The sequence below is a fragment of the Notamacropus eugenii genome, chromosome 5 (genome assembly GCF_028372415.1).
Source record: "Notamacropus eugenii isolate mMacEug1 chromosome 5, mMacEug1.pri_v2, whole genome shotgun sequence".
NCBI classification, from domain to species: domain Eukaryota; kingdom Metazoa; phylum Chordata; class Mammalia; order Diprotodontia; family Macropodidae; genus Notamacropus; species Notamacropus eugenii.
The window spans coordinates 273,489,612-273,550,559 of NC_092876.1; the positions used below are offsets into that span (position 1 = coordinate 273,489,612).

General features: G+C 37.5%; 2 protein-coding genes across 9 annotated transcripts; one reads left to right on the top strand and one right to left on the bottom strand.

Moving 5' to 3' along the window:
- Positions 1–7,921: 7,921 nt before the first annotated feature.
- OR8D4 (olfactory receptor family 8 subfamily D member 4) lies at positions 7,922–40,062 on the bottom strand. Of its 6 annotated transcripts, XM_072612873.1 has the most exons (4): positions 39,925–40,062; positions 21,666–21,777; positions 10,945–11,062; positions 7,922–8,929 (listed from the first exon to the last, which is right to left on the bottom strand). In XM_072612873.1, the coding sequence occupies exon 4, from the start codon at positions 8,912–8,914 to the stop codon at positions 7,979–7,981; it is 936 nt and encodes a 311-aa protein (XP_072468974.1). In that variant the 5' UTR covers positions 8,915–8,929; positions 10,945–11,062; positions 21,666–21,777; positions 39,925–40,062; the 3' UTR covers positions 7,922–7,978. The 6 variants fall into 6 exon arrangements, with proteins under 6 accessions (XP_072468974.1, XP_072468975.1, XP_072468972.1 ...); XM_072612874.1 differs by lacking the exon at positions 21,666–21,777; XM_072612871.1 differs by lacking the exon at positions 10,945–11,062.
- A 16-nt stretch (positions 40,063–40,078) lies between these two features.
- On the top strand, positions 40,079–43,289 carry TMEM225 (transmembrane protein 225). 3 transcript variants are annotated; one of them, XM_072612877.1, is made up of 4 exons: positions 40,079–40,613; positions 41,283–41,426; positions 41,678–41,815; positions 42,824–43,289. In XM_072612877.1, exons 1-4 carry the CDS (start codon positions 40,235–40,237, stop codon positions 43,060–43,062), a joined length of 900 nt encoding a protein of 299 aa, XP_072468978.1. In that variant the 5' UTR covers positions 40,079–40,234; the 3' UTR covers positions 43,063–43,289. The 3 variants fall into 3 exon arrangements, with proteins under 3 accessions (XP_072468978.1, XP_072468979.1, XP_072468980.1); XM_072612878.1 differs by having other exon boundaries at positions 40,080–40,640; XM_072612879.1 differs by having other exon boundaries at positions 40,080–40,640; positions 41,681–41,815.
- Positions 43,290–60,948: the final 17,659 nt, after the last annotated feature.

Sequence of the window (60,948 nt, forward strand, 5' to 3'; positions counted from 1 at the left end):
CAAAAGCTTTCCTGACTAGGAAAAAGGTTATTCTCTTGATTGCTTTTCTCCTGGAAGGAACTCGGAGTCCATAGCTCCAAAGAACTCTCTGATTCAGGGTTAGACAATTCCTTTCAATTATGATTAAATCTTTGGTTGTGAATATATATTTTCCCATACATTTGTGTGTGTGTGTGTGTGTCTGTGTGTGTGTGTGTGTGTGTGTGTGTGTGTGTGTGTGTATTTCAAGAATTGTACCAATAAAACTCAAGAGCTAAAAGAAGGGTCTGGCAATAAGGCTCCTCCAGCTTTCATAATGCTTCCTAGATTTTCATGCAAATGAATGTATAGTCAAGATCAAAAGACTAAGTGAAGCTGAAAGGGCCATCAGCCTCCATCTCCCTTCTATCTTATTTCCTTTATTGTGTATACTTGCCATTAACAAAATCATTGACTTTTCTCTTTAGTCTTCCCAAATTAATTATTATTATAGTAAGTCAAGAATTTATTAGTGTCTCTTCATTTTTAGAGATAATGCTCCAGCGGATTTCTATAGAACTGAAGTTTCCTTTTATAAATATCTAAGCCAGGTCTGTGTTTTTTCCCAAATTCTTTATCTGTTTCCTTCTTCTTCCTAGATAATCAGCAGAATACTCTCACAAAAGTGTTACTTCTGTTTCTTCCTCCATTTATCCTTATCAAACCAAAATGTTCTCCATCATGCTTCCCTTTCAATTCCTGAACTTATTTGCATAAATATATCTTCTTAATATACAGTCATATAAATTTTGTTCCTTTTAAACAAAGCACATCTTCCAGGACCATATTAAAATCATTTCATTAAATCTCAGCAATAATGACACCAAAATTTACCTTCTTGAAATAAGATATCTACATTTTTTTATTTATTAAACCCATGTCTTCCTAGCTCTGAGGCTAACTTTCTACTTCGTTTCAATGTTCTGTGGTTTTAACTGTGTAGTATTTCTAACTTCTTGTTGATTCACCTTCAATTACTTTATATACGATGCTTTTTCTTCTTTGAAGACTGTTAGGCTTAGAGGAGTTACGGTATAAAGAACTCCTCCACCATCTTGCCATTCACATGATCTTCATATTCTTGTCTTTTCCCATTCCCACTGTGACTCTACAAATATACATACAAGGAATAGTGGGCTGTGTATTCTCTACCAACGATCCCACAATGTAACACCCCATGTACTACGGATGGGGTCAAGTTACAAAAAATGGCATAAATACCCCCACGCACACTCTAGTTCTCTTGGTTTGACTTGCTCACTCCAACCTACTCTTACACTAATAGGTCTAAGTTTCAAGAGACAGACCACTACAACATTTTAAAACTCTCTCAGGGTCTTAATAGTTATATTTCATACTTGCTCAGAGTCCTGGGAGTAACTTCCCCTACTTACCAAAATAGCTTCTAAGCCCCAATCCAATGTGTTTTCTAACTATACAATCAATTCATAATAAATATATATGTAGAATTTGAACATATTTACTTAATAAAACAAATATTAGAAATATATTAAAGACAATAAATAATAAAATGCATCACAATACACATAAACCCAATTCATACCTCCCCATCGATGAACTAAGCAGGCATGGTAAAGAGTGAGGACACAAACTTAGCAAGGAAATACATGAGAGAGGAAAACTCACAACTCTAGATTGTGGGAATCAAAGCTATTCATTTATTCAGAAACATCTATATCACATTAAACTCCTTCTGGGTTTGTTGCTTGACTGTTGATCCTCATTAAGGAAGTTATTCTCTTCTCTATTCCAATATAGCTTTTTTAAGCTCCTTCAATTAACCACCCTTAAAGTGTTAGGTCTTAACATTAATAACAGTTTTCTTTAAATCAGATAACTAAAGGGCGAGCACATCAAACTAGCTATCTCTGAACTTGCATAGACCAGCCTAAATTCAAATGATACTTTATTGCTATAAAGCAAGCACCCTGACATACACAGAGGGCCTACTATCACAGGTTCTTTGATCTGCTTTTCTAAAAGGAAAGGCAAATTTTGAGGGTCAACAATCACTTTAATCAAACACATGTATCATTCACTTAGTTCAGTTGAACTTTAGAGAAAATACAGAGAAATAAAAATCAACAGGCATGACTTCCAACTGTCTGACATAAGCAATACATATATCATAGATCAACAGACAGATTCAACTGTCTCACCATTACCTACATACATAGTTACCAGAGAGAGAAGCATCAACCTCTGGGTTTTCAAAGCTGGTGGCTCCTTAGCAACTGTTCAGAGTCTCATCTGGACAAGTAAGCACTTCCAAAGAGTAAGCCCTAAAGTAAAACCTCACCTCACAGTATTTATGCATTTTTTAGAGCCAGAGGATATCACAACCCTTGAAAACCAGTGCCTCATTAACAAAAGGTATGGGCCTTCCTACAAATCTTCCCTAACCATTAATGGATGGGAAAGATCTTCCCATTAAAAAGCAAAATTATATTAACAATAAGCAAAAATGCATTATCAATACAATTGCCTAGTCAAAATAGAGTTTACAAAAATCAATTGAAGTGCTTTCTTGAAGCCATCTCCCCAAGATAAGGCAGCAGTTGTAATATCCCTTCAGCTTCTCCTTCTCAAGCTAAAGGTAACAACAGAAGCTCATATGAAAAAATGTCATCTTTCTCCTTCTCTAGGTGGAGGGGAAAAGCAGGCAGCCATCATTAGAACTCATAGCCAATGAAATCAGTTCTGTCTCCCACCAAGCTGGAATTTATTAGCTGAAGACTCTTAGTTGACTGTTTCTAAATCCCACAATGACACAAAAATCAACTTTGTAAGGACCCCCTGCTGCCTCTTCTACTCTTCTTTCAAGTCCTCTTTCTCTGCCACTGATGTTTTCCCCTGCCATTCTGTTGTTCCTGTCCTGAATGGCTTAAGCAAGAACCTCCTGATTCTCAGAGATTCATCTTTTACTTTAAAAAATCCCAACTCCCCAAATTTCTCCTATCAAATTGATAGTCATTTTTTAAGCATGCCTCAGTTGCCAAAGGTTTATAAGGTTTCTCACTCTTAGTTTTCCCTCTAGTCATTATACATACTTCTCTCTGTGTGTATATATACACATAAACATATATATGTGCATGTACGTACGTATATTAGCTGACATACCATCATGCTTTGTAGCCCCCTGATGTTCTCAACATGGCAATGTTATTTCTAGTGTCCTTGTACTTCATTTCTTCCCACTTGCACTTCTCTAGTTTTTAGCAAATATTAGATATCTCTGTGTCTCTTTTTTATATCAAACTCTTCCCATACAACTGAGGCATGACTTCACCTTGTTCACAAAGAAATCTAAGTCCTCATATTTATACCACAGATCATTTTCTCTCCAAAAGCATCCCATATGAAATCTGTATTTCCTCATACGTATTGGTTGGTTGGTTAGTTGGTTGTTGTCCTTTGAACTCAAAGAAGATCAAAAAATGACATCACTATGCTAGAGTCAAATTTCAACGTGGCCAACTGTGGCTGATAAATTAGCAGTGCATATTAAAGTTCTTTTTTACTCTTATTAACCATAAATTAACTATAATAGTGGCTATAACAGAACAAAAATCCAACAGAATTCCCCATGCTCCCCCCATCAAGGTTGTCCTTCTTGTTGTTTTGGGTTTTTTTTGTTTTGTTTTGTTTTAGTGGGAGAGGAAGGGAAGGCTCAGGTTGTGGCTTCCTTAATGCAGCTTCCTGTTAGCTTCTGACCATATTGCTACGGTTTCCTTGTCACATAAAGTCATAAAAAGGACAACACACAGATGTTTGAGAACCTTCAAATCTGATAGATGTTCTGAGACTGAGCTAGTCACCACACATTGCCCAGAATTGGAGGGAGGGGGACCAGTCTCCCAAGCAACACATTGGTGTATTTTTGTTTAATATCCTATATTATGACTAAATAAATCTCCTTTTGTTAACTTTTAAATGACCTACAAATGCACCATTTCATCTCAACATTGGGCCTGAATTAATAGGCTACCACACAATATCAGCCTAAATCAGGCCTACTCCAACAGTGCTAGTAACTCCACATTGTTCAACAATCAAAATTAATCTCTTTTTCCACAAAAACACTCTAGCCTTTTTCACCATTAAATATTCTTTATGAAAAGGGCCTTGAACAATTAGTATACCTTGCCTTGTCTGACTTCCAAAATGGCTATTGGCTGTTCCATAGATACCATGGCTCACCCTTCTGGTTTTTTTCTTCCAAATTTATTTGTTTTCAATTTTCAATCATTTCCAGAAGTTTTAAATTTTCTCCCCCTCCCTCTCCAAGATGACATGCAATCTTAACATGTACATTCTTATTATACACATTTTCACATTAGTCATGTTGCAGAGAAGAATTATAACGAATGGGAGAAACCAAACCAAACCAAACATAACAAAAGAGAAAATAGTCTGCTCTATTCTGCATTCTGACTCCATAGTTCTTTCTCTGGATGTGGAAGGCATTTTGCCTCAAGAGTCCTTTGGGGATGTTTTAGATCCTTGAATTGTTATGAAGGACTAAGTCTATCAGAAACAGTCCTCGCTGTTACTGTATATAATGTTTATAATGTTCTCCTGGTTCTGCTCACTTCACTCAGCATCAGTTCATATAAATCTAAAAGGTATTTCTGAAGTCCACCTGTTCATCCTTTCTTATAGCACAATAGTATTCCATTACATTCATATACCACAACTTGCTCAGCCATTCCTCAGTTGAGAGGAACCTTTCTTTCTTAATTCAGATCTGTTTCTTCCTCACACTCTATAGGTGTATGCTAAATCTTTAATCACAGGACATCTACTATGTTTAAACTGTTTTCTTCTAAGAGTGGAGAGAAACCTCACTTGATAACATCCTTGGAAATGGTCTGCCCCACACATTTCAGATCCCTGTCAAGAAAAGGAATGAAGAGTTAAAATGGTAGAGTCAACTCAGAAGAATATTGCAATGATCCAAGCATGAAGTTTTAAAGGCCCTGATTAAGAAAATAGTCTAGAACTGCACAGGGCAGCTAGGTGGTGCAGTGAATAGAGCACCAGTGCAAGAGTCAGGAGGACCTGAGTTCAAATCTCACCTCAGACTCTTGACACTCACTAGCTATGTGACCTTGGGCAAGTCACTTAACCCCAATTGCCTCATCCTGGGTCATCTCCAGTCATCCTGATGAATATCTGGTCACTGGATTCAGATGGCTCTGGAGGAGAAGTGAGGCTGGTGACCTGAACAGGTCACTCAAAACAAAGTGAAGTGCAAGTCACGTCATTATTTCTCTGATGGCATGGCTTTCTTCAGCAAAGAAGGATGAACGCACACACAATAATTTCTCGACCTGCACAAACACACACACACCACATACACACACACACACAATCACCTTGTGTTTATTTTGAATATGTGTTTGTGTTGTATCCCCTATAGAATGTAATCTCCTTTAGGGCAGGAGCTTTTGGATTTATATCTTTGCCAGTTTTCCCAGGATTTGGAACAGTGCTTGAGAAATAATTGTCTTATCATTATAAAAGTTGATTGGTTGATTGATTGATTGATTTGATTGATGAAAATGGGAATTAAAATGAAAGGACATGTGTGAAATACTTTATGAAGAAGTGTTAGTGGAAAATGACTAGGTGAGTAACTGGACAAAAGGCAAAAGAAAGAAGTCAGGAATGACTGCAAAGTTCTGAACTTCAGTGAACAGAAGCATAGAGGCAATTCAAAGGGGGGATGGTCTGAAGAAGGACAAATAGCTTAACTATTTTATATGCTTATATTTGTATTTATATATTTTATGTTTATATATTTAATATATTTATATTATGTTTTTATATTGCATATATTTATTTCTATATTTTATACATTTACATACTTTATATACCTTATGTATTTTATATTTATATATTTTAAAAATATTTTACATCTAATTTATGTCATGTTTTATATATAATTTATGTATAAATATAAATTTATACGTAATAATATTTATATATTACATATTTATATACTAAATATGCTAGATTTTTCTACCATGGAAATGGTTATTCAAATGGAAAGGGAAGAACAAACATAATTTTCTATTTATAATCTCTCCAGCACTGCATTACTTTACTACATAGCAATCTCACCTAGCTCCCTTACTCTCCCACCTAACAACACAATGTGCTCTGTCGGTCAGCTTAGAAACATCAGCCAGGAAGCCTAAACTAGTACTGCCTTTATAAATTTGTTACAAGTACGAGAGGAAGAATGACTTGTGCCCTTGTCAAGATTAGTGGAGATATTGGAGAGTACCAGATTCAGTCACAGAAACTAAGAATCCCAGTTCTGATACTATCTGTTTGAACTTGAGCAAGTCACGGCCTCTCTAGGTATCTCTTTACCATCTGTAAAATAAAGAGGTTAAACTAGATGGTATAGAAGATCCTTTTAATTTCTAAACCTATGATTTAATCATTCTTTGAACAATTGTGCCTTCTTGCTCAGATGATTAAATTCCCTTGTCTCAATAATTAAAAGGGATGGAAGACAAAGATAGGTGGCCCAGGATTAATATTAAATAAAAACTCACTGAGACAAACTTTAATCATTAAGGATTTCTCATTGATAAATAAATTCAAAGAAATGGTCACAGTTCCATGAGCATCTATTCAGCATCTGCAACTTGCCCATCATTGGGCAGAAAGAAAACAAAGTGCCAGAGGGGAGAGAAGTGACAACATGTGAACAGGTAAGTAATATAAAATACACACAGAACAAATTCAATGTAATTTTGGAAAGAGCTAGAGAAGAGAATAAACAACTAGACAGAAAGAAAAATGTAGAGGATGAGGTGCTTGTGATAAAGAGGTAGGCAGGGGAGGTAAGTAAGGGGTTTGAGGATAGTCTGTATGCAGGCATGGAAATGGAAGATGGAATGTTATGTATGGGGAACAGTATGAATGTCATTTTGTTTTGGTAGGAAATCTTGACCAGACCCTGCTAGACTCCTATAGCCATTTACTGTTATCTCAATGGTCCTTAACCTTAGTTACTTTCCCTCTGTTGGTTTCTAATTTATCACACACATACACACTCACACTCACACACACGTGTGTATATCTTCTTTGTACATAGTTCTTGTATGTTGTCTCTATCCCATAGACTCCTAGACCCATTTTGACAATTGCCAAAGCAATTACAAGCTAACGAAGCATCCAGTTTTGGGGGATAAAAGCAATCTCTAGAAGGGTCCTTGCACCTGTGACCTGGAGAGACCCACAACTCATTTAAGCTGCTGTTATCAGGACCTGAAATGAACTTCCTAGGAGATGGAGTAAGACAATGGGAATCTGCTGGTCACAACTCATTTTACAACAAAAAACCTTGATTTTGATATCTTTCAATAATTCTCAGTAAATGTAAAATCACTGCTATTATATCTGAGAGTGTTCATTCTAAGCTAAATCTGAAAAGATTCATTGGGGCCAGATTTTAAAGGGCTTTAAGTGACAAAGAAGTTTGTATCTTTCCCAAAAGGTAATCTGGCACCACTAAAGCTTCTTAAGTAATTAATCAATCAATAAGAGTTTATTAAGCATCATGTATATGCTTGACACCACCATATGCTGAGAATGCAAAGACAAAGATGACAGTCCTTGCTTTCTAGGAGTTTATATTTCAGTGGTATTGGGACAGACAGTAGTCATGCATAGTCAGACCTGCACTTTAGAAATATAAATTTGGCAGCTGTGTGGAAGAGGAATCAGGAAGGGGAGAGACAGAAAAATAATTAATCTTCTGTAATTGTAGGCACTCTTCCAGTGAGGTTGGATAAGTATCAGAGAGTAAAAAGTGGAAAATACATACTAGAGCTTCAAGTGGAAAAGAGAATGAAAAATAAAATCTGAGTTATCATGCTTACTTTATTAGCAAGAAATACAGATGTAAAATATGTGCCAACTATGAGAATATTTTCCTTTCTGTGAATTTCCTCAATGAAGTCTTCACATCCTTATTTCTCTGGCTGTAGATCAAGGGGTTCAGCATGGGAATCACTGTGGTATAAAACACGGAGGACACTTTTTCCTGGGCCAGGTTGTTACTGGAAGCAGGTTTGAGATACATGGACATGGATGACCCATAAAACACAGCAACAGCCATGAGATGGGAACTACAGGTACTAAAGGCTTTTGACCTGCCCTCTTTGGAGTTGATGCGGAGAATACTGGAGAGGATGAAAGCATAAGAAATTATGATTGTCAAGCTGGTCGCTACCATGTTGAATCCAGCAATAACAAAAATCAAGAGCTCATCTAGGTAAGTGCTAGAGCAAGAGAGTTTGATGATGGGGACAATGTCACAGAAGTAATGGTTGATTACATTTGACCCACAGAATGGCAACCTCAATATACAACCTGTGTGTATCACTGCATCAGTGAAACCCACAGAGAACACAGAGATTACCAGCAAGGAGCAGACCCGAGGGGACATGAGGATATTGTACAGTAGGGGGCTACAGATGGCAACGTAGCGATCATAAGCCATGACTGCCAGCATGTAGCACTCAGAAATAATAAAAATGCAGAAGAAAAAGAGTTGAGTCATGCACCTAGGATAGGAGATAGTTTTATCTTTGAATAAAAATCCCATTAGCATTTGGGGGGTTATGACAGAGGAATAACAGACATCTAAAACAGACAAACTGCTGAGCAAATAGTACATGGGGGTATGGAGATGAGAACTAAATCTAATCAGTATGATCATGCCCAGGTTCCCCATCACAGTGACTGTATAGATGCCCAAGAACACGAAGAACAAGGGCAGCTGAAGCTCTGGCTCATCTGTTAGTCCTTCAAGAGTAAACATAGTCACTTCAGACTGATTTCCTCTTCTCATTTTCTTTGAGGGAACCTGTGCGAAGGAGAAGAAAGAATCACTTTAGAAAGGTATACAACTCTTCCCCTTCTCCTTGGTTCCTTATCCCTCAAAGGATAATAAAAATAACTGGGAAACTCTGAACTCTGACCTCTCCTGATTCTGCCACTCCTCCACCCCACCCCTGCCCCATGTCTAAGGATTTTGTCTAGGCAGAATTGGCCTCAGAAACAAATAAGAGACAAAATTTACTGGAAAGATGAGAAAGTAGTTGACAGAAAGTAGGTACAGACCAACATCTCCCACAATTAGACGAAGATAAGTTCTAAATAGGCACATGACTTAGACAGAAATAGTGACATATAAACAAATTAGAAGAGCAATAAAGAAATTGCTTTTTCAGAACTATGGATAGGGGAAGATTTCATGACTGAACAAAAGGAACACAAAAGATAAAATGGACAGTTTGGTTAAACAAAATGTAAAAGGTTTTGTACAAATAAACCCAATGCAACTAATATTAGAAAGGACATAAGTAACTGGGGGGGGGAGGAAATCTTTGAAGTAAGTTTCTCTGATAAAGTTCTCATAGCCAAGGCACATAAGGAATCAATTCAAATATATAGGAATAAAACCTATCCTCAAATTAATAAATGATGAAGGGATAGTATAGGAAAAAAATTTAACAAGTCATATAAAAATTCCCCAAATCTTTATTATTAACTACAGAAATAAAAATTAAAGCAACTCTGAGGTTCTACTCCACACCCATCAGATTGGCAGTTAACAAAAAAGGAAAATGACAAATATTGTAGGCATTGTGGAAAATAGTGTACTATTTGGTGGAATTGTTAAGCAGTCTAACCATTATGGAAAGCAATTTGTTACTCTGCCCAAAAAGTTACTAAATTGTGCATTTCTATCCAGTAATAGTACTACTAGGTCTATACTCCCAAAGAAATCAAAGAATGAGGAAAGATCTTATATGTACAAAATTATTTATAGCAACTCTTTTGTGCTAGAAAAGAACTAGAAACTTATGAAGGTGCCTATCAACTGGGAAAGGGCTGAACAAATTATGGTATATGAGTATAATAGGATGCCATTACACTATAAGAAATGGTGAAGGGGACACTTTCAAAGAAACTTGGAACATCTGAAATACTGAGTGAAGTAAACAAAAACATCAATTTATACGATACAAGAATATTGTAATGACAAATAGATTTGAAAGACTTATGAACTCCGATCAACATAATGACCAACCATGATGTCAGATGATCAAAGATGAAGCATACCACCCACCTCCTGACAGAGAAGTGATAGACAAGGTACAGAATGATAATTTTGGGGGGAATTAGGGGTTGGGGAGAACATAGCTAATGCAAGAATTTGTTTTGCTTCACTTTACATTTTTTTATATGGGTTTTGTTAATTTTTTTTCAATGCAATAGAAGGGTGGCAGGAAACAGAGAAAACAGATTTTTGATCATTAAAAAAAAAATTTTAATTAAAATTTTAAAAAGAAATGGGGATACTTCCTGTGTGATATGATTTTAGAGGCTCAGAAAGACCTTCTTGTCTCCACTCCACTGTTTTACTAGACTAGAAATTCCTTTGCCAAAAGACAAATGAGAACATGTGAGCTTAAATATCAATAAAGTTTAGAGGTCAATGGTACCTCTCAAAGATCTCCCACACCTAGAACTTCCTTTCTGAATCCACCAGTCACTCTCAGCTCTAGGGCCTCAGCACCAAAGTAACCTTACAACTCCTTATAAATAAGAAGGAGCATGAGAATTGGGAGAAGGGTAGTGCCCATGGGATTGCTCTCTTCAAGAAAGAATTGCCAAGACCTCCAAGAGTTGTGAATAGACTAGAGAGGGCAAGTAAGGACCCTAGCCCATCATCATGGAGAGCATTGCAGTGATTCAGGTGAAAGATAACTTGGCATTGATAAAGGTTACTTTGATGGCAAGTAAATATTGACCAGAATACCAACTACCCCTGAACAGGCAATCTCATATAAATAGAGGAGAGATCGAAGCCACCTTTGCAGCTCAGAGTTCCGTCAGTCCTGGCTGTGTCTGCTCAGTCACCTTAGTCCTCCTCTACCTGGGAAGCCAAGAAATCCATATTTTCTTCTTACTTCCACTCTGCTTACATTTTCTAACAGGGGGAAGGATACAGTATAAATTAATTCAGGAAATAATAATAGTAATATAATAATGATGATTGATATTTGTGCTGTGCTTTGAAGTTTGCAGAGTGTTTTGCATGTATTATTTGAGTCTCACAGGATTCCAGTGATGTACAGGGGTTAATAGGCTCATTTTACAGATCAGAGAACTGAGACTTAGTGATGCTAAATGATTTGCCCATAGGTATATAACTATTAAGTGTCAGAGAGAAGACTTGAACTCAGGCCTTCCTGACTCCAGGTCTAGCCATCTTTCCAAGAGCACAATGTTGGAAATTCTCTCTTGCCCTTATTGCATCGTCTTATACATAATTGTGACTCTCCCCTTAGGAAATATGAGATCCCTGAGGGAAGGGACCAAATTATTTTTTTCAAGGGAGGAAGAGAAGGAGGGAAGAAGGAGATGATGGTTATATTCACAGCACCAAGCACATCACTTTGTTCATAGTACTCAAAATATGCCTGTTAATATAAATAGATAGAACAAAAACCCTTCAATTGAATGTTGTGTATTTATCATGCCCAAGCTCAGAACAAAAGAAGAAATGAGAAAATGCATCTCACCCCCTTTTTTGCAGGGTTGGGGGGTTATAAATGTGGAACATTGCATATGCTATTAGACCCAGTTGATGGACTGATTAGTTTTGCTGAACTGCCTCCCACCCCCTTTCTTGTCTATTCTATGGTGTAGGCAATTATCATAAGTGAGTTAGTAAAGGTACTGAGTACAGGCCCTGCCTTAGAGTCAGAAAGGACCTAGAATCAAGTCTGAGACACACTTTCTGTGCAGTCTGGAAAAAGTCATCAACCTCTTAGTGTCCCAGACATCTAAGAGTTTCCACACAAATAAAACCATTGATCCAGACCACCACCACCACCCCCCAAAAAACTAAACTGGATAACTGATAATCAAAATTCCATGGTAAGTCCAAGGCAGAAAATTGTCAGGAATAAACATGTTGTGAGAAACAGAGAAAATGTTGTTTGTAAAAAAATCATTTTGTAACTATAAAGCACCATGTGAACCTATTATTATTATGCATAAGAGGATAACGCAAAGTTGGTTATACTCACTGTAAAATCTGATCAATCTGAACATCATAACTAGAAAACTCACCTTCCTCTACCCTGATGTGGTAATAGAAATCTCTCTCCTTCTGTCTTTTATTCTAGTTACTCAGCAATCTCACATTGGTCTTTCAAGCAAAGCAAAAGGCAAACAAAAACCATATTTGTTTTTGGAATCTCATCTTCTCCAAAATGCCTAAACACCTCTTTATCCACAGCAGCATCTTCCTGAGACACAGTGAACTCATGAGTTTTGTTTTCTATTTGAGTATTTTAGGTCCATAAATACTGAATTAGTTGGTCCCTAAGGTGTTTCTCATCTCCTGAGAGCCAGATGTGTTTTTGTAAAACAATGATTTCCCAAGCATTTTTTTCAATGAGACAACTTCTGTTAAAAATGAGCAAGGCCAAAGATGTCACAGTGCCATCTAGCCCAGGATTAGAAACTATTTTTGTATTCAGCATCAATGATTCAGACTGGATGAGAAAAAGAAAGTACTATGGAAGGAAGTTTATAGAATCTTGACTTGGCAAATTTCTAGTTATTTTTAAAGGCAGGAGAAAGTCTTCACCATACAATCCCACTACCCCACTTTCCTTCTCCTCCCCATGATGATATAATATAAAAACACCAGACCTGAGTCAGAATATCTAGGTCAAATGATTGTGGATTTAGTTCCAGATGGCACCTTAGAAAATATAGAGACAGAGAAATTATGACTTGACTGAGGCTACTCAGAAAATAATTGGCAAACTGAGACTTGAACTTGCTATCATCTAACTCCAAATCCAGTAGTCTTTCTACTATTCCATGGTTTTTTAAAAGTAAATAAAGGGACTGTTGGTGATTATGTGTGAATGACTAGATGATTTCTCCAAGATAGCATGGTGCATCGAAAAAGGCATTGTCAGAGGACCTGGGTTCAAATTCTTCTTTGTTTGGTGAGCTGGGTCAAGGTTACCTTTCATGGACCATCTGCAAAATGGACTGGACAGCATCTGACAGTCCCTTTCAGCTCTTTTCTTGAGAACCAATGATCCTATGATTCACAAGATCCTATGTGTTGCCAGTTCTGGAGAACCGCTACTCTACAATCCATTAAAGACAATCCTACCTCCTGCTCCTATATTTCCTATTCCCTCTAACTCTACACTTCTACAGGAAGGTTATCAGATGGCACTAAATTCAAAGAGGCCCATCACCAAAATGCTGGCCACCAGATCAAACGTGTGGTCATGATCAACTGACAAAACCATCTAATAAGGTGCAGAAGTGCTGTGGTCAATGTCGATGCAGGAAGCACCTATGCACGTTGATGAAACCACAGGGCTTTTAAACTTTGAAGTAAGTTCTAGACTGTGTAGCTGTGAATGCAGCCCACTAACTTTCTTAGCTCTCGCTTATTATTCTCTAAAAATCATCAAAATTTCTTTCCATCCACTTTTCAGCTGAACTCTCCTATATGTGTTATCTCTCTCAACAGAAGGTGAACTCCTTGAAAGCACAGACTATTTCACATCTTTCTTTGTATCTTGACTGCTTAGCAAAGTGATTGACATTAATAAATGTTTACTGAATACTTTTTTGCATTCTTTTTTATTCTTACATTCATTGTGGGTTATATGTGTGAATTGCTTACCCCAGAACAATTTCTGCTATCCTATCCAGTCCCATGGGACATTCACTACCCAGCTGATAGAGATTAATTCTGGAAATATAAACTATGTATAATATTTTGAGTAAAACATAACTAAGAAGGCTAAAAGATTACTTTGGCATTCCCAAGCCTAATTCTCCATATTGTTATTCTTTACCATTAACATGAGCAATCGATTTGGCTGTAGTTAAAATAATTTATAGACATTTATAGCAGGAGGTTCTCCTACAGGATATATAAGAATGTGAATTGATTTGCCATTAGTCCCATGTGAACTAGTGCAGAACACGTGCAATGTATGCAAATTTAAAGTACCAGGAAGTTCCTGATGAACTACATTGCAAATGGTCAGAAGGATCATTCAGTTTCCACCAGTGACATGTTGTAAATACCTGCAAAAAAGAGGTGGAAAAATTAGGGCAAAGAGTAATCTGGAGAAACTCTGAGGAAGCATCCTTTAATATCTTCAGGAATCAGTTTTTCCGTGGAACCTGGGAATCGAAAAAGTCTGCCATTTTCTTGGAGATAGCACAAGAAAATGCTGTGTTTTGGTTGAGGCATTCCTTGAGGTACGGTAAACTGCTCTAGCTCAGTCCTTTGGGGAGGTTCAGTGCTGCTGATGCCAGGCAGTGATTGAGGAAGAAAAGAAAGAACTGGCCAGTTGACACTAAAAAAGATGATAAATGATGGATAGATAGAGAGAGAGACAGATATGGATATAGATAGATATAGATTTTCTTGTTGTTCAGTCATATTTCAGTTATGTCCAACTCTTCTGAGATCTCATTTGGGGTTTTCTTAGCAAGAGATACATATATACATACATACACATGAGTGAGATGAGGAGATTGTGAAGACTTTTCATAATAAAAATATGGGGAATATTGTATTTTCTAAATAAAATTTCTTTTCCATAAGGTCTCTCGCCCTGGATACCTGAGCTTATCCAGGGCCTGTGGACAATCAGTGGCCCCCTCTTTTCTACCCCTCCCGTCTGTCTCTGTGAAAGTGCTGTGGGCTGTAGTCGAAACTTGGAAGTTACTCAAATCTCCCCTTTGTTTGTTATACTGTTGCCACATCAACATTACCAGCTCCCCCTTCTCCCCTTCCCCTCCTTTCTACTTCAGTTGTAGAATAGCCACATCAGAAGTTAAGTTAGGTATTAAATTAGGTAATTGTGTTGGGATAGGTGAAAATTTCCTGGGGTTTGTCTAGTTTTTCTAGCCAATGGAGAGGCAGGATAGTGGGGAAGTGGGATTCTCGGTGTTAGGGTATAAGATTGTGCTCGGATTTCTGTAACTTGCCTCCTTCCATCAGATTAGCCCTGTCCTGGTGGAGGGATGCCCTTTTCTCCCGCGAATTGGAATAAATCATTTTCTGTTCTTATCAAGAACCCTCTTTGTTTATTTAAAATTTTGAGTAAGGGTCTTTTATCCCATACATACACACACATACATACATAAATATACACACGTGTGTATGTATTATATTTACAGATATACATAAACACACATGTGTATGTATATGTATTATATTCATATAAATATAGCTCTACAGTCTCCAATTTTCAAAATCTGACATTGGGCTCTTACATGTGAACAGATAATCATTCTAGAACAGCAGCTCCAAACCAATGCCATAAGCACTCCCTCTCCTGAAACCCCTTATTCCTCTTCCTGCTACCTAGGACTACTACCATGGCCCTTGCTTCTAGGATCCCACTCAAGTAACATGGAGAGGAGATTGGGAGGGGGGTAAGGAGAGCCTCAGATTTGCTCCTTTTTTCTTATAGTGCCAGGGTGACCTTCTCAATAGCCAAAGTGTTACTCTAACATACCACAATCCCTAGCCTCCTCACCTCTATTTAATCATTCCCTTCCCCTAACAAAGGCAGTGAGTCAACAAGCATTTATTAAGCACGTACTTTGTGCCAGGCGTACCCTGCTCTTTTTCCAGAACCCTGACTCTGTCCCTCTTCAGTTCCCTTGATAAAAAAAAAAAAAAAAGTCATCTCTTTTTTCCTCTTAGAAGCATAGGTATCTTATTTCAGTCCTTTAATCAATCAATAAGCATTTATTAAGCACCCACTATGTGCAAGACATTGAGGCTATATAGATAAAAGAGGAACAAACTCCCCCAAGGAGCTTACACTGAATCAAATTTTCTGAGTTGACAGAGTCTTTGGAAGTCATCTAGTCCTACCCATGCATAAGAATTCAAATATTTTAAAAGTATGCATTCTGCCTGTATTTGAAGATATCACTACCTCCCCTGTGCTGCCATATTCCACTTCAGGATGTCTAATTGTTGGCGGCAGGGTGTCTATCCTCATATCAAAGTAATATAAGCCTCCACAATTTTGCTTTTACTCTATTTCTGCCCTTTGGGGTCAAACAGAAGAAACTCAATATAACAAGAGCTTTTAAAATGCTTGAAGACAGCTTAATTATGCCTAAACCCACACCCACCAAGTCATCTCTTCTTTAAGATAAGTATCCTGAGTTCTTTCAACCAATCCTTATCTGCTATGATTTCAAGAGTCTCCATCATTCTGGTCATCCTCTGTGGGATGCCCTGCAGCTAACTAGTGTGTTTCCTAATATGTGCACCCATAACTGAACATTCCTAAGACTGAATGCCTAAAGAGCCATTAGCCTAGGGGCAAAGATTCAGTAGTCCCGAGTCAGGAAATCTGAGTTCAAGTCCTTATTCCACTACTTAGTTGGTATTTTAGTACTTAACTCCTCCTCTTTGAGCTTTGATTTCCTCATCCATAAAATGAAGGAGCCTGAAGATTCAATGATCCCTAAGATCCTTTCCTGTTCTAAATTCTGTCATCTCCCCCAATCCTATCTAAGTAATAAGAAGAAGATCACATTGAGACAGAGAAGGATACCTTTTAATGCCTGAGAATTAAGAGAAGCAGGAGGTCCAATTCTTAGAGCTCAAAGAAGAAAAGAAGGGAGAAGCTAGTCATATACCTTCAGATCCTACATCCTTGGATAGTCACTTAGTAGAAGACCCTGTTCTTGACAGTTCTTTACCCATCCTTCCTGGCCCCCCTCAGTATCACAAACCATCCTAGTCTAATGGGACTCTCCACCCTCTCTACAAAGCCATCAGCAATGGCTTGGAGCTGAGGGAGTCTTACCCATATTTCTCTTTACTGACTGATAGTCATGTCTGGGGCAAGGAAGAGAAGGGGAGAAAACTCTGGATTTCCAAATTTTCACTGAAGAGATGAATGCAGTTATTATACATGGAACTTAGGTTCTATAGCACTACTCATTTGTACTAAGCTTTGAATGTGAAATAAGTTCATTGGCTTTTATGTTACCTGGCCTAGCAGCCTAACTACCACATATAGAACATTAATTTTAGGGAATATACATCAAAACTGATTAACCTTTGAAGCATAAACCCCTCTTATAGTCCCCACGGTAACTGTGACTGGACTGCCCTATCCCCTTACACATATTTCCTCAGGATGCACTTTCAGAATGTCCATCTACTTTAAAGATTGGTCTTGCCATTCATTTTAACCTGATATCACCTAGATAAAAATTGGGATGGGGATACAATACTATACTCAAGATCCTGTCCACCTCTAGGGATTCTCCCTATTAAGTGGGACCCTAAGCTAGATAATAATGGTACGCTAAGAGCACATTCTCTGGACTCTAATTAAAAAAAGTTTTAATGGATATTAATGGGAGGGAGCAAGCCAACATACAGAGCAGGTTCAGCTTTGCCCCTCAAAGACTCAAGATTATCTGTATGGACTAGAAGAACTGAGTGTCCAAGAGTATGCAGAAATAGGCAAAAATGACTTGGAAATATTTTATGGAAACTCTAAGCCTGATTAAAGAGGCCCCAACTTTTATTTTAACATTAAGTGCTTCAGAATCATAGTTTAAGTCGCTAGAGGACCTGGTCAGACTCCTGGGGGAGAAAAATCCTGAATTAGAAAAATGATTGTCCCATGATCCTCTGCCTCGTGTTGAGGAGAAAAACTTTTAATTGTACCCACTGGGATGATTCAGTGATTTGCACAGGCATACTGTGAGCATTAATGTTTCAATATCAATGCTTCTACTTCCAAAGTTATCTCCAGCTTGGGGGAATTGTAATAGAATTGTAAAATAAATTTTCTCAAGTGGGTTCCAGATCTACACAAGTTAAATCATCTCTAATGATGTTTCTTCTACTTGGTTGCTGTGTTTCATTTTGTTTTGTTTTTAAGTTTGGAGTAAGAGTGGCCTCCAATGAACCTTAAGCCCAAAGGGCTATAAAAATGTGCATACCCTTTTACCCAGCAATACCACTACTAGAGCTGTATCCCAAAGAGATCATAAAAATGGGAAAAGGACCCACATGTACAAAAATATTTATTGCAACTCTTTTTGTGGTGGCCAAGAACCAGAAATTGAGGAGATGCCCATCAACTGGAGAATGTCTGAACAAGTTGTATTATATGAATGTAATGGAATACTACTGTGCTATAAGAAATGATGAGCAGATGGACTTCAGAAAAACCTGGAAGGACTTGTACTACCAAATGCTAAATGAAGTAAGCAGAACCAGGAACATATTGTACACAGTAATAGTAACATTTTGCAATGACTGACTTTGATAGACTTGGTTCTTCTCAGCTATGCAAGGTCCTAAAACAGTTTCAAAGGACTCATTTTGGAAAATGCCATCCATATCCAGAGAAAGAACTATGGAATCTGAATGCAGAGTGAAGCAGACATTTTCTTTTTGTTTTGTTTTGTTTCCTTTCTCATGGTTTCTCCCACTCATTCTAGCTCTTCTATACAACATGACTAAGATAAAAATATATTTAATAGGAATGTATATGTAGAGCCTATATCAGATTGCATGCCATTTTGAGGAGGGAGGAGGAGAGAGGAGAAGGAGGGGGAAAAAATTTAAAACTTATAGAAGTGATTGTTGAAAACTAAAAATAAATTAATTGAAAAAAAAAGAATAGCTTCCAATGACTTCTTCTACAGATGAGAAAAGCCAGAGCCCTAGCTGGAGTCTCAGATTCTGCCCATGTCAGATCAATCTATGTCTCTCAGCATAGGTAAATTCACTTTCTTTGGACGGAGGAAGAAGAACCAGTAATCAAGGCAGTTCTCCCAAAGTTGAACAACCTCTGAATCATAGAATGTCAGAATTAGAAGGGATCTCAGAGGCTATCTATTCCTATTCTTAATGACCAAGAATCTATCCCATAGCCACCCATAACAAGTGACAATCCAGCTTCTGCTAGAAGGCCTACAGTGAGGAGAAATCTTGTTGAGGGAATTCTCAGTCTAGGTTCCTAGAGAGTAGAAGAATTCCTTCTACCAGTGGTCCAAAGACTTGAAGTCAAATACAGTATATAGCCAAATTGAAAGGAAAAAAATTTACTAGTATACTAAGGAGGATTACCTAATGTGGTTTTAACCTTGATTTACATAGCTTTTCAAGTCCACTTGGTATAGCGAGCCAACACGAAACATTCTCTGTGGATTTAAGTGGACCTGTGGTGTATCATTTTGTTAAACAAGGACAGCTGATTACTAGTCTTCCTTGAAAAGGAAGCACCACTTTGCTGAGGTGTTAGCATTCTCATCCTAGCTTATGGTTTTTATACGTAGCTGGAAGCCCCCTCCCAGAGGCAAAAACAAAGTTGCCATTTTAGTCACACAAAATGTTTCCTAGAATGATGCATCTTTTCTCCCTTCACAGCCTACCATTTCCATTCTATTTTAGGACAGTGAAAAACTTAAAACTCTCTTATGAGTTTCCTTATACCAAATTTAGATCCATAATTCTGTGTTATCTATATATTGATTGTATATGTGTCCTCTGGGACCAAGCAAAACCACTCTAATCCTTCTTTCACATGATATTTCATCAAACACTTCAAATAGTCCCGTAAAGGACACTTAATCCTCTTAGTTCTAGCGCTTCCATCCTAGGACCTGAACTGTCTATCCTCTCTTGTGATGTATCAAAATGGCAGATTATATCTATTGGGCCTCAGTCATACTTCATCTTCCATCTTGGCCATCTTCTTGTCATAACCATTGCCAACACTATGTTTGACAACTAAGGTAAACTGAGAGACAATGATCTGAGAATGATTAATTTATTAGTTAGGCTAGCAGTAACCAATAAATTAGGTCAATGGTCTGTCTCAATGACCAAAGACCCCAAGTTAAGGCTCACTAGGCTTAATATAGTTTTGGGGAGTACAGAGTTGGATAGGTGAGGAAGACCATATAATTGGTCACAATGCAGACAACATCACAGGGAAAGAGAGAACATGATTGTTTAGGGGAGAGAGGAGATTTAAGTCACTGGATTAAGTCACTTGCCCAGGGTCACACAACAACTAAGTGTCTGAAGCCAGATTTGAACTCAGGTTCCCCTAACTCCAGAGCCAGTGCTCCATTCACTGTATCACCTAGCTGCCCCTCATTGATTATTTTATTGATTATTTTGAAGAAAGTGGACTAGCACCCACATAGGACTAGTAATCACCCCTCTCTGACAGTTAAGGAATATTCATTGTTTTATGGGACCCATCCACATCTTGCAGATCTTGTTAGTGAGCCTGAGTCTGCAGACTCCCCGAAGCCTAGAAAGTTTTGGATAGGGAGAGAATCCTCCTTAATTGTACAAGTACAGATAAGGACATCTTGTGAAAATATTCCAGATCACCTCACAGGTCTTTAAAGGCAAGGTATAGAAGCTAACAGTTGAGCCACTGGTGAACTACAACAACAAAGTTTTCTAAGGTGCAAATGATAAGCAATTCTCATTTTTTGAGAACATGGGTATACTAAATGAGGGAGAAATAGCAAAGCATGCATTTGGAATCAGAGAACTTAAGTTTAGACCCAAAATTAACTACTTACTATCTGTGTGACATTAGGCAAGTTTCTTGACCTTTCTAGGTCTGGTACTTGCAAAATGAATAGACTGGACTAGAAGATTTCTAAGATAACTTTCAATTCCAAGTCTATGATCTTATGGTAAAGGCTAACTGCATTTGGAAGGAGATACATGCATGCAACTTATATGGTAGTTGTTTTCATCTATTTGTTTTTATTCTATTAGTTTCTAAAGGTATGATTAAAGAAACTGCACTGAGTCAAAACATACTTTCTAGTTGATTCAGTTTATTCTGTGCTTCTGTTTTAGAGTCCTCTGAAACACAGCACAAACAACCGTGGGCTTCAGGATTCCCAAGGTGGTTGAACCAAATGACTCAGTGGATGACCACACAGACCACACCTCTAAACTAAGGAGATGAGCACTCATCTGTCTCATCCTGTCACCTCCTTGCTCAAGACTCTCTATTGCCTATAAATAAAATACAAACTATTTTCTTTGATATTCAAGGTCTTCTATAAAAGTTGTACCAAAATCAAATGGAAACAAGGGCCACTAAACAATACATAAGGATACCTATGGGTCATATATTGACTTAGAAAACTCCATATTAATGTTATCTATATTATATTGTATTTTTTTTATTTTGTTAAATATTTCCCAATTTACATTTTAATCTAGTTCTACCTGTCCTACAATATGGCTCTAACATACCACCATCCACAGACATTCACAAAGGGGCAAAGAAAGTTGAGAACACATGTCACTAGCTCTCTAAAAACCAAGTTTGAGCCTTCACCAGGTTACCCTCTCAAGTTAGGAGGAGTATTAGAGAGAGCATTGAATTATAGGCCCTCATCATTGTATAGCATCAGATCAATGGAAAGCAGTGCCCTCTGCTGGTTAAATTCATCCAGCACAATCATATGTTTAGTACTTTTATCATATTGGTCACCATTTTCTGTATGCTCTCTGCCTCATCAATATGGCGTCCAGAACTTAATACAATGGTTATTGTCCTTTGTTCTCGAAGAAGACCAAAATGTCCTTTGGCTGCTTGATTGAACCTGGCACAATGAACAAGGAAATTACTTAGGTCAGACCATCATTTCATGGAACCTTCTCTGCTCCTTAGTTAACTATAAAAAACTTTGATTTCTTGTGAAAACTGATGTTCATAATGTCAACCATTTATCAGTTGGAGAATGACTCATATTCTTATAAATTTGACTGCACTCTACATATATTTGAGAAATCAGGCCTTTATCAGAGAAATCTGCTGCAAAATTTGTTCTCCAAAATTGTTGAATCAGTTCACAACTTTAACAATGCATTAGTGTTCCAATTTTTCCACATCCTCTCCAACATTTGTCATTTTACTTTTCTGTCCTATTAGCCAGTCTGGAAGGTATAAGGTGATACTTCAGAATTGTTATTTGCATTTTTCTAATCAATAGTGATTTAAAGCATTTTTAAAATAGTGAAATTTTTTCCCAAAAGCACGGATCTTTGCATTTATCAAACACTAAATTACTATTGTCATTTACTACTGCATATTATGTACCTCTATGTACTCTACTAAAGTTGGAGCTGGATACACATTTTTCTGGAGTGGGTGCAGTGAAAGTGAGCGCTGTGAAGAAGGCATGGGTTTTACAAACAAAACTAATCTAGTCAGCAAGCTGGTATGCCTGCCAAAAAGAGTGAATGACAGGCTCATGACAATGGTATTGCCACTCACAGGAAAAGACCATGCCACCATCATCACTTCCTATGCTCCCACCACGACAAACCCTGATGAGGTTAAAGAAAAATTTCATGAAAACCTAAAGACACTTATCATGAATGTGCCAAAAGAGGACAAGCTTATAATTCTGGTTGACTTTAATGCTAGAGTAGGCTCAGACTACCAGACTTGGCAAGGAGTCCTAGGGAGGAATGGAGTTGGAAACAGCAACAGCAATGGTAATTTACTGCTGAAGACTTGTGTATTGCATGACCTTCTTATCACCGAAACTATTTTCCATTTACCTACATGCAATAAAACTTCATGGATGTACCCTCGCAGCAAACATTAGCATTGAATAGACTATGTGATTGTAAGGAGAAGAGACAGACGTGAGAGTGTGAGAAATATGAGAGTGACAAAGGCAATGTGTAGTGCAGAGCGCTGGACTGATCATAGACTTATCCTTTCCAAGCTAAGTATTCACATTCATCAAAAGTTCCCCTCCCCCAAGGCAAACTGACTACCAGAAGAATTAATGTCAACAAATTAGAGCTCTTCTCTGAGCATGAACAGTTTGTTGCTAACTTGGAGGGACAGTTGAGTCAAGACATAGTGGGCAACAGTGTAACAGAAAAGGAGTGGGCAGTTTTCAGAGATTTGATATACAGTACTGCATTTACTCATCTGGGTCAGAACACTCACAAACACCAAGACTGATTTGATGAAAATGATGGGGAAATTCAGAAACTGCTAAACAAAAAATGAGAACTCCACAGGATATACCAGCAGAATAGTTCATCCACCTCTAAGGCAGCATTTCATTCCATCAAAAGCAAAGGACAAACAAAGCTTAGAGAGATGCAGGATTGCTAGCTCAACAAGAAGGCAAATGAAATTCAGTATTATGCAGATAGTAACAATCCAAAATGCTTTTATGATTCCCTGAAAGCTATTTATGGACCAAAACCTGTGGTGCATCACAACTACTCAGTGCTGATGGAACCACATTAATTAGTGATAAGGACACAATCTTAGAGAGATGGGCTGAACACTTCCATAGTATTCTCCACAGACCATCATCAATCAGTGCTGAGACCATTGCTTGTTTACCTCAGGTTGAAGTCAATCCCTCCTTAGCTGAACTTCCAACTGAAGAAGAGGTTTTGAAGGCCATTAGGCTTCTTTCATATGACAAAGCACCTGGTACTGATTCTATTCCAGTTGAGATATATAAGGTAGAGGAACCATTGCTCATACAAAAGCTGACTGAAATTTTCCGGGTTATATGGCAAGAGGAGGTTATCCTCCAGGAGTTCAAGGATGCCTCCATTGTCCATCTCTATAAAGGTAAAGGGAATAGATTGCCCTGCAACAATCACAAGAAGATCCCTCTCTCTCTTAGTTATTGCTGGCAAAATCTTGCTAGAGTCCTCCTTAATAGACTTATCCTTCATCTGGAAGATGGTCACATACCTGAGAACCAGTGTGACTTCAGAAAGGGTCGAGGAAGAGTCGATATGGTGTTTGCTGCCCAACAACTCCAGGAGAAATGCCAGGAGCAGAGCAGAGGCGTGTACACAACATTTGTAAATCTGACCAGGGCCTTTGACGCTGTTAGTTGTGAGGGCTTATGGAAAATTATGTCAAAATTTGGTTGCCCAGAGAAATTCATCAGTTTCATGATGGCATGTTTGCCCATGTTCTGGATAGTGGACAATGCTCTCATGCCTTCCCAGTCACCAGTGAAGTAAAACAGGGCTGTTTGCTTGCTCCCATGCTTTTTGGCACGATGCTTTCAGCCATGTTGTCAAATGCTTTCAATGAAGATAAACATGGCATCAAGGTCAACCACCATACTGATGGTAAGTTCTTCAATTTAAAAAGGCTACAAGCCAAGACCAAAGTAGAAGGAGTGTTAGTGCATGATTTTCTGTTTGCAGATGACTGTGCACTCAATGCAGCCTCTGAAGCTGAGATATAACAAAGTATGGATCAATTCTCTGCTGCCTGTGCTAATTTTGGCCTACTAATTAACACCAAGAAAACACAGGTGCTCCATCAGCCACCACCACACCACACATACATGGAACCATCAATTACAACAAATGGAGAAGTTGTGAATCCTGTGGATAACTTCACTTACCTTGGTAGTGTACTTTTCAGGGATGTACACATTGACAATGAGGTTGATGCCTGCATTGCCAGAACTAGCTCAATGTTTGGAAGGCTCTGAAGAAAAGTTTGGGAGAGAAGAGGTATTAGACTACCAAACTGAAGGTCTGCAGAGCCATTGTGCTAACCTCATTGTTGCATGCCTGTGAAGCATGGACAGTCTACCAGCTCCATGCCAGGAAACTGAATCATTTCTATTGAAGTCTTAGGAAGATTCTGAGGATCACCTGGCTGGATAAAGTACCAGACACTGAAGTCCTTGCTCAAGCTGAACTGCCAAGCATTCAAACTATACTTCAGAGAGCACAACTCTGATGGGTTGGTCACGTTATTCAAGTGGAAAATGTACACTTGCCAAAAAGACTATTTTATGGAGAACTCATATGGGACAGGCGATCACATGGTGATCAGAAGAAGTGATACAAGCACACTCTCAAGGCCTCTCTCGGGAACATTGGATTTGACTGTGCAACATGGGAGACACTGGCACAGGACTGCTCAGCATGGAGTGCCCACATAAGAAAGGGTGCTGTACTCTATAAGCAAAGCAGAATTGAGACAGCACAAAGTAAACATATAAACACAGGATGTGCAAATTTGGAGTAGCCACCCCAAATATTCACATGCACTATCTGTGCCCAACCTGTGGGAGAGCATTCCAAGCTCATATTGGTCTGATCAGCCAAAGTCAGATACACTGAAACTTCACTTTATCATAGAATGTCATTTTGGTCCTTTTGGAAAAAAAAGGACAACAACCATTATGTACCTAATCTATTCCACCAAATCATCACTTCGTTTCTTAGCCAGTAGAGATTATTTTGATTATTACTACTTTATAATACAGTTTGAGATCTGATACTACTAGTCCAACTCCCTTCATGATTTTTTTTATTGATTCCTTTGCTATTCTTGATGAATTTTGCTATTATTTTTTCTAGTTCTATCAAGTAATTTTTGATAGTTTGATTGGTATGGCACTAAATAAGTAAATTAATTTAGGTAAAATTGTCATTTTTATCATATTGTCTCAGCCTACACATGAGCAACTAATATTTCTCCAATCACTTAGATTTATTTGTATGAAAAGTGTTTTATAATTGTGTTCATATAGTTCCTCAATTTGTCTTCACAGGTAAACTTCCAAGTATTTTATGTTGTCTGAACTTATTTTAAATGGAATTTCTGTCTCTTCCTGCTGGACTTTGTCAGATATAGAAATGCTGATGATTTATGAGGGTTTATTTTTACGTCCTGAAACTTTGCTGAAATTGTTAATTATTTCAACTTATTTTTAGTTGATTCTCTAAGTATACCATCATATTGTTTGCAAAAAGCAATAGTTTTTTTTCCTCGTTGCCTATTCTAATGCCTTTTTCTTTTTCTTCTCTTATTGCTATAGCTAGTATTTCTAGCTCAATATTGAATAATGGCAGTGAAAACAGGCATCCTTACATCACCTCTGATCTTATTGGGAAGGTTTCTAGCTTATACCCTGTATCAATAAGCACCCCAACATACACGGAGGGGCTGCCATCACAGGTTCTTAGAACTGCATTCGTAAAAGGAAAGCAACTTTCAAGGGGTTAACAATCACTTTAATCAAGCACATGTATCATTCCTTTAACCAAGCACATATAACATTCAGTTAGTTCAGAGGAGTCAGTACCCTGAACTTCAAAGAAAATACAAAGAAATCAAAATATCAATAGACATGGCTTCCTCTGTCTGAATTCAACGGACAACTGAGCCCCAGTTGTCTGACCATAGTTACCAGAGAGAGAAGCACGACATCTGGGTTCTTAAAGCCGGGGGCTCCTTAAGCAACTTCCCAGAGTCCTCGTCTATAAGCCCCAAAGCCAGTAAGCCCCAAAGTAACAACAGACACGGCTTCCTCTGCCTGACCATAATTTAACAGACAGGTACAACTACCTAACCATACCAGAGAGGGAAGCACTGACATCTAGGTTCTCAAAGTTGGGGAGCTCCTTAAAGCAGCTTCCCAGAATCTTCTTCTGGCACTCAAATCTTCTTGAAAAAACTAAGCCCCAAAATAAAATCTCAACTGAAGAATATTTATACCTTTTTTAGAGTCAGGGGGCATCCCAACCCTTGAGAAGTAGTGCTTCATTAACAAAAGGCTTGGGCCTTCCCGCAAATCTTCCCAAATCAAACTCCTCTTAATGGGCAGGCCCATTAATGGGTGGGAAGATTATTAATCACAATAAAATAATTAACAATAAAAATACATATACTGTTTCTAGTTAAAGAAATTATTCTTTCCATGTTTTACTCCCAGTAAAGACTCTTGGTTAATAAAGGCAAGATTCAATCAGAGGCACTTGATTATACTAAAACAAAAACAGCAAAAGATCCTATTTTGATTGCCACTGCATAATGGCATTACAAATAATGCTTACTGCTGGTTTTAGATAGATACTTCTTATCATTTTGAGGAGAGTTCCGGTTATTCCTATTCTTTCTAGTGTTTTTTATAAGAATGAGAGTTGTAATTTGTCAAAAGCTTGTTCTGTATCTATTGAGATAATCATATGATTTTTGTTAATTTTTTTATTGATATGGGCAATTATGCTGATAGTTTTCCTGTATTCCTAGTAATAAATCTCACCTAGTCATCATGTGCGATCCTTGTCATATAATGCTATAATCTCTTTCTTAATATTTTATTTAAATTTTTGCATCAATATTCATTAGTGAAATTAGTCTATAGTTTTCTCTCTGTTTTTGCTTTGCCTGACAGGTATCAGCAACATATTTGTATTGCAGAAGAGTAAATGAATTCATAGACAAGTGAACAAAAGATAAACAGTCTCATAAATCCTCAAGAATTTGCTGTTAAACCAAATGAATCTTTCATTAAATAATTTCAGGCAGGGTAGGCGGAGATATTTGGGGAACATAAGTGAGGCACTAAGGATACTCTTAGAGGCAAAGGCTGTGGACTGAGATGGTTAGTTTCTTCTGACAAAAAGTTGGTTGGAGAGGAAGGAGAAAGAAGAGCATATTAATTAAGGCAACTACAAAGAAAGAGTCTCAAAGCTGTTTGAACTTTGAATCATCAATGAATGGGTATATTTCCCAAAGTGACCTGTTTGAAAGGGACAAGACTGTCTTGGACAACAAAGAAACAAATTTTCAGTCTCAGGCTGGCTGCCCATGATCCTGTCATCACCACTCTCCCTGCCACTCCCCTCCCAATCAGTTTGCTGTGGGCTCAGAGAATATACTCACATTAATATTTGCCTCAGCAAAACATAATTAGTGAGGTAAATCTAATGGAGAGATGAATCAGATAATGAATTCTAAGTCAAATAGAAATGGTTCTGAATTATCTCTGTCATTTCCTCCCTCCATTAGAGGAGATAATTGAGATTGTTATGTGTAGATTGGAAAATGTATCCCTGACCTGTGTTCCTTTCAAAGTGATATACTAGGCTTTTCTCTCTTCATCCTTCCCCACAGGACCATTCTTTGCCTTCAAAGTGATTCAGAGATTATCACCAGGGCACTACAAGACTCAGCACCAAGCCAGTCCAGAATAATGTAAGATAAATAAGGCAGGGAGGGAGTTTGAGAAGTCCAAGATGGAGAGAAGGCTATTCATGGACAGCAAAAAGCTACAGGACTAAAGTCAAAGGAAAAGGGAGGAAGCTGGCCAGTTAAGAATGGTAATGATTATAAAGGGAATTGAGAGGTCAGAAATCATAATCTAGAACTAGAAATTATGTTAGAGTACAAAATATTAAAGCCTACCAACCAAATGTCCTATAAATCAGAAAATATAAATTTCTTAGGAATAAGTTCCCTATCTGAAAAGAACTGTTGGAAAAACTCAAAAGCTATCTGGAAGCAATTAGGCTTAAAACAACATCTTGTCCTATATCCCACAATAAATTCAAAATGGACATACAATCTGAATGTTAAAGAACTTCCTGGGAAAAACTTAAAAGAGAAGCAGATTATATACGTTCTGCAACTATGAGTAGGAGATTTATTTTTAACCAAACAAGGAAGAGGAACAATTACAAGGAATAAAATAGATAATTTTGATTACATTATATTGAAAAGTTTTTCCAGAAAAAAATTAATGAATTAGTCAACTGAAAAAAAATTTTATGTCTCATATCTCTGATAAGTGTTTGCTATTCAATATTTAGACAACTAATAGAAATATGTATATGACCTGACCAAAAACCATTCTCTAATAGGTAAGTGCTCAGAGGATATGAACAAACAGTTCTCAAAAGGAGAATGCCAAACTATCAACAGTCTTATGAGTGAATGCTCCAAATCACAAATAACAAAGAAATTTAAATCAAAACAACTTTGCGGTTTTACTTCATACCCAGCAAATTGTCAAAATTGATAAAAGGTGGGAACAATAACTGTTGAAGGGGTTGTGAAAAGACAGGGATACTAATTCATTGCTGATGGAACTGTGAGTGAATGTTACCATTCTGGAAAGCAAATTGGAATTAAATAAAGTAGTTAAGATGCCCATACACTTCCATGTCTACACATACACACACACATACAGACACACACACACACACACACACACACACACCTTTAGGGGGGATATATGCTGCCTTGCAGTAAGCTCTCTGGATCAATGGTTATAAACATTCTAATTATTTTTTAAAGTAGAATTTCAAATTGCCTTTGCAATGATCGCATGTATCCATAGCTCCACCAGTGAATAGTGTATTATTGGGTCTAAATTCATTCAGCCCTTGAAACAGTAATAATTTATATCTTTCATCACACATGCATACATACACACACATATGTTCTACTACCATTTTCCTCAAGCTGCGACTAGTTCAATAGCAAGATTGCCATTAAGAATCATTATTATGACTTCAGTCTTTATTTCATGAATGTTCCAGTGAGCAGTCTACTTATGGGTGAGTTGCCATTTCACCAACATCCACCCCATCAATAATATTTTATGTCACCAATTTGGTCCTGTATTTAATGAATCTACTTATCAAGTGCTTATCTCACATGTAATCCCGTATCCCAAATCAGATCATAATCAAGTGAAATAGTTTCAGTGGGTTCTACCTTAACCAGTAATATTAATTGTTTACATAATTGCAGGATATGTGAAATTATCTACATATATTATGTGGTTGATTATCTCTCTTCATCTTTACATTAACATTAGATTTCCAGACCTGAATTTCAGTCAGATAGGACATACCACATCATCATCATCTTCCAAATCACACCAGTTGTCAATGGGTCATGCTAAGAAGCATAACAAGCAAACAGCATCATAAGAGGGACCATTTCAGAGGAGACAGAAAAACATAAATAAGTTTAAACGATTAAAACAAGAAGAATCTACTCCTTCCTACTCAGGGGGCCATATTGATAAGGTTCCAAAGGATCTAGATATTATTTCTCTATATTCAGATTTCTAGGAAATAAATTAAAAACCATATGTGAGCCACAATGCAGATAGTTTCTTTAGCATAGCAAAACCACTGTACATGACAATCAACAGTCATAGTTCAGTGCTCGTTCAAATAACTTTTTCCAAACATCTAAAAAGTACTCCAATCATCACTTTATGGATATTCCTAGTTTTTTCATTTACCTTTTTTCTAAGAGGTGCTCTCTATGTTCTCTGATCTTATCTTGATTATATATAAACATGTATATGTATTATATACACCATGATATAAACAAACATATATACAATATGCAAACATACATACATATATGCATACCTATGCACACACAGACACATGCCCCCTTAAGCCACAAGTGGCATTGTATAGTCCCTCTTCCTTTATCTTTGATCTCTTGACTTGATTGAATGGGTGTATAATACTCAAAGTAAGATTGTGATAAGACCTAAGCCTGCAGCGTCTTACATTGCATCCTGGGCCATCTCCATTCTTCCTGATGAATATCAGGCCACTAGACCCAGATGGCACAGCAGAAGAAGGTGAGGTTGGTAACCTTGCACAGCCCTCCCTCACTCAAATCAAAGTCAACTTCAAGTCAGGTCATCATCTTAATGTCATGATCTGCCTTGAGAACAAAGGACAAACACAAACCATTAGTGAGTAGCAGCTCCTCTCCTTTCCTCTCCTCTCATGTTCTGCCCAGGGGAAGGTAAACTCCATTGTTAAAAGCTGCCTGTTTTCCTTTAAGTCTACTGCCTACATTTCTTGCTCAAAGATCAAGCTTTAAACCTAATTCACCCTGGAGTTCACAGACTGCACAAGTCCCCACCCCTCTAACACAGAGTGGATGTAATAATTAAATAGTAATTTGTTTCTCTTTTACCCAGGAACCCTAGGGTCTACCCCTCCCAGTTTGATTTTTTTTTTTTTTATTAAAGGGGCTACCCCTTGAGTAACTTAAAGAAACCTGTTCATTGAATGGGTGTATCTCACTCAAGGTAAGATGGTGATAAGACCTAAACCTGAAAGGGCCAGGGTCTCACATTGCATCCTGGGCTAACTCCAGTCTTCCTAATGAACATCATGCCACTGGACCCAGATGGCTCAGGAGAAGAAAGTGAGGTTGGTGACCTTGCACAGCCCTCCCTCACTCAAATCAAAGTCAATTGCAAGTCATGTCGTCATCTTGATGTCATGGTCCTCTTCAAGAATGAAGGACAAACACACAAGATCCCTTCCTTGACTTAAGGCTGCTCCATATATACACTCAGTCAGCAGGAAGTTCTCCTATCTGTACTTCTAATGAATAACTACAATAAATTATTGTATAACATAATAAATTACTATATAACTTATAATAAATAATCATAGAAATAATTAATGAAGAGAAGAATACAGTTATATCTAATATTAACATAGAGATTCAAGATTTACAAAGTTCTATAATTATGTGATGTCACTCAGATCCCATGGAAAATCTGTAAGGCAAAAAACGCAGCAGTTCAAAATTGAGATCCCAAAAGTCCACGTATTCTAACCAAAGTCAAACAGCCAACAAGTCTCAGAGGCAAGGTCTGAATCCAGGTTTCTTCTGAGTCAAGTACAACGTTCCTTCTACTACCTCATTACTTTCCTCTCTAAATTCTGCTAGTTATTCCTGATTTTTATTTCTTCACTGAACACCAAAGTTAATGTAGCAAGAACCCACTCAATCAAATGAACAAGGCTAAAGTTCATGACAAGAAAGCAAAAAAAAGAAAAATGGAGAAACAAAATACCAAGGGAAAAATTAGAGGCTATAATGAGAAGTGAAGCTCTTCTGGGAAAAATGAAAATATTCCTTTCCCAAGGCCCTCCTGGATTGTCCTTTAGTCCCAGCTAGGGATAGAGATATGGGGAGAGAGACTCTCTGATCCTCTTAGCCTCAGGAAAAAAGAAAGAGGCAAAAAGAATACACTTTGATACATGACCAATGTGTTTATTTGTTTTGATTGACTACATATATTTGTTACAAGAGAAGGCAAATTATTACATTAAGGCAAATCAATGGGGTTAGTAACTGCTGTCCACCACAATGCCCACATCTGCATAGCACATATTCATGCTTTTACCCTCCAAGTTTCTTTCTAAGTCAGAGAGAGAGAATAAAACAACAGAAAATCTCTCTTTCCAAGACAGGGGATGAGATGACTGCTTAAAGATATGAACAAACTGTTTAGTAAGAATTGCAAACTATTAACAACCATATGGAAACCATATGAACCATACCAACAACTGATTCCGAATCACTAAAAATGGAAATGTAAAAAAATGTAAAAAAAACCAGTTCGACCTGATCAGTAACTGATGAATGGACTTCTGAGAACTAACAATGGAGCATGACTCTTTCTTTTCTGCAAAGAGATAATGTAGATGGGTGTAGAAGGAGACATACTATTTCAGATATGGCCAATGTCTATTGTTTCACTTTCTTGTCCTTTGTTACAAGGGCCCGGAGGATTATACTGAGGGACTGGGGGAAGTCATCAAGTAGCAATGACATAAACAAAAGCAATAAAACATATACCTAAAAAAATCAAAACAGGCTTAGGTGAAGAAATTAGAGATACTCAGAAGGCTCTTGGGGAGGGAGTCCCAGTTTCTATCTACTTCTCCTCTGTACAGGGATTTGTCCTGTTCTGCTTAGCTCCAAAAGGCAGAAACAGGAACAATGGATGAAAGTCCCACAAAGGTAGACTCAAGTTCAACGTAATGCAAAACTCCCCAGCACTGAGAGCTAAGCCATAGCGTAATGTGCTACTTCAAAAAACAGTGTGTTTCCCTCACTATAGGTCTTCAAGCAGAAACTGAACGATTATTTCTCAAAGATATTCTCAAAGGGACTCTTGGTGAGGCATGGGTTGGGCTATACAGACTCTGAGTTCCCTTCAACCAGTTACTATCTTCTCAATATTTTCTATAGGCAATTTATATCAATTAGGTTTTACAAAGGAATATTTACTGAGAAATGTAGCAAGAACAGAAGTACAAACACATTCCCCCTAAACAGGCAAAGTCTCTCAGTATCTGAGGAGAGAGGACTCGGATTTTAAGTGGTCACCACAAACATTCCTCTTGCCAATTCACTTCCAAATACAGTATAAATGATGGGCAAGTTGCTTACAGGACAATTAGAATCTCCAAGATATATTAAAAATTGAAACAAAAATATACAAATAAAAGCCATTCCCCAAAAAATAATATGAATAAACGATTCTCAAATGAAGGAACACATTATCAACAAGTATATTAAAAGAAATTATCCAAATTAATAATAATTAGAGAAATGCAAAAGTTAATCTGGGCAGCTAGGTGGCACAGTGGATGGAATGGAGGGCCAGGAGTCAGGAATACTCTTCTTCCTGACACATAGATATTGGCTCCATATGGCTTCACAGTAACCAGAGCATACTACACATGCTCTGAGGACTGGGCCCTCATTGGCCAGTCTTCCAGTACAGTTATCATGGACATCTACATAGAGCTGTCAACCTCAATGGCCCTGGTGATAGAAATTCTCATGAGGATTCCTTATACCGTGCATTGTACCAGGTCCCCCTTGGCACACAGGACAGCTTGCTAATTCTTCAAGGAAGTCCTCCTCTTGTATAGTGTTCCATTCCACACTACATTGGTTCATAGCCCCTCCCAATGCAGGTTTAGTATACTTAATTCACTGCCTGTTTTCCTGTCACCTCAAATGCAACAGCCAGTTAAAGATACCTGAGAGAATACTAAAATAATTCCTTTACTACTATACAACCAATTTACAGAAAAATTGGTTCACTTTCCTACTGACTAAAGAATACATACATTAACATAACATTAATATAATTCCATTCTCTGCACTACATTCCTTCCACTCAAACTACTGTTTCCACTCTCAGTTTTCCTTTGTACTCACCATCCATGGAGTTATTCTAGAGGTAAACAATTTCCTTTAAATTTCAGCTAAAATCCTACCTTCTAAATGAAGCACTTTTCAATCCCTCCAAATTCCAGTGCCTTCTTACTATTGATTATCTCTAGTTTATCTTTTATGTTGTTTTTATATAGTTGTTTTCACGTTTTCTTCCCCATTATCATGTGTGCTCCTTAAGAGCAAATATGGTTATTTGCTTGTCTTAGGCTCTGAGTACAGTGCCTTGCACATAGTAGGCATTTAATAAATGCTTGTCAACCTAGCACAGGTAAATGTGCTAGATAAGTTACAAGCAGTCAAAGATGTTTTAAGAACGAAGCTGATAACCACTGATTGCCCCAGGGAAGCCTTTGCATGTGACATTGAGTACATATAACTTCCATATGAACAGATCCTTGGAGAAGTTAACATCATCCAAATATTAAACTCTATAGTGTACTTACTACAATTTGCTTCATTAACTTGTGTTCATAGTCAATTAGAATAAAAAATATTGCAGCTAATTTCATTGATACAATTATCATATCCAATGTATATTAAAATTAATATAAAAATATAAGAATTGGAGCCATTCTCCAATAGATAAGTGGTCAAATTAAATGTACAGATAATTCTCAAATGAACAAACTTAAGCCATCAACAACCATGTGGAAAAGTGCTCCAAATCAGTAATAATTAGAGATTTGTAAATTAAAACAGCTCTAGAGTTTGACCTCACATGGGCAAAGATGACTCAAATGATCATCTGTAATAATGAGCTGGAGAAGAAAATGACAAACCACTCTAGTATCTTTGCCAAGAAATGGGATCACAAAGAGTCAGACAAAACTGAAACAACTCACCAACAACAACAACAAATCTATGATTTCATCAGTTTGGAAGCTCTCTCAGACAATGTACATTGCAACCTATCCATGACTATTTATCCTGTGCAACTCCTATCCCCATCTTCCTCTATACTGTCCCAGTAAGTTCACTCAACATGCTCAATCTCTCTCTCTCTCACTACTCCTTATATTGTGAGGCTTTCCAGAGAGCATCCTGGTTGTCCATCTGTCATCTCTCATTTTTGTCATGGTACCAGCCGATCTTCTCTTCCTATCATATAATTCCTTAATGATGTTGTTTATTACTTTTTCTCCAGAAAAGGTATCTTTTGTAGTCTACTCGTGGCCACCATATGCCTCTTCATTTCTCTCTGTGATATTTGTTTTTAGTCCTTTAGAAATAATTGTATTCCGTATTTCACAGCAAGATGGCAAAACTTGAAGGATATTAATGTTAAAAAAAAAATTAGCGTTAAAAAGATAAAGCAGTCTTTTATAGGAAGATTGGCCTGAGTAAAGGAACTTTGCAATTTACCAAAGAAAATTCAACCTCCACTTCTCCTTGTGTTCAACTCTGGGTGCAATTTTTTTTCCATCTGTACTGTCTGTCTGTCCCTGATCTAGATCTTAACAGACAGCTCTACAGTGTGTCCCTCCAAATACATGTTGAAATCCAGGCAGCAAAATTCTTCTTCCACTTAGTATTTTCTATGTGGATGGACAGACCAAACTCCTTTGATTGATTATAGATCTCTTCCACGATGTTCTGAAATGTTCTGGGCCTTGATGGAATCAGCATAAACAAAAATGAGGAAAGGACCACCAAAATTAGATTGGTACTGATAATATTTTATCTAGAAGTTTTACCAGTGTGCATTAAATTCCTATAACAAAGAAACCAAAAGAGCCTAGAATGCTCTTAAGTCAACAAATATCTGACTTAGCAAATGGAGAGAAATGTCTGCCAAAGGCAACATTCACTACATTAGAATATAAACTTGTTTATAAAATCTTATTAAGAAGAATGATGGACAAATGTAAGCAGCATTTTCTCATCAAACTGTATTTGAGATACATCTTGAGAAATTTGCCTTCCAAGGTCATCATGACCAGAGTAAAATAAGTACTGCATATGAGTGTGCTAACATAATCCATGGAGATTATTGTCCCAACTGACACTCACACTGGTGAGCCATGTCCCCAGAGGGCTGCTGACTATATCTCCCCTCAAGTTTCTAGGGGCAAGGATTAAGGATATCTTTCTAAGGCTATTGGATTGAGAATACACATTCTGGTGTATTTCCCCCAATATAAATCATCAATTATAATTAGTATCTCCCCAACATTATTGATTAACTCAGTCATAGCATCCCTCTGTTAATTTAACTAATTGACATCAATTAGCTTTCACAAAGGGATGTCTACTGGTAAAACATAAAAAGAATAAAAATTCTGCAGCATCCTCTCTCCAAACCAGGGCAATACTCCTTCCTCTCCTAGGTTCCTGGAGAAAGTGCCCTCGAATTAAAAGAGGTTGTTACAAAGCACTCACTCCACCAGGTGCTGTATCTGCTGAATGTTAAGGTCCTGCAGCAGGATATGATGCTTTGTCATTCATCTGTGCAGATTGTTCTCAAACCTGCCAGCAAACTCAGATGTGGACTCCAGTTCCCAGACCTCTGAGACTTGCTCTTATGACACAGAATGCTTCTTGCTTCATATGTCCATGTGCTTAGGGCTTCATGGAAGCTTCAGGAGAGAGAAAGCCATTCGCGACCTGGAGACCCACAGTAGTCATCTTCCTCACTCAAATGTAATCAGAGAGAGAGAGAAATGAATTTGGCCTGTTACTGCACCTCACATGTGCTCTCAGTTGCAGCTCAGGAGCATTCAAGAGACCTTCCACCTACACAGATGTGGACAGGAAACAATCACAAAATGTCTGCATGAGCTCAGAAGCATCCAGCAGAATGCGCTGTACAAGATTGTAAGGACTGGGCTTTCATGAGCCAGTTTCCTGTTCTACTGAGCCTCAGAGTTGGAACAGGAACACCAAACTTGCCAAGTGACCACATGAGTTGCTCCATGTCTTAAAAGAAGGTGACACCATTCCCCAAAACAGGAAGTGATTGAATGCCAGAAGCCTTCATAGGCAACCACAGTTATGAAGAAACAATTGGAAATGTCTGAGCTTAAAAATTAATGCCTAAAGGAGTTCTTCCAGATCAAGGCCCAGGAGTTCCACAAAGTTTGTTCCATATCAGTTGGGTCCTGAATAGACTTCTCCATCAAGAACCAGTGCTTCTTCCCCTCTCTGTATGCAGAATACAAATTTGACAGATATTTACAGCCTCCCTTCATTCCTTCAGGAGCCAAGATGGAAATGCTAAAGATAGACTTTTTCCCACACTCTCTAGAAGTTCATCACATTTTACCCTCCAACAGATAGCATTCCAGTATTCCTTAGCTCCCTGACCTCCTACATTTTCAGCCACCAGACTACCTAAGCTAGGCTGCCCTTTCAGAATCCCGACACCTTCAACATCCCGCAGACCAGAAGAATGTCTGTTTCTCCTTTTCATTACCCCCATCCCAAACTTCAACACTCACTCATCTTGAGGATGGTTTTTCTTTAGCAAGATAAGGATAAGACAGACAGCTTTGCATTTTCAGATTCCATTTTTTATATCATAAACACATACATACATATGCTTTATATACACATCAATATCTATCAGTTCTCCAGTTATCACTATAGAACAATGCATGAAACTATTTCCATGGCCTCAGCTCAAATGCTTCTCTCCCCTTTAAGAGGTAGTTGATGGTAAAATGGATAGAGTATTAGGCCTGGAGTGGAAAAGACCTGAGTTTAAATCTGACCTCAGATACTAGCTGTGACCTTGAGCAAATCATTTAACATCTGTTTTCCTCAGTTTCCTCAACTATAAAGTGGGGGTGATAAGCACCTTCCTCGCAGGGTTGTTGCAAGGATCAAATGATATATTTGTAAAATGTTTAGCACAGTAGGTTCTATATTAAATATTTATTCCCTTCCTTTCCTCCTCCTTCCATCCTGGGCTAGTTCCTTATCTATAACAGATGTTAATTTTTCCAGAGAAATGATTAAACTAGTAGCCTGTTTCTTCAGGCATTACCTATTAAGGTAATCATTAAAGTAAGCAGTTGGACTAACTCAGCCTCCCCTACTCCCCACTATCACCACCCCCAGGTCTTGTTAGTAACACCAAACTGCTCCTTCATCCAGACTATCAAAATTTAAATTGCCTTTAAGAGGAGTTCATCACCTAGCTGCTGACCTTAGGGAGATGATACAGGGAGTTTCCTCTTTTTCCTCTTTGATCTTATACATCCACATTTATCAAGCAAAGATCTAAAAGTAAAAAGCTACCATCACTATCCCAGTCTCTTCCTCACATAGGATTCTGCTCTGTAGATGAGACATAGACATCAACTGAAATTTACCCTTTCTGATTCTCAAGTCAAACTCTTGAAAGGACCAAGTGATTGTCATAGGAAGCTATGGCCTTCACCACATAGAATGGTGTTCTCCTTGAGCTTTCATTTCCTTGTCATTTCAATCCCATGCCCAGCCCTTCAGTCTGCCTCCTCTATCAATATAGCTTGGGGAGCTAAAAAAGAGTATACATTAATGAAGCATTCATTTTTCATTTTATGATCATTTTTCTTTCTACCCTTGAAAAACAAAATAAAATAAACAAACAAAAAACAATCATGATGAACTGTCACCCTATTGTGTTAAGGAGTGATGCAGAAAAGGAACTAATAACTGATTATCACCCTCTGACCTCCCCTATGGAAAGATGGAAGTCCTGCCCTGTAGACCACCAAATCAGAATGATTAGATGTCCTCTGGATTAGTCTGAATAGGATTGAAGTGTTTTGTTTTATCTTATTAAGAAAAAGAGAGTACTGGACTTCCTCAAAGTTAGATAAAAATAAAGCTTGAGTGGGCTATCCAATGCTGTTTAGAGATTTCTGAGTTACTTTCTGGCACTTTTTCAAGTCTGTTTCTCACTTTCAAGCATAATAGCCCTTCAACTCCCTGAAAACATCCCCAAGAAAGTGTGAGAGATCTGATAAAAAAACACATCATATGTCTCCTGCTCTCCCTTTCCATACTCTCACCCTTATCTCTATCTCATATGCACCCAGGTAAAGACAGATTAGCAGAAAAGCTGTGTGGTCTAGTGGATAGAAAGATGTTTCAAAGTCAACAAGGTCTGGTTTCAAGTCTTATCTTTGACATATATAAGCTATGTGACCCCAAGAAATGTTCTTAGACTTCTGCTAATCTGAGGGAGTCTCCCCACTGAGAGTTCACTATACCAATGAAATCATAGGTCAAGTTAAAAAAAGTTCTGGTTATCAAGAAATCCTTGAAAAAAGAAAGAATTCACAAAAGGGACCCATGAATCCTAGGGGGTCTTTTAACAAAAAGAATTGCCTTGGGGGGCAAGGCATTTACCTTGGAAGGAAGGAAACAAGTATTTATTAAGTAAGGTTTGTATATCACAAAAATTCTCTCATTTTAGCCTCACAACAACCCTGAGCAATAGAGGGTATTTTCATCCCATTTTACACTTGAGAAAACTGAGTCAGAGAGCATTTAAGTAACTTGCCCAGGAGCACACAAATAGTGTCAAATAGTAATAGTAAGGCTGGGCTCAGGTCTTCCAGATCCAGCATTCTATCCACTATGCCACCTTGGCTGCTTTGGTGGTGACTATGGACTATATATATGAAATCTCATGTCCTCAATCATCAGCTTATGGATCCATTTCTTTCTTCCCCGCCACTTGTTTCCTTGAGTCCCTGCCTATCTACCCAATGCCGACCCAAAGCCTGGAGACCAGCACAATCCTGAAATGATGATTAAAAACTTTTCTTCATTCTTTACCTCATATGTACCACAATAATAAAAGATCTTTCCTTTCTCATATCTCACATAAAGCATCACAACTCTCTTATATCTATATAGTTTTTTAATCTTCATTTTTTATTTCATTGTTATTACCTGTTTATGGACAGGTCATAGTTACCTTACTAGTTTGTGTGCTCTACAATCAGGGACCTAGGTACGGTCATAGCAGGCATGTAATAAATGGTAGTTGAATGAATCCATGTCTCCCTTTCCTTGTTTTGTCTCTCCAGATTCCTTCCCCTGCACAAAGTTCAGGGGTCAAGGGTCAGATCAGAAGACAGTTCCATGGCAGTTGGGAATCTCCACTCAAGTCAGGGCCAAGTGACTGGCAAGGATGAGGGTAGTCCCTCAGCTTGATCATTTTTCTCAGATTCTACCACTGTAACCGCCCCAAAAAACCAGAAACTTCTCTTGTCCTTCAGTTGTTTATGCAAAATCAGCTAGTTCACAGAGGGAGGGACAGTTTTAGGTGTGAGACATTAGGTCAGAGAAAAATCAAAGAATATACATTGCCTAGTTTTGGGGTTGATTTTTTACTTGGGACAGGTAGAAACTTGCTGAGGACCACAGCTCCATCTCTCCCCTTGCTCTTTCCACTGTCCAGTGATATACAAACTGTATCCCCATTGGATCCCAACATGCAATACCTGCCCCTATTCATTTCCTCTATAACCCTAACAGTGATGATATTGGGATTAATCCAGAGGAGATGGGTTCAGCTAGAAGGGCTACCAGCATGGCAATCATTTTTCAGCAGCCCCTGGAAAATTTGTGTCTACACAAATTGCACCAAGAGTAACCCAGAAGGTCAGGAATAAGCTATGGAAGGAGGAGGTAGGGAAGTGAGCCTTGAGTTTTGTCTTCTTGGGCAGCTCAGCTTTCTCACTGCCTGGCCTCTTATACATCATACAGATTTCTTAGTCTATTGGTTACTTAGCCTGTACCTTTCTTACTTTCACAATCAACCAATTGCTGGGATTTTTATGAAATTTGACTTATATTATTTCTAGAAAAGACAGAACTCAATGGAGATTAAAGAGTCTTAATAGCTGGATGTTTGGGAGGGGTCACTGGTGTAGAGTGGTTGGGCTAAAACAGGACAAATGGAAGGAGGTAGATTGGGAAACTGGAAGAGAGGCAGTGATATTTGGTCAAATCAGTGTTATAGTAGGTCAAGAAATTTTGTGCGTAGTGGGTGTTGTATAAGAGATGAGCTCTAGGAAAAGCAAAGAAAAAGCCATGAAGTAAAGAGTACAAGGATAGAGAATGCTTTCCATTGAATTTTTCTTCCATTCAAATTCAAGTTCCCTGACCCATGTTTTCCTCTTCTTCCTCCTTCTGTCCCATTTTCTATTTCTTCTCCCTATTCCCTAGGTCCATCTCCACTGAGGGCTATGTGGATCCTATGTTTTTCCCAGAACTGGGAAAAAAAATTTTATTTCTAATGGTCCCAACTCAACCTCTGCTTCCCCACAGATGAGAATAAAATCCGGAACCTGATGACTTTATCTCTCTCTCTTTCCATCATCCTGTCCTTTTTGTTGGGGATGGACTACACTAATATGATTCCTGGAATGAAAGGTCGCTACTTCATCTTTGCCTTTCTCAACTTCCTGACAGGTACCCACCTGCTTCCCTTGCCCCAGACTGTTAATAAAACTGGTTTGGGGTTTACATTGCTGATCCTGACTAAATCAATCCCCCTCTATCATTAGCAAATAGATTTAACTTCTGAAATTTATCTGCTATTGGATGAATCGAGCAAAAGCATTCTAGGAATTGACTAGAATGTCTTTTCTTTGGCTAAGGCTTGAGTGTGGGGTTCAAGCCCTCCAGGAGAGATTTTTTTTTTCCTCTTTCTGTTTGGACAGCAGGTATCTGTGTGTTCACATCAATCATACTGTACTTCCAAGAACTGAGGAAAAGTTTCAACGTATTCTACTATGATATCAAAGTCACCTGGATCACTCATTCAGCTTATATAACTATCTTCTTATATATAGTTGGTGGTGAGTGTCCCCAGTGCCCTTAAGGGGAGATCATAGGCAACCCACCTATGGTTTAGGGGAGGGGAATTGGGGAACATGGGAGAACCTTTCACTCCAAACTGTTGAAACATCTAGATTCAGTTATAGTTGTAGCTTCCTCAGAGAGTGAGTTGGGATCTGGGCCTATGGATAATGTCAATTTGTGGTGAGCAGCTCCAATAAACATCCTCCCCTTTCTCTTCTTCCATTGGCCTTCACAGTTTCCCCTCTTTCACGGCACATACGGCCAAAAAAGACATGGCTGTGAAAAGTGTCTTTGAAGGAAAAAACAATGAAGACATTTAGAGAACAAAACAGAGAACAAAAAGGATAAAGGTAGTATCAAGAATGGTATCAGGACAGTGCTAAGACAGGAGCAGGCAATGTGAGTGTATAGTATACCACCATCTGTTATAGAGGTCCCTTATTTCTAGGATTCTCTCCTCTGAAAGTAAACATCCTAAATGCGAGAGGTATTTCCAATTTCAAAATGATCTCACCTTAGACATACCAAGCTAATTTAAAATGTGTCTCATTCTCTAGGGTCCTTCCTCCTCTTCACTGCCATTACTGATGTTCTAGAATTTATCACCCAAAGGGGCTTAGGACATTTAAGACCATGGGCTCTGTCAACATTGCATAACCTTTGTCTGCTTCGAGACTAGGATGGGAAGTGGACCGTGCTAGGGTAAAGAATTTTAACTATGGAGTTAGAGAACCTAGATTCAAATCTTTCTTCTGAGGCTATCTACTTATGTGCTCTAACTTTTGCCAAATTCCTTAACCTCTCTGGACCTCATTATCTTGTAGGAAAATAAAATTCTTAAAATTATTGCATTGGACTAGATGACCTCTGAGTTCTTATCCATCTCTAGAGCTGTTCTAACTATTTTATCCCTGTGACCTCTCAGAACACCATCCTGCCACATGCTTTTGCTATTATTACTTGCTTTTTTCTTAAATCCTCTCCCCTGACCATTTTTTCCATAGGGATCATCTGTCTTTTGAGCTACAGAGAGTCCAACAAGAGTTCCCAAGACCTTGAAGACTCTCCCATACAATCTCTATTGACACAGTCAGAGAATATTCAAATAAAAACTGATGCTAGAGAAAAGAACGGAAGTTTTCCTGAGGAAACCCCTATTGAGAACTTCAACAGAACAAGTCTGAGTTCTACAAGCAAATTACGCAGGGTAACCTGGGCCTTCCAGATTTTGGGGCAGTTATAGAAGTCTATATCTTCATGCATGTACTTATGTCTCTGTTGACCCATATATGTGTAGTGTTGTATACATGCTCCACTTATTGTAGGCTTGTATGTGAACATTATATATGTCTATGAATTGAAGGACTATATATAGGAGAGCCAGATGATTTAGCATAGACTCCTATGCTAAGTAAAGGAGATTTTACTCCGGATCATATGTTTGCAATTTTATTAAAAGAAATCAACATATTTCAGTGACCTGTAGTTTGTACTTAGTAGGGATCTGAGACCTTTAAAAACCTTCCAGCCTTGCTCATGAATTCTACAAACATTTATTCATTTGGCAATAAATGAAACGAAGTATGGCATCAGATTTTGGAACTAGAGGTATGAAGAACTGTATTTATTTCCCATCTCTGACATATGAGTTCTTGACCACAGGCAAGTCACTTACTTAACCTTCTCTCAGCTTCAGAAAATTTTCTATTACTAAGGAATTAGAAAGGTTGAAATCCATGTGAAGAAGGATGTTCACTCATCAACAAAATCACAAGTCCTTAATCTTTTGGTGTATGTGCTTTTCTTAGAAAGACAAAAATGAAAAGCAACATAGTCCATGTCCTCAAATACCTTACAGTATAGTAGAGAGAGGAGAGAAATGAACAAAAATAATCTTGGGGTTAGAACATGGACAAGTGAGTGAGAGGCCAAATACATTGTACTGAGAGCTCAAAAGAAGTAATCATTTAGTTAAGAAGATAAGAGAAGGTATCACAAGATAAAAGAAGAGAGGGTCTCACCTGAGCGTATTCTTACAGGAAAACTGAATTTGAATTGTTTGTCTTACTCAGCCACCTTGTTTTCCAGTCACGTAGGGAGAATATATCAACTTTTCCTTCGATGACTCTTCTATTACTCTATCACTGCAGAGTCACAAAAAGAATTCTTCTCTAGAACCATGCTCATGAAGCACCTCAAAGAGCTTGTTTGATGCTCTCTGGCACCCCGGGCCTGTATTGGCCTATCATTTTGTTTCCAAGAAGCAAGGGTTGAGCCCCAGCTCAAAGTTTAAAATATTCTGCCAATATTTTAAATGTGACAAAATCAATCCCAGTGGACAGTGACACTCCAGAAATGTTTGATGTGTCTGGAAAGACTAGGGCTGTGGTGTTCGCTTTCTGACACCAACAACTTCCTTAGGGAACTCCAATTTAACCACATGATACTTAAATATGAGTAGTCCTCATTCAATCCATAGAGTCCTTGCCCATGCACAGAGTGTAAAGTTGTAGTCTAATGGGGAGGCTGAAAATATACACAAACAAATGGGATGTAAGTTGTCAAGGAGACCTACTATGTAGCAAGACAAGATACTCTACATCTTCAGTCACTGCTGTGTAGTTCTATAAATCCAGGTGGGATAAACTTGGGCAAGGTTATATGACAGAGATTAGTTCCCTTGGAACCTGAGGTGACACCAATCCCCAAATTTATTCCCTACATTTTAGGGACTGATTCCACTATTTGGAGTGAATGATAAGTCTCTTTGGTCAATTCTTTAGCATTTGGCAACAAATTCTCTCAAAGCAGAGAGCTATATCAAGCATTTCTTCTGTAATATTAAAACATGAAAGCAAAACTCAATGTACAACTCATATTGCCAGTGAGTTTTACCAAACTACTAACACTAAACTAAAACTAGTTAAAAAACTAGTTTCGATACCATGAATAAACTGGAGAAGCAAGGAATAGTGTATTTATCAGATCTATGGAGAAGGGAAGAATTCTTTACTAAAGGAGAGATAGAAAGCATTATGAAATGCAAAATGGATAACTTTGATTACATTAAACTGTGAAGTTTTTGCACAACCAAACCCAATGCAACCAAAATCCGGAGGGATGTAGTAAATTGGGAAAGAATTTTTACAGCTAAGCTCGGGGATAAAGGCCTCATTTCTAGAATATATAGAGAACTGACCCAAATGTATAATCACACAAGTCATTCCCCAATTGATAAATGGTCAAAGAATATGAACAGGCAATTTTCAGAGGAAGAAATTAAAGCTATCTATAATCATATGAAAAAAATGCTCTAAATCACTATTGATTAGAGAGATGCAAATCAAAACAACTCTGAGGTACCACATCACACCTATAAGATTGGCAAACATGACAGAACAAGAAAATGATAAATGTTGGAGAGGATGTGGGAGAGTTGGAACACTAATTCATTGCTGGTGGAGCTGCGAGCGCATCCAATCATTCTGGAGAGCAATTTGGAACTATGCCCAAAGGGCTACAAAAATGTGCATACCCTTTGACCCAGCAATATTGCTACTGGGACTATATCCCCAAGAGATCATAAAAATGGGAAAGGGTCCCACATGTATAAAAATATTTATAGCAGCACTCTATGTAGTTGCCAAAAACTGGAAGTCAAGGGGATGTCCATCAATTGGGGAATGGCTGAATAAATTATGGTATATGAATGTAATGGAGTACTATTGTGCCATAAGAAATGATGAACAAGAAGACTTCAGAGAGGCCTGGAAGGACTTATATGACCTGATGCTGAGTGAAAGGAGCAGAACCAGGAGAACTTTGTGCACAGCAACAACCATGGTGTGTGAGAGTTTTTTCTGGTAGACTTGGAATTTTGTAATAACGCAAAAACTTCTTATAAAAAAAAAAAAATCCCAAAGGTGGTTCTCAGGGCAAAATGCCTTCCACACTCAGAGAAAGAAATATGGAAGTCACTCACAAAATGTAGCAGATCATGTTTGTGTATGTGTATGTGTTTGTGTATCATGTTCTGATTTGCTATACGATTTCTTTCATTTATCTTAGTCTGACTACATAGCATGACTATAGTGAAAATATACTCAATAGGAAAGTATATGTAGAATCTATACAGAATTGTATGCAGTCGTGGGGAGGGAGTGGGGTAGTGGGGGGTAGGTAGGGGGGATAAAATCGCAATTGTATGGCAGTGATTGTTAAACATTAAAAAATAATAAATGAATAAAAACTAGTTTCACTAAAACTAAAGCAAGTCAGATCTCAGATGAATAACAAGTGCATGAATTGTAAAAGCTTCAAGGCACCTTCCAAAGTATCTAGGGGACAAGGACACTCTTCTGTAGTAGTCAAGTTTCTGGTCCTCCCCTAGTCAACAACATACCTGCTGCATGAGTATCAGAGGACAGATTTTCAACCTCAATGCAAAATGAGACTGCATTGTTGCTGCTTATGCAAGAGAAAAGATTTCACTTCTGATGTCATGTCTTATCAGTTGTGTGGCTTTTCAATCAGCTGTGAAGGTTTAGGAGTGCTAATTAGCTGGGGTAAGCAGGGTGAAATTCATGAAGAGACTTTTCTAAATTCATGACTAGGTTTTTGAGCACACATAAATGAATTTCAGAGAACAAAGATGCATGTAAATATTATTTGGGAAAAGTTAGTGATCTACAGATTCTTATAATTAACCAAAGAATGACATATATTCATTGACCATGTGAAGCAGTTATTATCTCAAGGTAGATGTCAAACTCAGTTTAGACATTAATAATTATTTTGAAAATGACCTTGGAAGAAACTAATGTTAACTTAGACTGGAGGGAGAGAAGAAGAAAAGTGAAAAGTTTACTGAACCTGCTTACAAAAGTTACCAAAAAAACTATTCAATTTTCATCTAAAAAATTATGAAGATAACTGATAAAATAAACCATTAGTTAATTTATTTTTTTTAAAAGAAGAAAACTGGAGGCAAAGCCAAGATAGTGAGTATGCTTTCTAGAGGGCTGCCCCCAAGCCCAGTCAAATACCTGTGAAAAATGACTCTAAACAAATTCTGGAGCTGCAGAACCCACAGAATGATGGAGTGAAGCAAATCTCCAGCCCAAGACAGCCTGAAAGGTCACCCTGAAGTGTCTATCATGCCACACAGGGGGCAGAGTGCAGTCCAGTGCAGGTGCTGCCAGCACAGACATGACTTGAGCAGGTCTTGGGGAGACTGAATCTCTTGCACCTGTGGCAGTTTCCAGACTTCAGGATCCCAAAAATTGAGGATAAATTGGAAGGTCAGGGGAAAAAGCCTGTGGGACCAGTGTGGGAGAGCAGTTTAGTCTGGCCCCAGTCCCAGGGCAGCAGGGGGAAAAAGGGTGGAGGAGCCCACAGCAGCAGCAGAGGCAGAGACAGTGAGTGTTTCTGGAGCTCTAGCCCCACAGATTGTGGGGAAATCAAGCAGCTGACAGTACATTCCCACACCCCTACTGGAAGCAGAGATCTACCTTGACAAAGAGCTCAAAAGTCAAATAAATGACTGGGGAAATGATCAAAAACTAAAAAAAAGAATCAGACTATGGAATCTTATTTTGGTGACAAGGAAAACCAAAATATGCAAAAAGAAAACAACAAAGTCAAAGCTCCTTTATCCAAAGCTTCAAAGAAAAATATAAATTGGTCTCAGATCATGAAAGAGCTCAAAAAGGATTTTGAAAATCAAGTAAAAGAAATAGAACAAAAATTGGGAAGAGAAATGAGAGTGATGAAAGAAAATTATTAAAAATGAGTCAACTGCTTGCTAAAGGAGACCCAAAAATTGCTGAAGAAAATAACACTGTAAAAACTAGACTAAGCCAAATGACAAAAGAGAGACCCAAAAAGCCAATGAAGAGAAGAATGTCCTAAAAAGCAGAATTGGACAGATGGAAAAAGAAGTCCAAAAGCTCACTGAAGAAAACAATTCCTTCAAGATTAGAATGGAGCAGATGGAAGCTAATGGCTTTATGAAAAATCAAGAAATTATAAAATAAAACCAAAGGACTGAAAAAATAGCAGACAATATGAAATATTTCATTGGAAAAACATCTGACCTGGAAAATTGATCCAGGAGAGACAATTTAAAAATTATCAGACTACCTGAAAGTCATGATCAAAAAAGAGCCTAAGCATCATCTTTCAAGAAATTATCAAGGAAAACTGCCCTGATATTCTAGAACCAGAGGGTAAAATAAATAGTGAAAGAATCCACCAATCTTCACCTGAAAGAGATCACAAAAGGAAAACTCCTAGGAATATTGCAGCCAAATTCCAGAGCTCCTAGGTCAAGGAGCAAATATTGTAAGCAGCCAGAAAGAAGCTATTTGAGTATTGTGGAAATACAATCAGGATAACACCAAATCTAGCAGCTTCTACATTAAGGGATCAAAAGGCTTGGAATATGATATTCCAGAAGTCAAAGGAACTAGGATTAAAACCAAGAATTACCTACCCAGCAAAACTGAGTATAATACTTCAGGGGGAAAAATGGTCGTTCAATGAAATGGAGGACTTTCAAGCATTCTTGATAAAAAGACCAGAGCTGAATAAAAAATTTGACTTTCAAACACAAGAATCAAGAGAAGGATGAAAAGGTAAACAGGAAAGAGAAATCATAGGAACTTACCAAAGTTGAACTGTTTACATTCCTACATGGAAAAATAATGTTTGCAACTCTTGAGGCTTTTCTCAGTATTAGGGTAGTTGGAGAAATTATATCCATATAGAGAGAGGGCACAGGATGAGTTGACTAGGAAGGAATGATATCTAAAAAAAATAAAATTAAAGGGTGAGAGAGGAATATATTGGGAGGAGAAAGGGAGAAATAGAATGGGGCAAATTATCTCTCACATAAGAGGCAAGAAAAAGCTTTTCCAATGGAGGGAGGAGGTGACAGGGAAAAAGTGAAGCTTACTTTCATCACATTTGGCTTAAGGAGAGAATAACATGCACACTCAATTTGCTATGAAAATCTATCTTACACTACAAGAAAGTAAGGGAAAAGGGGATAAGTGAGGGGATGGGGAGAATGATAGAAAGGAGGGCAAAAGGGAGGAGGGTATAATTAGAAGTAAACACTTTTGAGAAAGGATAGGGTCAAAAAAAAGGATAGAATAAATGGAGGCAGGATAGGATGGAGGGAAATATAGCTAGGCTTTCACAAGATAATTGTTATGGAAGTCTTTTGCATAACTACACATGCATAACATATAGAACTACTTGCCTTCTCAGTGGGGATGGGTGCAGGGAGAAGAAAGGAGAGAAGTAGGAACTCAAATTTTTAAAAATGTATTTTAAAAGTTGCTTTTAGGTGCAACTGGGAAATAAGATATACAGTCAATGGGGTATAGAAATCTATCTTACCCTACAAGAAAATAGAGGGGGTTGGAATAAGAGAAGGGAGGGGTGTGATAGAAGGGAGGGCAGATTGAGGGAAGGAGTAATTGTAATGTATGCTTGGAGTGGGTGTAAAGGAGAGGTAGGGAGAAATTTTGGAACTCAAAATCTTATGGAAATGAATGTTGAAAACTAAAAATAAATTAATTAATTTAAAAAATAAATAGGAAGGAGAGGATAAAAGAAAGGAGTAAAGGTAATAATAAAGGGGAGGATATATTAAAAGAAATAGTGGTGAGAAGCATAACAGACTTTTGAGGAACAGGATAAAAAGAGAGAGTGGAAGAAACAATAAAATTGGATGGAAGGAAATACACAGTAATTATTACTGTGAATGTGAGTGGGATGAGCTTTATCCATAAAATAGAAGCAGATAGCAGAATGGATTAGAAACCAAAATCCAACATTGTTTTTTACAAGAGATACACTTAAAACAGACAAACAAGAGTTAAAATAAAGGGTTGACACAATCTGTTATGCTTCTAGTGAAATGAAAACAGCAGAAGTAGCAATAATGATCTCAGATAAAGCAAAATCAAAAATAGACCTAATTAAAACAGATAATCCAGAAAACTACATTATACTAAATGGTAACATAGATAATGAAGTAATATTTTAAATTTCTATAGCAAGTGACTCTGATAAAGACTTCATTTCTCAAATATATGCTGAATATAGAGATGAGTCAAGTTTACAAAAAATTAGAGCCATTCTTTAATTGAAAATTTGTCAAGGATATAAATAGGCAGGTTTTAGAAGAAGAAATGGAAATTATCAATGGCCATATTTTTTTAAATGTTCTAAATCACTTCTTGTTGTTCTGTTATTTCAGTCATGCCTGATTCTTAATGACTCCATCTGAAGTTTTCTTGTCAGAGGTATTATAGTAGTTTGCTATTTCCTTTAGCAGCTATTTTTAGAGATGAAGAGCTGAGTCAATCAGGGTTCAGTGACTTGTCCAGGATCACAGAGCTAGCGAGTGTATGAAGTCAGATTTGAACTCAGGAAGATAAGTCTTCCTGACTTCAGGCCCAGCACTCAGTCCACTGTAACACCTAACAGCCCTGCTCCTGATAGAGAAAGGCAACTCTGGTTATCATCTCACATCTTTCAGAAATAGCTAATGCTTGAAGGGATGAAGGAAAAATAGGTACACTAATGAAGCGCTGGTGGAGTAGTGAGCTGGTCCAATCATTCCTAAGAACATTCTGGAACTATCCCAAAGGGCAATAAAACTACATATCTTTTGAGACAGCAATGCCGCTTGTGGGTCTGTGTCCCAAAGAGATCAAAGGAAAAGGAAAAGGACTTATATGTAGAAAAATATTTATAACAACCCTTTTTCTGGTAGCAAAGAATTGGAAATTGAGGGGAGACTCATCATTAGGGAATGGATAAACAAGTTGTGGCACATGATTTTGATGGGATACTATTGTGCTGTGGGAAATGACAAGGGGGAATGGTTTCAGAAAAACACAGCAGGACATTGATGAAATGATGCAAAATGAAGTGAGAAAAACCAGGAAATCATTGTGCACAGTAGCAGCAATGTTGTAATGATGATCAACTAGGAAAGACTTGGCTACTCTGATCAATACAACGGTCCAAGACAATTCCAAAAGATTTGAGATGAAAAGATGCTATCCACCTTTAGAAAAAGAACTGATCAACTCTGGGTGCAAATTAAAGTATAATTTTCTCATTTTACTTTTCTTGCTTTTTAAAAAAAATGGCTAATATGGAAATGTTTTGCATGATTGTATGTGTAATTGATATCATATTGCTTGCCTTCTTAGTGGATGGGGGAGGACATGGAAGGGAATGAGAGAATTTGGAATGCAAAATTTAAAAAGATAGAATGTTAAAAGTAAATAAATAATAAACTTTTAAAACAAAAACAAAAAATCAAGAATATCAAAGGACTCAATGAAAAAATATGTGAAAGAAGTACCAGATTTTGAACTGTATTATAAAGGATTATTCATCAAAACAATCTGGCCCTGGATAAGAAATAAAGTGGAAAAGATTAGGTATATACAATATGCTGAAGCAAATGACACACTAGTCAACAAAAACTGAGAAAAGTGGAAAGCAATCTGGTACAAAGTAGGCATAGACCAACATCTCACACCATATACGAAGATATAGTCAAAATGGATACATGATTTAGATATAAAGAGTGATATCATAAGGAAATTAGGAGAGGATGGAACAAATTAGCTGGCAGATCAATGGATAAGGAAAGGTTTTTGACCAAACAAGAGATAGAGAGAATCATGTGAGGTAAAATTGGTCATTTTAATTACATGAAATTAAAAAGTTTTTGCATAAAGAATTAGTGCAGCGAAAATTAGAAGCAGGAAACTGGAAAAGGTGGGTGTGGACTTTACAACATTTCTCTAATAAAAATCTCATTTCTCAAATTTATAGAGAACTGAACAAAAATGATAAAAAATATCAGATCCATTCACCAATTGATACATGGTCAAAGAATACGAATAGGCAGTTTTTAGAAGAAATCAAAGTTTTCAACAGTCATATAAAAATGCTTTAAATCACTAATAATTATAGAAATGCAAATTAAAACAACTCTGAGGCACCACCTCACACCTATCAGATTGGCTAACAAGATAGAAAAAAATGACAGATGCTGGAGGAAGTGTGGAAAAATAGGTACACTAATGCACTATTGGTAGAGTTGTGAATTGATCAAACCATTCTGGAAAACAGTTTGGAACTATGCCCAAAGTGCTATACAACTGCACATGCCCTTTAACCAAGCAACTACTAGATCTGTATCTCAAAGTGATGAAAGAAAAAAGAAAAGAATCTATAGGTACAAAATTATATATAGTACCTCTTTTTTGTGGTAGTAAAGAATTGGAAATTGAGGGATGCCCATCAATTGGGGAATGACCGAACAAGTTATAATCTATGAATATGATGGAACATTATTGTGCTATATAAATGATGAGAGGGGTAGTTTCAGAAAAACCTGGGAAGACTTATAGGAACTGGTTGGTTGATTAATTGGTTGATTGGCTATTCTCTTTCATTCTCAAAAAGGATCAAAGTGACATCCCTATGTTGGAATCAAGGTATAGTGTGTCTGAGTGGCAGATCAGATTAATATGAACTCAGAAGGTTCTACCATAGGAAGTGAAGATTTCTCTAAATTTTTGCATCTCATGTTTCTTTTGAGCCACTGAAGTTCTGCTTCACTCATAGAGCACAACAACCTTCTTGGATACAGGCATACCATGCTAGGCAGTCCTTTGCCAGTGTCTCCTATGACACAATTGATTCCAAAATTCTTCAGAGAGACCTTGAGAGTGTCCTTGTATCACTTCTCCTGACCTCCAAAAGAGCATTTGCCTTGTGTGAGTTCTCCATAAAAGTGTTTTAGGCAAATATACGTCTGGCATTCGAACATCCCATCTATCCAAGTTGTGCTCTGTGCAGTAGAGTTTGAGTATTTGGCAATTTAGCTCAAGAAAGGACCTAGTGTCTAATATCTTATCATGCCAGGTGATCTTCAGAATCTTAAGAAGATTCAAATAGAAGTGATTCAGTTTCCTGGCATGGCACTGATAGACTGTCCAAGTTTCACAGGCATACAACAGTGAGGTCAGCATAATTGCTCTGTAGACTTTCAGACTGGTAAGGAACCTAATATCTCTTCTCTCACATACTTTTCCTTCAGAGTCTCCCAAACCCTGAGCTAGCTCTGGCAATGTATGCGTCAATCTCATCATCTGTATGTACATCCCTAAAAAGTATACTGCCAAGGTAAATGAATTTATCCCCAGTATTCAAAATTTCTTCATTTGCTGTAACCAGTTGTTCCATGGATGGATGGTGTGGTGCTGACTGGAACTTCTATTTTCTTAGTGTTAATTGTTAGGTCAAAATTAGCACAAGCAGCAGAGAACTGATTTATATTTGGCTGCATCTCAGCTTCAAAGGCTGCACTGAGTACACAATCATCTGTGAGCAAAGAATCATGCACCAACCCTCCCTCCACTTTAGTCTTGATTTAACACATTTTCTAATTAAATAGTTTATTATTAGTGAAGTAGTGACCTTGATGTCATTTTTCTCCTCATTGAGGCTTCTGAAAGCATTGCTCAAAACATCATCCTAAAAAGTATGAACTGATGCAAAGGGACATGAGTAGAACCAGGAGAACATTGTATATAGTAACAGCAGTATTATAACAATGATCAATTGGGAAAGACTTAAATACTCTGATCAATACAATAATCCACAATTTCAAAGAACTCATGGTGGAAAATGCTGTCCAGAGAGAGAAATGATGAACTCTGAATGCAAATTGAAGTATATTTTTGCCACTTTATTTTTCTTGCATTTTTTGCAGCCCAACTAATATGGAAATGTGTTTTCATGACTTCACATGTGGAAAAATTTATGAGGTCACAAGTGTCTGTTTCAAATAAAACTATTAAGGAAGAAAAAAGAATTACAAGGAATAATACTTAATACAATTATTTCTGCTAGTGAAAGAAACACTTGAAGTTTCAGTATACTATAATTAATAAATATAGGGGCTTGACCCAAAACTTAGCTTCACTTCTGTGGATAGAATTCATGCATCACTAGTACTTCAAACTGAGAAGTTGATCACGTTACCTTATTTTTAAATAAGGTACTGGTTAATCAAAAAACCCTTTAAAATACCCCACATTCATTTCCCAAAATCTGTCCATTGACTTTCAACTTCTACCAAACCAGTACTGAATTTTCTTCTTGAATTTGCCTAGCATGTATATGCTCATCTTACCTACAGTTTTATCAAAATACAACTTGGCTTCTTCACTTATGCCACAGTTATTAAATTCTAGGAGCAAGATGACTTGTTTAATTAATATATGGTTCAAAGCTCCCTTGACTTGCCAAAAAGAATAGTTCTACTCACTCATTTATCCTATAGTAGTCTTTGAATGTGCTTCTTCAGTGAGTATCCTGGGACCAATTCTCTCTCTCTCTCCTTCTCTCTCTCTCTCTCTCTCTCTCTCTCTCTCTCTCTCTCTCTCTCTCTCTCTCTCTCTCTCTCTCTCTCTCTCCTCCATTTCCAGAATTCTCTACCAATAAAGAGTCGTGACCCCCTCATGCATACAGTATGCAACATCAGGACTATCCTTTGCAATATCTCGAAATCTACTAGAGGTGGGGTTATATTCCTGCCCTGGGCACAAACTTTTTACAGTCCCTTGCAAAAATCAACCAAGGTAAGCTTGAGAATTACAACTACACAGCATAAACTAATATTAGCATTTTAAACAATAAGGGTAATTTTCTTGGTGTAGCAGGTGACCAACCTACATTACTGTTGTAAAGAAAAGACAAATGGACATTAACCAAATGTGCAATAGAAACAGCATTAAATAAAGCATCACTTGACAGGATATTTCAGTGACAACATGCATAATTTACATGAACAACATAGCGCATGCACAGTTCAAGAGTATATGAATACCAATAGTCCATCACAAATAATCATAACAAAGCAAAACTTGACTAATTAATAAAACAAAGACCACTAGCTATAACAATAACACTACTGATAGGGATATATAAAATATAGCATATCTATAAGCATTAATATAAGAAGGGAAGAAAAGAGGAATAGTAATTTAGATGGTCCCTACTAAGTGTCGGGCACTGTGCTAAGCACTTTACCAAGATTATCTTATGTAATCCTAAGAATATCTCTGGAAAACAAATACTATTATTACCTCGATTTTACAGTCGAGGAAATTGAGGCAAATGGAGATTAAGTCACTTGCCCAGTCACATAGCTAGTAAGCATTGAGGCCAAATTTGAATTCAGGTTTTCCTGAGCTCCATCCACTGAGTCACTTAGCTGCCTCTAAGTATATACTCAAATAAACAATAAAGAAAACAATTAAGTAGACATTGTTTAACTTGAATGTGACACAGAACATAGTCAAATGAACATAACAAAATAAATGTACTCAAACAAGCATCAGTTAACAGGTGCACCAATAGACGTGTAGCAACAACAATACAAGACACACTTCACATGGCCAGCCTCTGGCATTGTTACCTGGATATGCCTATAATCATTTCTTCAAGTTAACCTTGACTATCATAAATTAATCTAGTAACTAATCTAATGTATCTAATTCCCTTGTCATTAACTAATCTCTCTGTTCCTATGCCCAAGCTATTAGATGGTATGGGATGACCACTGGAATCATTATAGACTTGTTTGCCTTCTCCTGGACTTACAAGGACAAGTTGGCCATCAGTATTTCTGTGGTCTGCAGGTTGGATCAACACCCTAAGAGCCTCTATAGTAGGAGTTCTAGGCAAGAAAAAGTGCTCAGTTTTTAGTCCTCTTGTCCTGTAATCATACACACAGTTTTCTTCACTGAAAACTTCATTTTTAGCGCCCATACCCAGCTCAAACAGTCTTTGTACAATGAGTGGATGATCTCTTTGGCTCAGTATTTACTCAGTGTCTGTCACTGCTCTCCATCCATTCATTGAAAAATTAAACTAGTTCTCCTATGAATGCTATGTGGTTGACATGAAAAATCTTTATATAGAGCCTCTGCCACTCTTTGGAGCTGTTTTCTAAGCAGACAAGTTGCTCAATCTCCCAAAATCTTTGTATGTGTCAGGTTTCTACTGATCATAAATAACTTATGAGTCCTTCGAATGCCAAGGTTTTTCTACAGGACTCAATCTCTTTATTGAAGGTCTTGACAATGTACTCTAGCATTATAGAATTTTTTTTCCTACCACAGTTCTGAACTGAAGTTATAGCTGATTAAACTTTTTCAGCTTTTCCCTCAGCTGAAATGGTCACTGAGTACAAGTAGTTGAATTGCCTTTTTTATCAAAGATTCTCAAATGCAATTCAATAGGTACCTAAATGCAGTTCTCACTCAGACTTGTGCAGGACAAAGTAAAGCTTGTAGTATTATTCCTGGTGAAATTATATGCATGTATAGTAATATTGAGTTGACGTATTAAATACACAGAGCTTTTTGCTTCGATCTCAGAATGTCCACATGTTCAACAGTGTGCAGTTAAAATGTTGAGTCTATGGGTCTCTTTGTGAATAAATAAGGAGTAGTTCTAGATTTTTTGATGCCTGCCAAGGCCAACATTTCCTTTTGTAGTTTTCTATCAAAGTCTCCACCTTGGTCAGAGTATATCCCAACCAGGAATCTAGAACTGAAGAGCAATTTTCCCGCAATACTTTGGAAACAGCTGATACTTCCTGGCTTCTAGTTGGGTATACTAGCATATCTAATAAAATGATCAGTCACCACTGAGTTACAAAAAATTTTTATGATTTCTTTTTAGAGATAGAAAGGTAATATAGACAAGTACCAAAGGCTTGCTAGTAGTCACATTCTAGTGCACAGGTTAGTAATAATTTTCTTTTTATACATATGTCACAAGTTGCATATTCCATGATATTCAAAGCCACTTGACCAGTAAATCAGTTTATCTTCTGTAAGGTCCCTTCTTGATCCATATCTCTAAAGTCATCACATAAAGCATTAATGACTTTTGGGTCATATGCTCTGAGTTGTCATATGCTCTGAACCATATGCCTCCTGGTTCCATTAATCACAGTCCAATGTAACACTACATTGCATAGTCCCAGCTTCTTCCATCTTCTCAGCAATAAGGTACCTTCTGCTGACTAGAACTTAAAATTTTTAGGATCTCTCCCTAGTTTATATATATATATATATAGATATATATATATATATATATATAGATATATAGATATATAGATATATATATATATATATATATATCTATATATATATATATATCTATATCTATATATATATATATATATCATTATTAGTCCTTAAGCAGTCATATTTTCTTGCAGTCAAGGAAAATTGGTTCAATAAAACAAGATTTATATGTGTTTTGTATACTGGTGGGAAGAAGTCCCAAACTCGGACTATAATTTCATTTGATTGTAGGCCAGCTCTTTTGGTACTCTATGGAGATCTCAGAACTTCTCCTGCTCTCACTACAGCTCCAACATCATATGGAATTTTGGACACGATATCTCCATCCATGTTAGTCTTCCCAGACCTAGAATGTATGTTGAAATCATCATTGGTCAGTGATGCTACACATCTCTGGCAAATAGCTTCCAACTTTGCATTGATCAAAATATGTCAACTGATTATTGTAGGTCCTAGAGTTTTACACCATAAACAATCTTTGAGCTTTTCAATGGCAGCCCATCTCAAAGCCCAGATTTCAAAACTGTGGAAGGGGTAAGAAGTCTTACTTTCAGTCAAGTTTATGATATAAATGCAACTGATTTACAACAACCATGACTCTCTTGTTAGAGGAAAGTTCCCAAACCTTCCAAAATGACATCTATATTCAAAACAAAAGGTTTTCTTCAGTCTGCATAAGCCAGTATCAGGGTATACATAGGAGTTATTAAGTCTTTGATGATTTTTTTTTCACATTTTTCTGTCCATTAATCTCTAAAAGGCTTTGTAGGTTTAAAGACAATTTTGTCTTTCCTGCCTTTCTGGATCTGTCTCTTCAATTATATGTTCAGGAGAGAGGTCATTCAATGATTTAACAACAGCAGCAAAGTTCTTAATAAACTTTTAATAACAAGTATGAAATTTCAGAAAGGTACTTAAGATTCCATGAGGGTGGTCAATTCAGAAGTGCTTCTACCTTCTCCGGATCAGTATTCACACTTTGTTAGGATACACATGACCTACACAGCAGTGTTACAAATTTGAGCTTGTCCATTTACAGCTTCAGACTAGCTTCTTTCAACCAATTCGACATTTTTATCAGTCTCTCCTCGGGTTTTTATAATGTTTTTCTAAATATAATTACATCATCATAGTATACCAACACTTCCAAGTGATTCATATCTTCAATTATATCATCTGTCAGTCATTGGAAAGTGGAGGGTACCCCTGAGATTCCTTGGGGCATATGCTCACATGGATAAAATCTAGCTGAGCAGATGAGAGCAGTCTTCTCTTTCTCTTCCTCCACCATAGGCATCTGACACTATCCATACACAAGTCTAAGAATGAATACCACTGACTGACTAGCAGATGATCTAGGTCATAGTGTATTGGTCCATTTTAACTCCTTTGTTAAAATTCTAGTAATCTACACATTTGTGTCTTTGTATGCTTTGGTACCCCCACTATGGGTAATCATAAGACCTACTAGGCTCCATGATGATGTGATTAACTGTATTTCTTTAAGATATTTGCTGAGTTCTTTCATCATAAAGGAATCTTCTTAGATCTTTCTCTATGTAGGTAGGAATCAGTGAGCTGGATTCTGTGGGGTGCATTCCACATCTCACTCATGTAGTGAGAACATACCTGACCTCTTCCCAGGCTTCCACTTCAACTAATCCTTCCACACTTCTGGTCCTGTGAAATCACCAAAATATCAAATACCACAGGATTTAGTCCAAAGTTATTGCTCCTGTGATGCTTACTGGCACCTCTTATCTCTGTCTTCTTGAAAGCCTAAGCACATTTGACAAGAATGGTCAAAATGTACAGGTATTAAATCCCACCTTGTTACTTACAGTATTCTGCTAGAATCTTGGAAAGACTAGAATTAAAAACAATTACTGCTAGCACTCCAATGAGTATTGGAGGATTTAGATATACATAGCCACAATCTCTACTTTCCTGTCAACACTAATAATTTCCTTGATAAATCTCAAACTTACCTTGACATATGTCAGGTATGGGTAGTCTTTAGTATTCATTACACCAAGTTCATATGCTATTGTAGATTTTACAGATGTTTTTTCCTAAGTATCTATGACAAAAAGATTTGAAAATGATACTAACTTGTAACATAAGATTGAGGACAGCATTGTAGTCCACATTCTCAGTCTTTATCATTACCTCCACACAAAATCCTTTGGGTACAAGCAGAATCCTGGCTAGATCAGAAGATTTCAGCTCCTGCATGGCCAAGGCTACTTCTCTTTTTCAGAACACCCAACAAAAATAAGATCATCTAATCCATCTAGAGCCAAAAGGGAATCTGTTACTCTGGTGATAATCTGATAAAGGTATTCTTATGTCAGACATTCATGCTTCTAATCCTTCAGTCCCCCACTACTTCAAGAAGAATATTGTTATCCACAGTTCCATCTCTCATCTGAGGGAGCCAAACTCGAGAAGAGAGTGTCAAACCAAATGGGGGTGACTGTCCCTCCCCGCTAAGTTTAGGACTATTTTTTCTCACTTTAGGCTATGTCAGTAATGATTCCTGAGCTTACCTGGGATAATGTAGGATGTATCCCACGGAATCCAACTCACTGTTTCCTAACCACTTAGAGAAAGATCTAAGAGAATTCTTTTATGATGGAAGAACTCAGTAAATATCTTAAATAAATATAATTAATGACATCATCATAGAACCTGGTATGCCTTATGATTATCATACTGGTAGTACCAAAGAATGTAAACATATAAATGTGTAGACTACTAGACTTTTAACAAAAGAACCAAAATGGACAGGTGATGCATGCATGAGTCATGCATGCATGAGTCATGTAACAAGACTCTTCTTAATCACTATACTCTAATATTAACTGATTACCTCTTAGTATCACACCTCTCTGCATCAACACCATCAGACCTTGATCCAGCCTGAGTAGGAACTCAGAAGACTTTGCACCTTTAACTGCATAGTATTAGATGCAAAATTAACATAGACTTCTTCTGTTGATCCAACTCCCCCTTAAATATCTCCACTAACAATTGTAATTAGTGGATTAGTTGACATCTGGCTATGTACCAAAGAAGTTATTAACTGCCATAAAGACATTCCTCTTCTACTTTCAGTCTCATCACTTTCTCTGATTCTTTCTACTGTTTTAGGCCCACTGTTACTTAACCAACCCAAGCTTCCCAATGCTATTCTCTTGTGGGAAAAAATTCTTATCAAGAGAATTATTAGTTATTATAACAGCTAGCATTTTTATGGCACTTTAAGATTTGCAGATTTTTATTATGTTAACTCATTTGATGCAAACAACAACCTTTATAGATGAGGAATCTGAAATAGGGAAGTGTAATGGTAATTTAAAATGGTAAGATCTTTCTCATTCATTAATAGGCCCATGTGGCCAGTCTGAGTCACATGAGTCTGAGTCACATGCAGCCTATAGTGGGAGGAATTTACTGAATGGGTGGAACAGGAAGAGGCAGAGCTAGAGCAGAGCTGAAAGGAAGTTAGTCTTGAAAGCAGTCCCAGCTAGGAAGGATGCAGGCAAGCCTGTAGCTGGCTGTGAATGCGAGAAGGGCATTTTGTTTACAGGAAGCCTGTTTGTGATTTGTTTAATATAGTTGGTTTGTGGGAAACCTAGCAGGGGAAAGGCTTGGAGATGGTGTTGTTCTCTGCATTGTGATTGCGTATAGATTTTTGTTACTATGATGGATTTGGCTTTCTGGCAAATGAATAAATGTTTTAGTTCTGTCTCCCATGTGGAGAGTGTGTTGTATTCACAATTCAGAATTGCACCGTGATACTCCTGGCCACCCTAGGCACTGCAAATATCACATTGGTGCTATAGGAAGTTGTGACTTGTCCAGCATCACACAGTTAGTAGTTAGTAGGTATCTGAGACAGGACTGGAATTCTAGTCTTG

What these genes read in the sequence shown, in the direction of transcription:
- TMEM225 (XM_072612877.1), top strand. Translation starts at nt 40,235, where the DNA reads ATGCAAAATCAGCTAGTTCACAGAGGGAGGGACAGTTTTAGGTGTGAG. An exon ending in CACCAAGAGTAACCCAGAAG is followed by an intron (nt 40,614 to 41,282) that starts GTCAGGAATAAG and finishes GCTTCCCCACAG; the next exon opens with ATGAGAATAAAATCCGGAAC. An exon ending in CTTTCTCAACTTCCTGACAG is followed by an intron (nt 41,427 to 41,677) that starts GTACCCACCTGC and finishes CTGTTTGGACAG; the next exon opens with CAGGTATCTGTGTGTTCACA.